A 59,413-nucleotide genomic window follows, 5' to 3' on the forward strand; every position below is an offset into this window, starting at 1 on the left:
TTATCGCCCTGGTGTAGAATATTAACGACGTAAACGGATGGAAAACTGCCCTTAGATTTTAATTCTGAAGACTCACTATCGCTGTTCGTTCGTGAAATAGAAAATCGTCATACATTGGAATAAAAACTTCTCGAAAAACAATTTTGTCGTTTGACAAAAGTTGTTTTATTTATTAAGGGTATAAAAAGGGGTTGTAGGTGATGAAATAAATAACATTAGTCAATACTATTACTTTGATTACATTTTTTATTTTAAAATGTCATAAAATGATATCAACATCTTAAATTTAACATTGATAAATAGTCGCATTTCATACTAATAAATTGGTTTAACATGAATTCAATTATTTACAATGATTGTCTTATTATTGTCGTTAATTATATTTAATACTTATAAAATAAGTTTAATTATTATATTAAACTTCAAAATTCAATTACATTAAAATGATTCATGAAATTAATTTGTAAGATCGATTTCAAAGTTCTAAATATTTTATTTTATTTTAAAATGATTGAATAATGATTTATTGTCAATTTCCAATTTTTCACGCATTCTTTAATATGTTTAGAAAATAAATTTTACATAAGATCATCTTAGTCGTTTAATGTTACATAGGTATTTTCATATTGTATAAGTAATCATGCAATAGTAATGTAAATACTGTATAATACTGAAACCAACTTAATACCGATACATATTTCCACAATCAATTCTATTACTAAATACATTCATTCATTTTTACAGTAGAATCGATTCTTATCAAAATTCATTTTATATTCATCATAACACTATTCCTACAATAAATTCTTTCTCGTCACTTACATAAACTACATTATTATGAAGTCCAAAAGGAACTTCGCTTACTAATATTTCATATTAACTCATAAACACGAATGAGCCGAATACATTACTTTTAATATACTATCCGGAAGACATAAATTTATTATTAGATACGAATATCAAATTTTATCTTCTAACATGTTTTTTTGTTTATAAAATTAATTATTTATTTTTAGACCGTCGATATCGAATATATTAGTATAATTTTGTATAAAATAATGTTATAAGAAATTAATTTCACATTTACAAATTAAAATTACATTTTAAGGCGTTCTTAGCAATCCTTAAAATATGGTTTTATTATTCAGTAATCTGAAGTGCGTGATCTATTAAACATCGTAGTAAATTTTATTTCTGTTGTATGGTATGACTGTAAACTTGGTCATTGTGTACTTTCGTTGTCATTGACACCTGTATAAGGTATCATTGGAATGAAAACAAACCTTTTATTAAAAAATAACGGTTAATATCGTCTATACAATGCAAATTACATAAAATTCGACTAATATTATCAATGCTGGTCTCTATATATTAACACTACAGGCTATTGTCTTTACAATCGTATTGTCACATACAAACTTTATACGCACTAGCATTATTATTATCATATTTTCTTTCATAAATACAAGTTACCATCTTAATCCATTATGACATAATTACTGTATAATTTTATTAGAATTGTATAGAATAATAAATACGAGAATAATAAAAATGTTAGTTAAACTGAGTTTCTAAAATCTCATTAAACATGTTCGATCCGTTACAAGTCTATCGAATTTCGCTTTCATTATTCTTTTATAAATATACGCCGTTTGATATGATAAAAATGATATTTTTTAAATTTTAGATGTCATTACGTAATTTTTATTATCAACAGCAATCCCAAGAAGATAAGGTCAGTCGAGCCTTACTCCTACTACGGGGTTCGTACTTTATTGTCGCAATTTACATTTTAAGGCTGAAACTCATTATTTTATTCATTAACTGCCACCGATAATGTTTTTTTACATAACAATATTAACATCGAGATCCACTAAAACGTTTACAACAACCTCAAAATACGTACCTTATACATATAAAATTCAACAGCCATGTTTTTATCACTACATGTTAACGCTATTTTAAAAAATAATTCAGAAATCTAATTTCTTTCTATACAATGATTTTTATTAGCGTAATAATGGCCAGAAATGCGTGATGTTTGTCGGCACTGCTGTAAACAACGTAGTGTCGTGTTAGTCCGGGAGTAGGTCGTACTTTTTGTTTTTCAGTTCTCTGTGCGTATTCGTTATGATGTTGGGTGTTGTTAAGTGGATTGAAGGCATTGCTGTAGAAATTCAGAGCGTTGTTGAGCTCTGCTTGTCGCAAGTCGGAGTCGAGCGCATTCTGACTGTTGCGATCTTGTTGTTTCTTGGGGTTGTAACGTTTCGGCAGTCGCGTGGTCGCGAGTGTTGTTGTTGTTGGCCGAGGAGTTGTAGTCGTGGTCGTAGTAGTCGTTGTTGTTGTAGTCGTAGTACGTTGCGGCGTTTCTGTTGAAGAAGAGAAATAAATCATTAGTGGTAAAGTTTACATTTGATTGAACTAAAACAAGAGCTAATTAAAAAAGTGTCTTAATTATTTCCTTAATAAATAATTCAACAGATAATTCAATTTAATTCATCTATCAGAATATTCACCTTTCAAAAGAACAACGCCTTCAGCTCTTCCATACGCGTTGGCAGCAGAACACGTGTATTCACCGAAGTCACCCTTCTTCAATCGGTTGATTGTGAGGTTCATTCGCAACGCATACTCGTTCAGAATGTCTTCAGATATCACGTACTTGGAACTGTTAAGCAGCTTGCCGCCTAAGGAAAATAAAAGGTTTTATTCTAAATGTCCTTATTACCTAAAATATTCACCTATATTATTCGTCAAAACGCTACTAATTCTCTAAAACACGGCTATTTATAACATTGGTTTACATTCACTAATTAATGTTACGTAAATAACAATAAGCCTTTAAGTTTCAGTCCCACGTTTGGGCGCCATTAAGCATTATTGGCGCTCAAACGTGGCACTATTTTCATTCTATCGAAATGTTTTATCAACAGTAACAGTGTCTTACCTGTTTGAGATTTGCCACGTTGCCAAGTATTGAGTGACTTTGGTGAAGATTCCACGTAGCATTGAAGAGTAACTTGCATGTCTGCTGCTCGCAGTACAACTGGACTGCTTACTCGTACGATCGGAGGGACTGCGTACAAAAATTATATTGATTTACTAAAGTGTAATATTTTAAAAATCTATAATTAATATATGATACTTAAGTATTTCATTACAAAGTTATAAACATTCCTATGTAGTAGGAAAATTATTATTATTAAAACAAAGAAGATAGGTATATTATCTCATTACCTCAACCTTTAAAATTTACATAAATAGTAGCAAGAATCACCTACAAGTTGTACTTAAATAAACCTAATTACCCATACAAAAGAAACGATCAACAGAGTTTAACTAGGCAGAAATTAAGTCCACTCAATTAACCTAACGTAAGCCTTTAAAGTCAGGCAGTTTTGTTCAAGAGATATAACTTAGACACTTTAACCCAAATAGTCATGATTTCACGTAACTTTATTGTACTGTTTGTACAACAAGTAAAAATACCCAACTAACTTTAGTTTCGCCTTTAGGTCGCTAGATTCGCTGCCAGCAATTAATAGTTCGAATGGTATTGGAGCGTAAAGGCCACCCGGGCTAATTGTGAATAAATAAAGTAGGTATAAAGCCAATATGCTTCGGAATTAAAGCTTTCTATGAACAAAACTATGTTATATAACTAACCAGCCAATATATGAGAGTTTAGCTGACGTTTATTAGGAATTCAGGGCACGAATGAATACCAGTTTTTATAAAGCGTGAACTGTCTGAATTTCGGCACCATATATGTGTAAGTATAATATAAATTGCAATGGTGTCAGGTATTTAGTAATTCTAAATTTCCTATTCAATTTATCCGTACCAGTTGCGTAATTCAACATGATACGCGGATAACTATTTGCTAACTTACATTACGGTTCAAGCAAGGCAAATATATATTTTTAAATAAGTAAATTTCATTCGAAATCCTTATGGATTCGCTGTATCGTAGCCGTTCCCAACACTAATCATTTAAACCGAGAACGAAATCTAATACGCATCCGTTACATAAGCAACACAGAGAGCGGAAGCTTATATAACCACTAGCATTTCGGTCGTACTGCTTATTGTGGCAGAGTACATACCCGCTTTATACAAAACTACTTTATATATTCACTTACATTTACGCCCTCTTAAGTGACTCTATCCTTTAATGTATCTTCGCAAAGTAAGACAAAAGAAAATTGTTTTAAAATAAATCAACTAAAGTAAACTAAGAATGTAAGGCGTAAATGTTAGCTACTTGATAATATTCCTTCACTTGGATCTTAACAAAAATATGAAATCATCATCACTCCTCACTAAAGATCTCTAAAGAAGATTTTCTAAAGCAAAGTAAGGCTGAGAGCCGACATAAATGAAATTATTTCTTAACATAGAGTTCAGCTAAAGGGATATAAATAAAATTGCATATAAATATGATTAAGATGTTCAGGAATTGATACTTACATAGTACGGCGACCTCGTATCGGCGACTCTTCGTGGGCGGGATGCTATTCGCCGCGATGCACAGATACGTCCCCATGTCGGAGCGCTGAAGTCCTTTTAGTGACAGAGTCGAGCCTACGTAGCTTTCTACCACTGTGTAAAAATAATACAGACATACTGTTATTTAGAGCCATAGAAATGCAGACTATATCAAACATTCGCCGGCAGTAGATTTTATTCTAAGAGCTTATCCTATGTTTACAGATATAGGGCACGTAATATGAAACATTACAGACATAAAATTAAAAGTTCAATCTTTAACATTAATAAATTAATCATATTTTTTATTTTTTACTTATAACAGTTATCGGTAATTTAGATGATATGTAGTTGTTATAACAGAACAATTACGAACTGAATATGTCGATCGTTCAATATAATTATTAAATAAAATACCTATCAATCTTCAGTTCAATTACCACTACGTCGATGGACGGTAGCTGGTAAGCCCATTATTACCACAGTAAAATAAATACATCGATCATTACTCGATATATTGCCGCCGCGATAATAATTTACACAATTTTGTTTTTCAGACTGTGTAATTACTGTTTAAACCGTTGAATCACTGAGAGGTAATTTCCCATTTATTTATTATTGGACAGTGAAAGCGTCAAAAGGGACAACGACCAATTACACGCTTTTATAAATTAATTACAAATTATTATTGGATTTTAAAGACTGTGGGCTCTACTTGAATGATTATACAATGATTTTTACATTATCGCTGATACTAATGGGTTGCAAATTGGATCAATAATCTACTTGCTTTCTAAAAAATGCCAAATCATTGTTTTATTTATTTTAAACTTCTAATACAAACGTGTTATAAGGCGTACTTAATGCCAAAGGCATTTTCTGCCAGTCTTATTCGAAGTTTATAAATGCGCAAAATTCAAGAAAACATATCAGTTTGAGAAATGCTACGCCAACTTTGTGTCAAGTGTTACCTGCCGTTTACACAGAAACTTTAAATATTTGCGACTTGTTAAAACCGGGGTCTTTGACATCTATCATGTTGATATCGCATTCTACAGGCTACGTGCTTTCAACACGTATTACAGAACATCAAACAAACTAGCACTTCGCGAGTTATGAATAAAGCCAAATGCGTCTCACATGAATAAATTTACTAAAGCGACAAAATCTTGGTATACATTTGTTATAACAATTTCAAAACTGAATACGCGACTCTCGGGATTTCGAAACAATTTGTCTCCAAGAATGCTTATTTTGTGTGTTTATTCCAACACCAGCCATTATACTCCGTATGAAAGATTGGAGAATATTTCAACTACAGATGCTCCAATTACTAATTTCATGTTATTTGTTACGATCTGTATGATAACAGCTAATAAAGATAGATGTTATAACAGGTCGTAACTTTCCGAGAGATAACGTAGTCTTTTGATATTGGTACAGCGCAAAGTCACAGCGACAGCAAAATCCGTGTCTGTATAAAATGTGACGGAGGTAAGTAGTTTTCATACAGTCAGGTCAGTAAGCTTTAGAAGGATAAACCGGTGTTTACATTCTGATACTTGTAGAAAGGCGCCGAGTCTCACGTCTTTGTTATGCGAATCTTTATGATAGATGACACAGGCAGTCCGAAACTTGACCTATAATGACCTAACCCTCGGTGATTTATATGTCCTCCGGATTGTTATAGGAGTCGCACGATCAATTAGTAATTAGCTCGGAAATTTACACTGGTTACCGACCTCGGTACCCTTTTTGGAAAGGTTAATTACATGGTGGGTTACAGTACAGTGTATTTTAATAATGCGATTGGATTATTTATATATCTTCTACTTTTATAATTTGTTTGGGTTATATAACTACCTGAATGCAGCTTGGCGTTTCCACGTCGCTAATCACAGCAGACCACTTTAATCAAAACATAGCTGCGAAAACAATTCCCTATTTCATGATGGCTGTCAAATTAAATTTAAATGGAAATAATTTATTGCTTTATTATGGCACACGACCCCCCGCTAAATCCAGGGCGGAGACATAAAATATTGTTACTACGTAACGCGAACAATATCTGAAGCGGGAGCTTGTATGAAATTGTGTTTTATTAAGGGGTTATAAAGTTCGGTTGCGACATGTCGTTGGCAACTTGTTACTCCAGACGTCGGGCCTGATTCAGCAATTCCAACGTTATTATTGCTCCGAGACTAATTGTTTTCCGATTTCATTCTGGCTGAACAATTTTCGCAACTAAACATATTTTAACTGACAAACGTTTTGTTTGAGAAAACAACACGATTTCACAATATGAATTCTATATTTATAGCGGCAGCTGCAGCGTACAAAATATATTATTAATAGATTCGCAAGTGATATTTTTTTGAGAATTGGCCAAGAAAATTATAAATTGATTGATAGACTTGAAGAACATATTTTTGACATTACTTTACCAGCTCTAAATTCGTATTGAGATTAATTAATCGCGACTCTCTACACATTACAATGTTATTCAAAGCGCCACTTTAATCCCGTACAGTAAATTCTAAACAGCTCGTTATACTAATTCTGCGACTTGCATTATTTTATTATGAATGAGTCTAGTTAATTAAGTCGGAGGCACCGAGGCGGCCCCTGGCGACAAGATAAGTAATCATATAGCGATATACTCGCTTACTTCATGACGCTACTATTATTGTTTCACATCCACATGTTGCGAACAATAGTATTCATTTGTGGTTATATCTAAGCTATTGTTTCCTTATTCAATACGCCAGTAATTGTCAGTGATATTAACTAGTTTGAGGGCTGATGTCAGACGTGGACGTTTGTAGGTCATGTTATGTGGGAAATAATGTCAAGTAAGTCTACGGGTTTACAAAACAACCCTATTCCAGTTATTACATTTTTGTGTTCACCAAAGAATTTATATTAAAAACTTCCTTGAGTTTTGTTAATACGCTCATTTCGTACATATCATCTTCTCTAATAATAATTCATCAATTTACTACAGTGGGTTACTACTCTACAAAGTGTAGATGTACATTGAAGAAATTTATACCGGTTTCATCAAACTTTCTCGTTTAAAACTATCAAAGTGTCTGTAAAATGTACAGATACATCTGTTCCGGACGAGAATCAATCCGGAAATCTTTAGCCCGGCAGGGGAACGCTATGCCATTTAGGTAGTCAATTTCATTAAAACGTGTTGAAAACTCCCTTTAACGGCGTTTTATCCGATACCGATGGTTAATAAAGATAAATAACCGTTACGCCTGTAATCCACCGGAGAGGGTACCCGAATACAGGCGTATAATAGTATCACATTCCCGTGTGATAGGATACCTATTACTGCTGTACCCGTTGATACGATTATTAACTGGAAACTAAAAGGTCAATGAGGAAGTTACCTTATAAGATACAAACACAATGAATAATGAATATTTAATAATGACTTATATATTAATCCGGATGGAACTTTACAAAAATATAAATAATGGTCAACGAGCTCCAATATCCACAATTTGCAATACCAAAGATTTCGCATATAAAGATACCTGGTCTAGAAGATACTGCATATTTTTTGTTATCCAAAACCCTAACGGCACAAGTATTCTCATTTTTATTTAAACAACGCCAAACCACTAAGCCTCTAAAACGCTACGGATGAACAATCTAAAGCTACACAGCCCTCTTTACGATTTAAAACAATTATTTTCAAAACAAAACCTTGTCTGGGGTATTCTTTATATTCACAAATAAAAGCTCTTTAATATCGTTTTCATAAATAAGAATCGTACGAACCGTTAATTAACAACTCTTATCCCGACGCAATCATTGATTTACCGCTATTAATGTGCACAGCAACAAATTTCAATAATACCATTCAGAGTCGCAGTGCCCGCAAAAGAGGAAAACGAGAAAAAGTAGAAAAAGGAAAACGTGAACAGCCAGTGCGAAGGCAATTCTTACATATTTAGTGAAGCGTGTTTAACATGTCCAATTAATACAAAGGCAGAGCCGGCTCCACCACTCTGTTAACTATTACAACCACCCTCCGTTTACAGAGGGCCGCCAGTCTTTTGTTTACGCTTAATGGCTTAAATAAAACGGGTCAAATTCGTAAAACACCGCACCGAAAAGGTTTTAAATAGGCCAGCGGGGACTCGCAATTTTGTACCTAATACATTTATATTAAGGTATAAATTAGACCATGGGATTACACGCCATTAGAAATACAACAGTGTGGGTATGTGTTAAAATGACTAGCCCTATAATTGCTTTAAACTCCTATGTCTTTTCACCTAGTGTTTTGGCTGCGCCGTAAAGGGTATGTCATTATAACTATAAGAGATAACAACCTTTTGTCAGGCCAGTTCTCACTAAGCCGTTCGTTTAATTTCCTGACCGAAACCCGGATTGCTGTAATATTTTGTTTAAGTAGTAATTGAGTTCTTTGAACACGTTTTTTCCGCGGAAATGAATTCGAGCCAAGAGCATCAGACGTCGCTTTCTTTTGTTTCATGTTGACAGCCCCCAATTTTTATCGTTGAAAGAATACTCTCATTGAATTTAAATATTACGTGAATATTTTACAGAATGATTTATTGTGCAAAATCATAGGTTTTAATTAAACCATCGAACAAAAAATATTTATTTGGGAATAAAATAAATCAGTTTTACAGCCTATTTTCAGTAGGCGTTTCATAATTAACGCAGCCCCGTTCCGCCTTATGTGATTACATATTTCGTTTATTATGTTATAAAACGGCGATAAATAAATATTAAATGATAACAAGTATACGATTATCCTAATCCATCATTATTCAGATGTCATTCAGTGAACATGACGTACATTTTTTATATCGAATCGGAATTTTCTTTCCAATATCTTAGGGCAATATCTTAATAAATCCCATAAAACTCCAATGTTTTAACCGCGCTAGCACCTGCGCCCGCTCTGGGCGGGCTTTGAATGCAAAATTAGTCTTGTTTCTTTTTTACCACTTAGCCGGATCTCACTGATGCGAATAAAATTCAACGGAAAATTGACGTATTTTTTACTTTGAAAAATGTGTTGTTTATTATCTTTTATTCGAAACATTTGCAACAAATGGAAGAGATGGGATTCTACATAATTCGAGCTTTGGAATTGAAAAACAATACTTTCATTAACTTTTCAAAATCAGATTTTAGCTGTTTGAAAAGCTATGAACGAAACTAATTCTTATATTCTACATATGTGTAATCCTTAAATTGGCGTAAACCACAAGATCGCTGGTTTTATGTAGGCTTGTAAAAAACATGGTATTCCATCGATCAATCACTGTCGCATGTGAGCCTATCAAGAAATTAAAACTCTCTCAATTGGAAGAATTTAGATCACACATCAAAATTCTTCAAGTCAAGTCAACGGGGTCAAATGGATTTGTTTAACTAGATTAATATTGTTAATAAATATTGTTTCTACACGCTTTTTATATAAAAAAATACATAGTAATGTATTTGTTGCTAATATAAGTGTAATAAATGCTTCTTAATTATTATTTTATTGATATAAGTGTGATAACAATTGTATGAGGAAAATCATTAAGCGAAAACAAGTTAAGTTGTTTTATTGTCTAATTATGTGACCCATGTATTAAGTAGTTCCTTTATCCTGCTAATAATTTGGGGAAAGAAATGATGAGATAAATATATTTTACTTAATTTTAGAAGTAACAAGTTGTTTCTTTTTACTTATTGTAATGTAAGTAAGTTTTATCCTAGATTAAAGATAGGTTTAGTTAGCCGTATCTGAAGATTTATTGAAATCGTAATACAACTATCGTCAAAGTTACTAAGCTTACCTTGCAGTTCTTTTCCATTATCGTCACGGAAGACAATGTTCCGTCCACTCGTCCGTTTCCAGGATATGATAGGAGGTGGAACTCCCGTCGCCGTGCAGCGCAGTTCTACGGAGCCTCCTTCCACTGCGCTCGCCTCCGAGAAGTCATCATCCGCTATGTCCGGCGGTATTACCACTGATAGATGACCCATCTGGATAAAATAAATTGCTGTTTAGTATAAATACGGATGAAATACTTAAAGTGAAAATATGTTGCAAACTTTTGAGCTTTCAATTCGAGGCTAGATTTAAATCTCAAGGAAATGTCAGGCACAATAAATGTATAATTCGTTTTAAACAAGTACCGACAATTCAACAATTACTTTAAGTTATCGTAAGAGAGGCTATTAATAACTTTAACTTATAGTATTTGATGTAGTATTTATGGTTAAAACATTATTATTTGTTTACTTCATAATTCTAATGAAAAGGCATCAATACGCAATGTCAACCAGTATCAGTCTCATCACACGGCATATATCAATCGTGATCAGGCATCCATGGAAATCATGTTCAGTGGCGTGTTTGATTGATTAATTTTGGCAGTAAACAAAAATATCCAGGCTTACAAATACCGCAGGGATCAACCATTTGAAAATTCTGTTCAAACACCGATCAGTGCGCCGCGCCATTTTAACATTCAAACGATTTATATGTTTATTTAGAAGCCGAAAATTGAAAGCTGGAAAAATATTTTTGCTGTAACCGTAGTGTATTTGAACAGTTTAATGTATTTAGAGCTTCGGTTTTGAATGAAATACTATTTCTGCGTATGTGTTACTAAAAGTTAGTCGTTAGTTCAATGTTTGCATTTTTTATTTCATTCACTATCTTTAAACAAAGAAAGAAGTTTTGAAATATGTCTAAATTGGTCAAAGATACGTCGCCTATCGTATGTACAGTCATATATCAACAAAAAAGGTACACTGAGTGCTTAAGATATACTTCGGATAAGAGAAGTCTTGTTTGTTTACATTTATGAACACAATTTTATACACAATATTCACATACTAATTATCGTTTACTTTTAACAATAGGTTTCGCTTCAAAGAAACAGAACAGTACCGACTGATTTCATGTTTTAATTACATTATATTGTAAAATTACACGCGTTAATAAACTCGTTCATTTTGTTGAGAGTATATCAATTAATTACCATAATAAAGAACACATACGTTTAAAATTTCACCCGAGATATATTTTTCCCAAAATATATCGTGTCGAATGAATTGTAAAAGCTTTGTGTTTTTTAACATTTTCATTCTCATTTGTATACAAATTACGGAACTGGTGCATCCGCCAGATACATTGTTCTTTATAGCTAATGTGAATAAAGTACGTAGTGGCAGTTTACAGTGGATAAATGTCTAGAACTACGATTAATCTCAATGTTTAACGCATCTCTTTACCTCACGATGAAGAATAATAAATTGTATAAAACGTGATCGTGTTAAAATCGATTTTATTAAATCTTCCTTATCGCTATCTGGTCTAAACTACCGTCAACTCTGTAGGATGATTGATTACAAACGTCGCCATCCAAACTAAATCTTGTCGTCATAAAAGTTTATTTGACATTTCGTAATAATTCTGAACCATTTCATTCAGCGCAGTCCGAATAGAATTGAAAATAACAGCCTGCAACATTTCAATGTAACCTGACCATAAAATGTAGTGTTAATGGAATGAAGTGAAGTTAAACTCGTTAAAGTAAATTTAATGCAGTATTGTAGCAGCAAGACAGAGCCGTAGCACCGTAGCGCGTAGCTACGAACACGTAGCACTGCTACAAATTGGTTCACGGGGGCTATTTGTTGAAGTCAATTAAGTTGGGTACTGCGCTATAAAAGTTGTAGTTATTCGATGGCACACGGGAGTTTGAAGGCAGATATTAATTGGGATATTACCTACATAGCCACACTTGGCTCAGTATGTAGACAAAGAGAACATTGCCATTACTGTGCGCGCTCCCACGAGGAAACAACTAAGTTAACGCCCTACATTGCTTTGAACCAAGAAAATCGCCTATTACTGTAGTTTTGTGACCGAATCTTTTAAATGTTATGCTTAGCAATATATTAAAGCTAAATAGTATACTTATAACCAATTGAGGAAATAAAATGCAACAAAAATTCAATATGCAAAATCTTTGGGTAATAAGAAAAAATTGCCTTATTCTATGTAGTATGCAAACCATGTTCTAACATTTTTGCAAGTCATTGACTCACAATGGCTGTACCTAGCTTCTACGGAATCCTAACAACCTTACATATGTTTATAGCATCTTGTTTATCCGCAACTGTTACTTAATAGACAATAGCGTAAAGTGAAACACATAATGTACGACATCGCATCACTATCAGACGACACTTAACACAATACAGTGCACAGATAACATTGCACAACTGCTTTGTACACCAAGACATGATTAACTGACTGCAGTACATACAACAATCAATGAATACAGAAATTAAGGAACCCTTCAACGATTAGTTTTCATAGCATTTCAAAGGATGATAGGAATCTCATAGTTTATATAGGTTGGTTGTCCCTCGTTCTAATAATGTAAGGGCAGGGGACCATGAATGTTGCATGAAGACGTATTGTCCCCATTCCAGGGCGCGCTGTGGACTGACTTTGACAAAATTCCCCGGACGCACGGAGAGGCGACCGCTCCCGGTATTCGCTGGGCTCAGGTAGATACCAACAAAAATCACCACTTGGATATTTTTGTGAGTTTACAACTCCCTTTGATGGTTCAACTCAAAGAGTTGTATCAACATTAATATTGCATACGTAATCTATAGCTACAGAAAATAATTGAGTCTAACGTGACTATAATATCCATGTAATTTTAATCATAATTAAAATAACGTATACTCAAGCTTCACAAGGCACAATCCTGTAAGCTACCTGAGTCTAATTAAATTTTAGACTTTTACGCATTAAAGCCTAATCACAAAAGCTGTCAATCAGAATTCCTGGAGTCTCCTTGGAATCTGATAGCTTCTCCGTTTTATGTACCTATGAGGTAATAAATTACTCCGCCCCAAATAAATTTAACTAAGCAGACCATTAACGTGAAAACATATAATGGTACTTTAAGTACGCAATAATAGGTTAAAATAAATTTAAACAGCCTAGAAATTTGCATAGTTTCGTAGTTAATATATTAGCAAAACTACACACGTTTTGTAATTCATAAATTACAGGTCGAATAAGTTCCTCGTACAAAATGATAATAATTTTAATCGTACTGAAATTGTTGGCTATAATATTCCGATACGAATATTAAATATCTTATATAACTTAGAATGTTTGACCAATAATATTGTGTTTAGAAACAATATTATTTAAACAAGAATGCGGTGTGACAACACACGTACCCCGCCGGTTTACAATATCTGAAGAAAGTCAGCGACACACGCCGCGCGACGGACTTTGACAAAATTCCTCGCGATCTATGCACGAGTGAGCGCGACTGAATGAGTCGCATTCCTCATGCAAATATTCACAGATATAATTTCAACTTCGTGCCATTTTAAACTTTAAACTTCCTCTTACATTCTAGTTGATATTTCGAACATATACTTACCCTGACGCGTGGCTCTCGTGAAAATGATGTTATAATGTAGCATATTCTATCTTCACTTTTCTCCGCAGTGTAAATTCTTCGAGACAGTTTGGTGTCACATGAATTATGCAGATTCGTGGTGCAACCCGCGAACCGAGTGGCTCCGAGATTTACATCCAGAAAGCGCACGACCTCACATTACTTTATAAATAAAAGTAAGGAAGTATATGGAATTGTCGGCGAATGTACAATCCACTGAAGTGAGATCGAAGCTTGTGTCTACGAACTTTGAAACGGTAAACTATGTAAAGAACGAACCATTGTGCATCTATAAATGGATGTTTAAATTTCCTATCATAGTTTATGTAATCGATCTGCTGTTAAAGCGTGTTAAAGTCAAAGGAAATATATCCCATCGTTTAGTGAATAGTAATATGAAAACCTAAAAGCGTTTAACGCTATTCGAATGCGCTACCGTAGTTCTATTCTCATCACGAGGCTAGAGGCCGAATTATAATAAAAATACATCGTCACGAGGTTGACGCAAGTCACGTACAGTATCGTTCCCAGTTATAGATTCAAAGCTTCGTTCCGCTCCGTAGGTTGGGCATCAACAGGTAAGTGAGCCATTTGTTTCCCCGGTGAAACATCTCGGCTGAGTAAGGTTTTGACGTGTGCCTCGAGCCGGTATACGATCAGGAAGACGGACAAGGAACGTGCACGTGCTAAAACTGTAGACCATTTTTACACGTCGCCCCGAGTCAATGGTAATAGCACTTCCTATTATTTCCCTCGCAACATCCTTCCAACCTTTTTGTAAAAACGAGAATGTCGAAAAGCCTCGTAGGAATGAATAACCAAAAAGGTTAAATACTTTTGTATGTAAAATCATTATATTGTAAACTAAAAAATAATATATAAGCAGAATACACAAAATTATTATTACTTACATCTTGCATTGTGATACGCATAAATACCATCCATTAAAGTCGAAAAAAATTTGAATGCTAAGCAACATCATCCCAAGGTAGATTAACGTATTCTCCTAATTAAAAACGAAGACGGGATTAAGGTGTTAATTACATTTTCCGGTCTTTTTAAGAATTCCGACAAATAATTAATTGATAAAAGATATCATTTTTGGCCGTGATATCTATAAGCTAAAATATAATATAAAACAATGTACAGATATGAAACTAAGTGTACGTTTGTATACTCAATTGTCCATTGCTTTTTTATTATGATCTCTTGCCGCGTTTATAATACTAATTTCAGTTGAGGTTATAATTCATGATACCACCCAAATATTACTAATTTGAAATCAACCAAATTAGGTTCGAATAAATAGCACTTAACAGAAAATAGTATCCGCCAAATTATTATTTCCAACCACGTTTTACATTAATTTGGTTACATAATTAATTAAACATGCCACTCAAATGAATCTCTCTGCAAATATGTTTAGGATTACTATTACATTTTCATCATATTTCTATCGTATACAAGCGGATATTTGGAAATTGATGAAACATACGTCCGTACATATTTTTTCTGGGAAAGACGATTAGTTTGCGGAAACTCGATGCGTCCAACCAATTATTTTGAAGGGTAAAGCCATCCCGGCTGACGTCGCCATGATGGACGACACCCGTCACTTTATTGCCTATTTTTTCACCCCCTTGACCCGCAGCAGCGGTTTTTTATACGACTGCATTTACGACTCAATATATACACCTAAGTAGCTGCGGCGAAAATAAATCTCTTGTCGGAATAAAAAGTTTCCACATATCGTGTTACCAAATCCGCAACGTTAGAATAAACGCAAAAGGGAAAAGTTTGTATAACAAGAGAAAATTCTCTTAGACACTATAAATATTGATGTATTCTCGAGACGGCTTTCACCATATTCAGACGTAGAGTGGCAAACCCTTATGAAAAAGCAAATACTTTGGCTGAGCTCGCACCTGTAGCCCGACACAACAAAAGAATGCTGAGTAACGCCTGCCGATTTTTCGGCTAAGAAATAATTCACTTGTTGATTCTACTCTCTAACTTACATTCCTTTTATGTATTATTTATTTTACTTCCAACGAGCTTTGGCACGTTATCCGGTTAGCGTAAGTAGCAACACAGCGCCGACGCCAAAATATTAGTAACGACACAATACGGTGCGTCGTTTGGAAATATCTCCACTACTACTAGGTCTAGTCCTAGTAAACATCGTTACAGATAATATTTCAACGAGCTTAGGTATAATCCCGTAAGCATCGTAAATCCTAAATAGGAAGCTAAGCTTTGCCGCAATATTTAGAAGCGCTTGAATTTTAGGCGGTCGCTTCAAAGCTTCGGCTTTATAATATAGGTATTCAAGGTGAAATAATTATACAACATGCACGTTAATTCACAATAAGTTCACGTTTTACAAGGAAGGATTCCTCGGAGCAGTCTCAAATTCCTCTGTCGGCGTATTACTAAATGTTTGTTAGGGCGGGCCTTAGTTGCGACATCACGAGGCAACTATGTGTCGAAGAATGTGTTTATGGTGCCAAGAATGAAGCTCCTTAGCAGCGGCGGGGATTCTGTGCTGTCGCCGGGTTATACCTACCGACACGTTACGACTTCATTTGTGTTTCAATATCCTTTCATGTATGAAGTATTTCATTTTTACATCATACAAGCAAAACAGTTTAAAAATACTTTCGTCCATCACGCGTAACCACAAATATTGTAATACATGTACATCGAACAGTGTAATCTATAATATATAATGCCGTTAACATATTATATGAGGTTGAAATATTGTCGATACAAAATACATATGATGATGTTGATTATACTCGGACCATTTTTCGTACTTATTATGGGGTCATACTTATATTTCCTGATTTACTCTCCAAATCCGGCGTAATTCCACCGCTGACCTTCACAAATACCTAAAAAGCCTTTTGGCTACCTGTTAAATTGCAGAGCTTTCGTTATGAAATTCCTTAAATATTATCCTATGAGGTAGAGAAGCGATTTATTATAAACTTTAGAATTGTAAGCATTCTTTTACTTTACGAATTTTATTACCAGTTCGCATCGCTTATAAGCACATTAACTGTTTGGCCCTTTAAAACACATAGAGTTGGTTTAAATTTGAGATTTCTATTGTTACAAGCGTTTCGGAGCAGTGGTGTATTATAACGCAGGAGCATCTATCGCCCAACGGGGAGCGAGTTCACGCTGTAAACATTTCGCAAACGGGACTTTAATCCCGGTCATAAAAGTAATCCGCTCATAAAGTTACGCGACGATGGACAACATAAGGGTAGGGATTTTCTCTCACAAAGATTTCTAAGTAATTAAGATAAAATACCAGGAGTTTTTGTATGTAACTGGAAGCCAGAAGCTCCCGTTTTTCAACGCTCATATACCGAGTTAATCCTGGAGTATGCAATAAAGCTGCTAAAGTATTTGTGTTCCAGGCGAAATTACCCATATTGAAAATACCCTTCGGCGCTAACAGCCGGCTGAAGGCTTATTTATACGCTCATGTATAGACTTCCCTCGGCGTAGGCACGTAAAAACCTAGCTACCTACATTAAATTTAAAGCCGTTCAGAATCGTTAAATTCTTAAATTTAATACACCCCGACAGACTTACAAACTGCTGGCGTATTGATTTGTAATCACAAAATTGCTTTTGTTTAAGTTATGCAAAGTATTTGCTATTAAAACGGATTTAAATTGCGAATGAGTTTTATTTGAACGAACAAGTTTGAAAGTTGGAAATTTCGGTTGATTGATAGAAAAATGGTTTTCCATTTTGAAGGCCACTTGACCGTGTTGAAACGATCTTAGTGAAGGGAGAAAAAGGGGTTGGATTACAAAAACCACGGTCGTCCATCACGGCCTCTGTCAACAAGGCTCCCCATCAATGCCGCAAAAACAATTAGTAGGTCAATATTTATTTAATTGCCTGAAACCGACCCGCCATGAATGATGGCCGGTAACACCATTGTGGGTTTTTGTGTGATGATGGAAATATTATATTGAATCCGATATTATAAAGAGAAGATTTTGTTTGCTCTCATCTACATACGTTTATTGGAAAATCGTGAATAGCTTCGGGTAGCAAAAAACTAATAAAAAATTGATGTATCATAATAAAATATACTGAACTTGTTTTATCTATTTGCTGTGTTATCTCGTTTCCTGCTAGCGCATTCAAAACAAGCAGCAAACGCTTTTAATAGCTATAACACTATTATTCAGCGTTTATTAGACTTCCGAACACAAACTGAACAAAGTTATGTTGCGTTATGTTCCCATCTACTTTAATATGGAACATCGGACAGTGAGTTCGACGAACTCATTTACAACGATTAATTTTGTATTAAGCCCATGTTACTTTCTGTGTAGGACATGTTAATTTTGAAAGTTGGGTTCACTTGCTTACATATATTCTCATATGCACGTGGTTATCCTAGAAAACATTCAATTCTTTTGTAATTATAGTTCGAGTTAAAATCAGTAAGGTAATTCTCCTAAGGCATTTAGCAGATTTAAACTACGTCAAGAGAATACAGTGTATGAAAGAGATGCCTCGGATGTCTGGGAGAACGATACATTGAAGCTTACGTCGAACTATGCAATCGAATATGCAACTGTCTGTGTGTGGAGTAATCGGGAAGATTGTTGCCCCTTTGAAGTTTTAGCACTAGGTATAATATAACGATTACTTACAGTCAACAATTGTTGTATAATGAAAAAACATTAAGATCTAGTTTTTTGTTCTAGTAGATATTTCCATTATCTATTACCATTAGCTTATCCTATTAGCATTATTTACTATAGACTATCGACAAATTGTGAAACTCGGTACCGCAATTCTCTACAGTCGATACTATGGAGTACCGAAAGTTTGACATTTAAAGTGTACTGCGAAAGTAGTATCTGCTTCGCCCGCTAGTGGCGCTGATTTATTCTAAATTTTTCGATTACTAGACGGTTATCGATAGTTGATAGTGGTAGAGAATCGAGCTAATTAGCATGTGTGTGGGTGTCATAGAAACTAATTTTTAAGTTCAATTTAAATGACAAACTATCATTACTCGATATACGGTACCTATTTCGTGTTGATCCGATTGTTATTTATATTTAATATATAAAACTGTGTGTCACGGCCCGTATCATCTGCCGGAATCAACATTGAGCCCAATGACCGTAATATCAATTTACTTCCAAGTAATAAGAGAAACTTCCACCCCACTACCAAAGTGACGTCTATGAAAGAAGAGCAGCTAATAAAATATTTATGTCCGTTATAAAACTGATACCTAATAAGCGGTGGTTCATAAAAACTTGTCTGATAGTCACGCTCATGCAAAATGGACTCAGAATTTTGCACTAGATCTCTAATTTACTATCTTTTTAAGCAGTTTTTTAGATCAATATTAAGTTTTTTGCTACTCATATTAGTATACCTACTAGCCAGATTAGTGATTGGATGTAAATTTATGTAAAGCTATGACATAAAAAAGTTAGCAGGATTTATGGCATCCTACATATAGTAAATTAAAAAACATTTATTTTACAGGACAGTACAGGTGTTGGACACGAGTTTTTTACTTAGTGTAATTTGCCCATAGGTTCTAATACACGGCAGACTAAAACCGGATGGAGTATTTTTCAATAATTTACCCCCGATTTCTGTGGTACATTTAGCGGTAGTTTATCTATTCAATAGCCTTTAAGCTCATATAAACATGACAATTTGAATAGATAAACTACCGCTAGATGTACCTCAGAAACCGGGCAATAAATTTGCTCTTTTATAATCATCATTGCCGCACATTACAAAAGTGTGCATTTGTAATTCAACTCTTTGCTCAAGCACTTACGAGGTGTTAGTCACAGCTTAAACAAACAGTGAGCGGCTTTTTACCGGAGGCTGTACTGCGAACCTAAACAAATAACAGACGTGAAATGAGCAGTCTGCTTTATACTGATATTGACGCACGTTGATTCAATGTTGCTCATATGTGTGGCGGCTTTCTAAGGCTATGGCCGACGAATATGCAGGTTAGATGCATTTGGAAGGATAGGACTGTTAGTAGGATACCGTTATTAAAATTATTAAGCTTGATTGAGAAACATTGATTGGGTTTGTGAAAGAATTATTACGGAACAGCAAAAAAGGTCAAATATCTGGCAAAATGGTTAAAAAAATTATAAGAAGTATTCGTATTTTTTAAGTAACCACAGGGAATAGGCAACAAAAGAAATGCCTCTGGTTATCGGAAAAGTATATATAATCTTGGCTATATTTTAAAGATTTTTGAAAAAAGTACCAATAAGCTTTAAAAATTGGTTTCTAAATGAATACGTAAATGGTATTCTGCCTCATTATACCAGGGAACTGGCAATTTATTTAACTAAGAATCGCTATTTAACATTAAAACAAGAAGTCAAATATACTGGCCGAGGAATCGCAATTTAAAGTAATGAACGTAAGTCACAACAGAACGGGAGCTAGGAGCAGGGGTAAAAAACCGTTTTTCTTAATTATTGCCTTACATTTTCAGAAGTAAAAAAGCTTGTAATGAGCGTTTCGGTTATTGTGAACGAATTTGTAATAAATGTGTTCAGTAGATTACTGTCTCAATATATCGTTAAGCGATTTTTAAATGAACAATAACTTCAATATTTGCCCAATTAAATATAATTTGTAATGTCTAAGTCACAAAATGACATAAGATATAATTTAAGCAATTACATTTGAACAAATCTCTAGACGTAAAGCGAGGAAATAGAAAAAAACAACAGTCATATTTAGGTATAACATTTCAATTCTACGGTACAAGGGTGATCTTATTGCCCAACAAGCATCAAGCTTCGGGCTACGGCTAATTATTTCCGACCCGGGATTCAAATCGAGGAAGTCGGTGTTGCGATCAACAGATCTTTAGTAATTGAATAAGGAAATTAATTACGTATAGTACGTATATAGAGTACGGGGAAATCTTGTGTCACGTCTGTATCTATGAAGAGCCTAGTTTAGTAATGTATTAGTAACCTTCAATCTCTTGATTGCCTACGATTGTTCTACTCTGGCTTTGTTCATTACTTCTTAGTCATGTCAAAGTACTTTACAGTGAGTTGTGAATGTTTTGAAAACTACAAAGCTCTATTTATTTTTACACATGAGTTAAAATTGTTAATGCATATACCAAATGAGAATATAAGTTTATATTTTATCAAAATGTCATGAAAAAAAACCTGTTTAAAAATAACAAAGTTTTACTGTCTAACTCTAATGTCTTTTTAGAAGGGAGGGACATTTTAATCTAGATAAAAGTACGATAGAACAGAAAACACGCGTAAAATCAACTGCCAACATCGGAATCGCGTTTTAATGCAATTTGCATACAAAGTGTATAGGGTTCCAGGTTTGTTCACAATGACGCTGTCAAAGAAACCTCCCGTTCAACCGTGGACATACGGGCTGAAAATTAAACATAACGTTTGTACATTCCATACAAACTATCGCAGACGAAAATGTCTGCAACCCAAAGGCTTGTACGCTTTGCAACATAAACAGTGTGGTACATTTGGAAGTTGTCTGTCGCATGAAGATGTCGTGGTGACATTCCTCTGGTTCCCTTTGGCAAGCGCGTGCATTCCGCGCACAACTTAACAAAATTCCACCGACGTCCCCCGGGCGTCGTTATGTCTACTACACTCTCTACACGCCGCAAAAGGTAAATAACTTAATAAGTGTCAGAGCGTGTTTGTACTGACGTGTCACGTTGCAGTAATCTGCAGGTGGGCTTTTCATTTAACGAGTATTACAGATTATTAAACATTCCTATCAATTATAGTTGTTTATTAAAAGTCATCTGAAATTATATCATACTAATATCACGCACTCAATACTTGAAGTTGTAGGTGTATGAAATACGTCTACGTCATGTAATAGAAGGCGAGGTTATTGACATTCCAAAATTATTAGTAATTATTTTTTCAAGCCAGTTTGAATATTATCTTTTGCTTTAAACATCTAAATGAATAAAATAATTAATGATAACACTGCCAAAGTAATGAGTACAAAGGTTTAAAGAGCTATATCGTCTTAAGAACAACAAGACGAAGGTATTTGTATTACGCAACTACTTAGAATTTATTGAGGATTAACTAGCTAAATCCATGTGCTATAGTTTGTGTATGTTTCGGTTGCTAATAGGATTGGGATTTCTGGGGTTGTCTATGAGCATAGCCTAATCCGTTACATGAAGCAATCTTACCGTCTGAATTATCATTTGGTAAATATTTTCATAAACAGACAGACTTTAATTAATAGATAAAATACAAGCTATTTTCTACAGTTCGTTTGTAGTGTGGGAGATCGTACCGAACTGTTTTAATAATTGTTTCAATGATAAATATTTTTGCTGCAAATATTAAGAAATCTGACTCATAGGTTAAATATTGTACTGTTATTATTTATTTAATAACGGCAAATACGTTTTTAGTTGATTAAGCTTCTTCGAAATTAAGATAAAAATGATTATACTTTAACAAAAGAACGTGCTTCGTTACGTACGCTACGTGTTCAATCAGTCACAACGGGTGTAAGCTGTATAATGTTAAACACGCAGACTTACATCAACAACACTCGTATTCCATCACGAAGATACAAAGAACAAACAAAACAAAACTACGCCAAGGGTTTTACCTCGCGTTCGACGAAACTTCGCCAAAGTTACAAGCGTAATAAATAGAAAGTATCTACATGTATCAGGGTTAAGAGAAATGTTCGCGTTTGGTAATGCCCGCATAAGTATGAGAGACACTCACTTCCTACGTAACATAATGTGCAGATTACACATACTGTGAATAATGCACAGTACACAGTCCTACGCAAAGGCAGGCGGGCAGGTAAGCCGCGGCCCCCGGTAATAATAATATTGTATCAAAGTTACATCGTCGACGACTGGCGCGTTTGGAATGACGCCTCGCTATAACAATTTTCTCTACACTTTGACATGACGTGTTTATGGGATTACGCGCTTGTTGATGTACGGTGAAATTTTAACGTAAATTTTATACTGATTAATATGTACTTATTAACAGGATTCTAGGATTACAATTACCGGGAAACAGGATCTAGTTAATTAAATTTATATGTGACAATTAATGTTTTTGCTGGCCAATACACATATCAATGGAAACAGCCTAATTAACGATACAAATGCACAGTTTTGCAGAGGTTTCTAGTACCAACTATGTTCTACAAAGGTAAACCAGAGTCATGAATACAATTCCATCCATTAAACTAAAAGTTGTGAAGAAAAATGCACATTTTACTTCTAAGCCACTATCTATATGCAGTTTCATAATGGCTCTTGAATTAACCAGGTGACTCGCATTTTATCGCTCTAATAAAGTAATGAGGAAAGTTTTTGTTTGTACGACAGAAGTTCACACAATACTTATACAAGTGATATGAAAACTTTACCATCGGACAAGTTGTATGTTGTCTCCGCAAACGAGGTCTTGGGAGTTGCCATTATACGTGTACCTATTATAAACCACATCTTGAAACATTAAATTATAAATGACTTCACACAGTCACGTATTTTAACTTCTATCAGCCGGTTTTATTTCTCCCAGAACCATATAACACGCTATAAATGTCTCATTTTTAACTGAGAATTAAAGGCAGTATCATTTTCCACCTTAGAAATAACTCTACCAGACTACCGCTCCTATTTCCATGAAGCCGCAAACTTACATTGAGAACATACTTTATTCCACCTCTCGAAATGAATTCTCAGGTCTATATACTACATGTATCTACAGATACTACCGAACCGAACCACGTCGTTACAGCAGATATATCTCTGTGACTATCCAAGCAGAACTGGCCGAGATTCCTATCATAGAATTGATAGATTAACTATTTACTAAAAAATCTAATAAACTCGCTTGACTGCAAATAAACCTATCAAGATGAAGTATATTAGAACTCTGAAAGCATTCCAATACTTCTGTAGAGACAGTAGAGCTGTGACACAGGCATTCGAATAGTTCTCGTATGTGAAAAATCGAGAATCGAAACACAAAGAATATATATATATATATATTCGCTTAGCCTTTGTTCCAAACTATGTTGGAGTCGGCTTCCAGTCTCACCGGATGCAGCTGGATACCAGTGTTTTACATGGAGCGACTGCCTATCTGACCTCCACAACCCAGTTACTTGGGTATTAACACGATACCTTTCGGTAAGACTGGTTGTCAGACTTTCAAGCTTCTGACTACTGTTAACGACTGTCAAAGATCTTCGAAAATGGCAGCCGGGACCCACAATTTAACGTGCCTTCCGAAACACGGAGGAACTCGATATGTATAAGATGGTCACCCATCCACGGAACAACCTCGGCAAGCGTAGCTTAACCTCAGAGATCGATCCGTGCGGCTGTTGTGAACTAAGCCACGAGCTCCTCAAAGAAAGATAATTATATCGGTAAAGAATACCGATATAATTTATCTGATGGAACGTTCAGCACGTGACATCGGCATCGTGAACTCGATGCAAGCTGGCGATTCGTATCGATTGCATAAATTTTAATATTAGCCGCAGAGATCGCATAGCGCGCTCCGGCCGAATGGATACTGATTGTAATTACTGTCCATTATTGATAAGCAATTGACGCACTAATTAAACTATGTTAGTGTAAATGATTAACTGTTATGAGCTGGTTATTGAATTTGTGATAAATGTGAGCCGCATGTGTAATACCTGGATATAATATGCTACCTACACACATAGTTGAATGTAATTTTCGACCAAAATAATAAATGACCGTTTTGCATTGAATACTAAAACTGAAAATATATTTGTATTGTTCACCCAACACTCTCTATGGAAATTAAAGAAAAAAATCTCTATTGACTGATCGACTGAAAAGATACCAATCATTAGAAGTTCCAGCTATAAAGGCCAGATATTTAAATAAGCACATTCAAAACTGTACCTACCTGGCTTTTCATAGGGTCTGTATTGAGTTGGCACATATAGGTCCCGGAGTCCTTAGGCTCGACGCTGTTGATGTACAGCTTCCAGGTGTTGTGGCCGTTGTGTGTGACCGACAGCCGAGGGTTGAGGGTCACCATATGTGTATGTATAGCTATTATTGTCTTCGTATCTGATTTTATCCATGCCACCTGGAAGAGAACGACTTGAGAATAAATACTGCTTGAAACCTACATTAATTTAAAGTTCAAGTCAATGTGGGATAATTATCAACCTACATTTTATTAAAATATGTTTATAGTACATACTACGATTGTATAACTTTACAACACTACTACTAACACTACTCACTTATCCAAATTCAGAAAGAAACTAAAAATGACAATATAAACAATATTTTATATCAAAATTAGCAGAACAACTAAAAATATTTATATTCTAATATTGCTGCTATAACCTGCGCAAAAGGCGTATAAAACAAAATATTTAAAAAAAAACAAATTAAATAATATAAAGAGTATAAGCTCATCCGAATTCCCAAGAAACATAACCCGTAGTTAAACATTTAATCAACAATCATATACGATGTGGGCCAAGAGTTTGTTGCCCAACAAATATTGATATAACTTGAAATTAAATGGCCCAAAGTAGTTTAAACTAGAACTTAGTAAATATATGTTTAGTTTTCAATTTACGACTATAGTTATAAAACTTTGTTTTCTGTTAAATAGCGGCGATAATTCGTAATGTTCATAAACTAGCTCAAAGTAATACGATTTGAATTATATTATTATATTATATTAAAATTTGGTTGATCAATCAATTTAACTTATTATTTTATAATATATTATCGGATTTAAGGTCAAAAAGAAGGCGAATAAAGAACTATAATGAGCTGCCCGTTCCATTTTTAATAGGTAGATAAAGATAGGCTACCAAATTTCAGCAAATCAAAACAAAATTATTTATTCATTTAGGTCAAGTACAGACATTCATGATGGTCAAATACAGTAGGTGAATTTACTACCAGTTCAGAAGGTAGGACCAATGAGAAGCACTGGCTATGTACCTGCCAAGTACATAACATACACTAATAGTTATCGTAGTATATGTTCTTACCTTATACGTGCCAAGATGGTGGACGGTACACGTGAACTGCACATCTCTCCCTTGAGCCACCGTCAGATTCTCCAGCGGCGAGAGAAACTCCGGCTCCTGTTCACTGTACCCGGAACCTTGTAGTTGACCTACCAACATAACAATATTATAATAATAATATAATACTAATACGTCTATCAAAGAAACAAGAACTAATAAAAGGAGCTGTACGCAAAACTTCGGGATCGCCATTACCCAGACATTTACTCTTCAAACAAAAGGACCTAATCCACAGCTCACAATTACTAGAATAAATTAACTGACACTTTGCAGAGGCTCTTGATAAACAATACAACGAACAGTTGGATCAGCTTTATATTCAACGATAGCCAAATACAATCAGAAGAAATACAGGTCGAATTGGCCTTTCAAATTGGTTTAAATTGGGTCAGGCTTGCACAAACAAAAGTGGGGGAATTGCTGATGCTACTGAATTCTATAGCAATTGATCTACTTTCATTAAATAAATCTCTGCATCCGTAACCAAAAATCGCCAGCAACTACTTTGTTTGCCGGAAAATAATATGAGCCATTTATTCCTGACCGTATTTCAAAAGAGCAATTTAAATATCGCTGCATTTGTAATTAAGGACTAGATTGCAGACATTTCGAATCTACAGTCAAACGTATACGAGATAAATGCATAGTTTCCAAAAAATATTTTCGTCGCTTTCGATAAATCATAATATCGGCTAAGTGCCGACTTCCGAAACAAACAGCGAGTCACATGCTAAAACATAATTTGTAGAATCGCCCACAATAAACCGGCAGAGCTCAGTGACCACCGATTCAACACGGCCGGCCATATGAACGCCTGAGTTTCAGTTTTCGGCGTTCGGTATTCGGCGATTAGGGACGTAAATCGGGAAAGGTTGGCGCATAAAAAGGGTCACACTAAATGTCCCATACTGTGACATCAAAACGATTAATGGCTTCGTGCGGGATTTCGGAACGCCGAATATTTTCGTTCAATTCGGCTAATGCGGGGCTGAGATTAAATAAATTTTTCACTTTTTAGCCTGAACCACAAAATGAATCAATTAAAAAAATGGAGGCGCCTCCATTATTTTTTCTCATTCATTTGTAATGAGTGAGATATCTGCGAAAAGTCAAATCAAATGGTTTTATGCAGTGAAAAAAGGACTCAAAATATTTAATTTCACCTTATAATGGAATTATTAACTTTTAATTAATCACATCAACCAAATAAACTACATATTTCGCAATTATTAGAAATTAAGAAATAATAACCATTCGTAGCTAATATGAAAATGAAGTGACTAATTAGTAAACAAGTTTTTAGAGCATGTGATGTATTCAATGAATGGGATAAATATTTATTTTATGAAATAAATTTAATATTAAGAATGAACTTTTTTGTAATAGTAAACAACCTTTTAAAATAAACGTATTGTGGTTATTTATGGTAGGTGCTAATACGATACACGTTTATGTTAACAAGTTTACAATTTTCACACAAAGTTACAAACAATTTAAAGCGTCAGTTGATCTAGCGAAAGCATCGCGCAAATTAAAAGTCAGTTTGATATGATGAGTATTTTAATCAAAATCAACTTACAACATTCCTAGAATTAATCAAATGCTATAACGGCTACGGGAATTAACGCGCAGCACCTAATTCGTAGTTGCTTTGTGTTTATACCGACCACGGCCAGTGAACACCGAAGTGCCGAAATGTCAAGCAAGCCACGATAAAATGGTAGTTTCGCGTTAATTATCATGTGTTATTAGAGTTATGCAAAACAAAAAGTTATCATTAACGCCATTGAACTGAAGAATACGATGTAAAACATAAAATATTCCTAGAATATTGGCAGCGAATATTTTTTCAAATATAAAAATGAACAAGGCACCTTGATAGATGCCAAGTTTATGAATAATTCAGTGAGTAAAATTCGTGTAAGAAATTATAATACATTTCATCAGAAAGCTTGTCACTAAGTGGATATTGTGAGTAGATTGTGACATTATAGAATATTGATTTGTATTTCTGTGAAAATAATAAGGTCTTTCGGATTTTCAAATAAAAATACGAAGGCAAGTTATTGTGAGTCCGACTGTCATTTCCGAAGATGTTTGACAGTCGTTACCAGTTGTCAGAAGCTTGAAAATATGGCAACCAGTCTTACTGGGGTATCGTGTTAACCCATGTAACAGGGTTGTGGATTCAACTGCATCCAGTGAGACTGGAAGCCGACTCCAACATACTTGGAAAACTGGCTTGAATTTTAAAGGACCACTCAACATTAACTTCAAATATTTTGAACTATAGATAGAACAGGTTTATTCAGTCGTAGTTTCAATATTAATATTAATACCAGCTCTAGTACCAAAGAGTGAAAAACAAAAAAACATTGCTTAAAAATATTTTGTGCTTCATATTGTAGAGCACAAAACATTTTTCCAAAGTGCAATGTATCGAAAAGATAAAAACGGTGAGTAAAATTAAAATTATTTCATCGCACGGCCGAGTAATGGATTTCCGGATCAACGGTGGTAATATGACCCTTGTAAATTAAATGGGAATGGTTCTGATTCACTGTAGTAGCCATCTTTAGTACCCCCCTTTATGCTCCTTATAATACGCTCCCAAGTTGGTGTTTACGCGCTCACTCGCTCCCAGTACTTAAGATTTTCTATCTCGTCGCCTTCAAAACTCTTCAGCGTTGTGACTTCTAGTGTAAAACTTTATGTTATGTTCTTAAATTATATACGGCGAGGTATTAATGAGTTTATTTTTAGTAATTCATGTAAAATTATACTACTGGAAAATTTGGAGCGTTTGGAAATTGAAAGTATCTTCCTATTTTTAGTTTCATTAAAGATCCTTCAAGGCTCTTTAATAGTTCATCAATAAACGTAACTTAAACCGACCTTAACTTATATAGGAGTTCGACTCGGGTACGTTCCATGAGAGCTGGCGAGAGATTAAGAAAGATTACGAGTTTTTAAAGTGATCAAAATAATTTATGCTCCAACTGTTATCATGTAACTTCGACAAAATGAAACAAAATAAAGAAATATCTGAAATCGATCATGTGTAAAGTATTTAATTATAAACAGCGTAATAAATATTCTTACAATTAATATATTTTGTTGATAACATCTCGATTCTAACTATGTACTTTGCTCTATGGGTGGCACTCGTAAAATGCAATAATATGAGTTGCTAGAGCACGTTGTCGCACACACTTATGTGCCGATAAACTAAAATTCTGAGTTACTGTACAAAGCAAACAACGCAATACTTAGGTCACTATTTATATTTTGAGCCTTGACGAATCTGATTGTTTTAGACCCCATTTGGTGTTTTCATCGTAAAGTTTGACCTTTTTGACTACTACATTCCTAAGAAAGTTTTGAAATCTGCGCTGAAAATATTTTCAATATCGTCGATCGAAAATTGTAAGTGTGCGGAAAAATGGCATTCGGATGTTAACATTTTCGTGCAAATATTTTTTACGAATTTCGACGTGACCTAAAGAATCAGTCGTGTCTATGTCGACTTATTTATTATTTTGGCGATAAAGTCCGATCCTTTGAAAATTTAAAACGCAAATAAATAGAGTTCTATCATGATTATTTTTCCCTCACCAATGAAATTCCTAAAGGTCGTCCAAGGTCACCGGTTGTGTCCGTAAAAATTGATGCTGTGCGAAAATTAATTATGCATTTTCGTTTCTTGATGCATCAAAAGAATAACGAAATCCTAAACATTATTTCCACTCTTAGATATAAAATATTAGGAAACAACATTTCCCATTAGAAGATTTTTTCTAAATTAACCAATTTTTTTTACAACAATTAGATAAGGTCCTCGCGCCGATTAGCGCAAATAAATGCTTGAAAAATCTATCATTTTGCTTCAAAATACATGTATCAAATCGTGATAGAACACGGATCTAGGATCTATGCGCATGAGCCAAAAAATAAACACCAGCCGACTTTATGGGTGCTTTAAGATGAACCAAATCCAGAAAAAGTTATTCGCGCTCGAAGCATTTCGAAACAAACGGTCCCTTAATTTTTTATAAAAACTTTATCACTGCACAAAGTGCCTTCAGAAAAATTTAGAATGGTTCATTTTTATTGATTTACAACCAAAAATTTGCCTAAGGTTTGGTTTGATATATGGAAAAATCGCAAAATCCTACAGGTCGAGTTCTACAAGAACAATGTCAGCCTTAACGCATCTTGTTAAACAACCGGCTAATATGTGGACGAAAAAATAGAATGAATGAGTTTCTCTCCATACCGTTACAGTTTGACATCAAATGACTTTATTTTAATCAAAAACGTCAACAATAAATACCGTAAACATTAAATTTTCATCGGCTCAAGTAACAGGTTATGCTATTAAACACCCTGTTTTTGAGGGAAATCGGGAAAGAAAAAAAAATATTAAAAAAATATTTCGATCGCATAAAAATCTATCTAGATCATGCATAAGAATACCCGAGAACACGATAAAGTAGTTTTCACTCACATATTTACCGTTTTTCATAGTTAGGCTCAAAATATAAGTAGTGGCCCACGTATTAATACCAAATTGAGTCATCTCAACTATTCCGTATATTAACCTCACTTCCATCAAGCATAAAGTTATGTGGAGTGCTTACCACGTATCGCGCGTAAAGTTTAATCATTAACTTACTCATTTTACTCAACGGATTATTACGACCTGCACTCGAGTATTAAGCAACTAATAAATAAACGAATATGCACTCAGCTGTTAAAGTAAAAACAATAAAACCTTTGTTTTATACGTGTTTAAAAGTACTCAAATGAAACCCACCTAATTTAACCAAATTACTTTGGAACACAAATGAAATAAACGGTGCTCAATAACAATTCAAAATTAAATACGCCAACGATTTCGAGGCTGCGGTTTCCATAGTAAATACGAGTGCGCCATATATGAAAAATAGTAATGTTTAACCTACTTCCCACAGTAACAAGTGCTACACTATTTTCCGAATCACCGTCGGCACAGAGAGGCGATAATGGAACAAAACGGCAGTGTTTATAGTAGATGCCAGGCTTTTGTGACGACGCGCCGCGCCGCGCCAGAGTGCGGCCTGACTGTGTCAAATGAAAATTAATAACGCCCCGATACCGGGACATTCGTCACTCGCGTCTCCGGCCACACATCATTCTTTATCCACTGAATATAATTTACAGAATTTAAATAAGTATTTTTTGTAGGTTCCATAATAAAATTTAAAGTTCCAATTAATTTTGAAACAGTAATTTCGGTGGTCAATAATGATAAGAAATGAAATGTAATATTAAACATTTAACGCTATTTTTATGCTGACATTACAACACTTTTGCATTTTGTAGAACACTGTTACGTAGCATTGTAGCTATGTTATAATCTTCGTGTAATTATAATGCCAGCGAGCACCCAGCAACTTGGTATTTAAGTAACGTTAAGCTCCTTATAATCTGCGTGCAGAGCACATTCTCTACATTTACGATGTCATTTAATTCCTCTTTATTTGTATGTAGTTATAGTATTATTCTCATATTCCTGGCATACTTTATTAACTCCATTCATAAAATATTTTATTCACAAAAAAATATTTATAACATTTATCATGCTAAGATGTTAGAAGCGCAGACGGTGCAAATATTTGAATAAAACGTAATTAACTGCGAATAAAAAAGTTGTGTACATACACTTTTATATCATTGAGTTGACCGACATAGAATGACTCCAAAGACATTTAACAGTAATAAGTAAAGGCTTTTATCTAAGTCAAATGAAAATTAATATCTGGAGGGCAGTAGCCGCTCGCGCTCGACGTCCACCGCTCGACGCGACGAACTTTGCCGACCAACGACCCCTTTATCTTGATATCTACCCGCGCACTGGATCAAATTATATCTTCAGCAATAAATCACCCACATATTATATTAAGTGAAATACCATTCACAAGATTAAACATAATTACGAAATCATTGGTTCCCAATACAAATTTACTTAATAAGTTGGTCGTCAATATGAATAAAATTAATAATTATATCAAATAGCATATTTCATTGGTCGAGCCCTCCGTATTCGATTACGTGTTCCAATTATTCAGTATTTCACGCTCATCGACGTCTATAATTACATTCTGATAGAATTGCGTTAAATTCACCGCGCGTACGATCACTAATTTCCATACAATTAATCCAATGATTAGCTGTAATCCGATGTGGGTTTTACGCATATCGTTCGCATTGCACACAAACATCATTATTTATATTGTACGTGTTTATTTAATCCATTGTGGAGTTTTCATTAGGAACTATAATTAAACATTTCACGGGGCACGGGGCAGGGATGAAGTGAAAGCCTTAAACAATTAAAAGAAAAGGTTATATAAAGCGTTTTCAATTAAACTTGGAATCCGGTAGGGCAGCGCTGAGTGCGGGTTCCTTACGTCTAGCGCGCCGGCACGTGAGGGAATCTGGGGCGGTATTGCTTCTAAACTGCAGCTCCGCGCGCGCCGCCCGCCGCCGCCACTGTAGACACTCGTTAAAGTGCAACAATTTGCTACATCACGTCAAGTGCGGTCTAGTTTTAACTCACGTACCGAACAGACACGTACAGAAAGAAACGAAAACCACACATGTAGCTACGTGGAATTGTGACTTTACAATATCGTTAGTCCGCTCTATTGTGAGAGCCAACCATTTCACGTATATTTGTGAAAGGTAATTTAGAAGGATACAGGCAAACCTTACTTTATAATCATATAGAATTAAGTTCATTAAGAGCATAAATAAATTACGTACTGTCAAGTGTAACATAAACTTTAAAATTATCTCACACTTCGAAAAAAATCTATGCGGTTAAAAATATTTTTTTGCCGATACTTTCTTTTTTAATACGACAAACATAGCTTTTTCTCCAACAAAAATAAGCAATAAACTCATCTTTATTTGGTCAGAAACGACAAAATTGCGGGTCGGTCTACCTAGAACCTACGATACTGTATATCTGTTAGTAAATATATTATAATTGTACATAGGACCATTTAGCTATTATGTACGACCTCATGGAAACTACTAAAATACATTATTACGTCTTTCAAGCCGAAAATAAGATGAAATTTATTCTACAGCAGTATTACGTGACAGTTTCGGTGAATGAATGGGTATTTAGACTGGGCGTTTTCCGAAAACATTTTAGTATATTCATATTAGTGTGGGGCAGGAAGGGAAAATTAATGTTTTCAAAGAGGCAGCGATGGTCGGACAGGATATTAAGCTTTTCATCAGGCTTGCCATTAGTGGCGTGTTCAGTTCACTCCTCGCTACTGACCAATAGTTCGTTGTAAACTCACCTCGACTTATTTGCAAACTGTATGCAAAAAGCTTTGAACGCGCTCGTAATTGTAACTAATGAGTTAAATATATTACCCTCAACTAACTTTCACTGTAAATTGCTACAAGGTAATAGGTATAATGTTGGGCAATGGCTCGAGATTTCGTTGGTACCTACACTACCTACATTATAGCAATTAAATATTCAGAATGGCTATTAAGTGTCCGTCTACACATACATATTTATAAGCGATACTGCGACGTCGTTAATGTTTAATTAGTGTAGTACAAGTAATCAACCGAAGCAATTTCAGGAACCGAGCTTACCTGCGACTATGGTGAGAAGTGCAAACGTCGAAACCAAAGGTAAGCCGCCGGTTTCCATGGAAACGGTTCTTGAGCGTCGCGATGATTCCGCCGTCATGTCGTCAAAGGACATTTGATATCAATAAGCTCTTTAGTCGTGTTTCACATGCCGTTATTGTCATAACAACCTCCCTTCCGAGGTTTATAATGTCTCAACATTTCAATCTCATATATAATATTTGTCTTAAGAGCATAATATATTTTTCTTAAGTGTAGTATGTTCTAAAAATGATTTATTGTCTCGTTAAATTAAATTACAATATTATTATAGTCTCATATCAGCTCTGTAGATCTGAAACAAAAGAAATATGTCGTTACTTTCCTTATTGTTTAGGCTAGAGCAGTGTGAAGAGTGGCGTCAAAGACAACAGGATAGTAGAAAAGCAGGATAATAGACGGTTATTTTTTAATATGACATGCCAGGGCAATACTACTTAAGCGAACTACTCATTAAAACCATCTCTCTTCTTTCTGTGTCAACAGTTAAGCTGGGCTCGACCGGGACTTGGAAAGTACTTAGTAAACTTGTAAAACGTATCTATTATATAACCAACTTGACCGTGAAAAAGTTGGGAAGTAAACTAACTTGAAGTGGCGTTTCCTTAAAGGTAACAGCCACGCCAACAGTCGAGCCAAGACTTTACGGTCAAAAGATTCGTATTAAATAAAGCCTGATTTATTTTTTCATAGTGACGTGTCTAGATTTTTTATTTAATAACATTTTTGCAGATTGTAAGTAAAATATAGTACGTGTTTATGTAGCAGCGTAAATTTTATGAAACTGGGGCAGAAACTGGTACGAAATGGATTATAAAACTGTGGCTGTACAAGACGAACTCTCTTTTATAAAGTACGCTCTACGTCATCTTAACATTACGAGTTTGATGTTTTAATATCATTCTTTCTTTGATAAATTATACAAAGTTTCGAAGACCAAGCCTTAACGTTGTTATACGTTATTTATTGATAGAAAATAGTACCGTACCGGTTTTTTTATATTTATAAGTACCTTTATCGTTATCTGGTATCCACATAATATTATTAGCCTCCAGGTACAGTTCAATATTTAGTATAAATTAGTTGAAAGTTACTAAAACTCAAAATAAATTCTGTTTATTGCGTTTATATATCACTGATGTGTAAAATGAAATAAAATACCAAACGCTCGTAAATATCGTCCAGTTTTCTATTCACTTGAGTTTTGCACAGAATAACATAGGCCGCGGTCAAAAACAACCATCCGTACAGCCTGCGCCTGAACTGTTAAAAATATTGAAATATTGTTTCACAAACGTTTTATAAATGCAACTTGTGTTTTTGAGTCCACAGTTTTAGAGCTACGTAAATAGCGAACGGTATTGGCAGCGGAAATAGACTTTACCGAAATCTCTTTCGCCCGAGGAACGAAAGCGTAATATTTTTTGGTTCATATCTGCAAGAAACACCAACGCAGGTGCAGCATTGCAGTAACCCGTGCATGTGTACGTGTGTACATACAGTGCACGGTGTTCGGCTCACATGTACGTAGAAACACATGGTAGTTTTTTATTAGAGCAGTTTCCGCGGCACAGCGTGCGCAAACTGAGATAAAACAGGAATGATTGCCGCTCTGTCGCGATATTGTTTCAAGTGTTTTGTTCCATTCTGCTGGCTCTTCAGTGCTTTTTATTCATCCACACCCGAACGCCGAACTGTCGCATAAAACAATCCGACCGACAAAGCGCTTCTTTGCTGAAATACAGCAAAGAAGCGCTTTTACTGGTATGTGCTTCAAATTCTTCAAAAATCTTAGTTACCGTTATATTATGGCCGTCTAAAATCAGATGCGTTTATTATTTTAATATTAACTAGCTGACTCGCGCAACTTCGCTTGCGTCACATATAAGAGAGAATAGGTCAAAATTTTCCCTGTTTTTGCAACATTTTTTATTGGTACTCTGCTCCTATTGGTCGTAGCGTGATGATATATAGCCTTATAGCCTTCCTCGATAAATGGGCTATCTAACACTGAAAGAATTTTTCAAATCGGACCAGTAGTTCCTGAGATTAGCGCGTTCAAACAAACAAACAAACAAACAAACAAACAAACAATCAAACAAACAAACTCTTCAGCTTTATAATATTAATAATAAGTAATAAGTAATAAGTAATAAGTATAGATTACTGATAAAATAGAACATTTACTCTGACGTAAGACTGAATGGTTTAGGTACAAAGCTACTCAACGATAAATTCGCATACATAACTCCACATACATGATTCCATTTTCCAAGCAATTTCGATTTCATTCCGTGTCTGAAATACTTAAAGCTTTCTGAGATTTCAAAGTAAGGTAAAGTAGACATTAAGTGAGGATAAGTATCGTTCGTGGGCAGGAATATAATAGTTCACTCCGGGGACTGCTCGGCTCCATCAATTGAAACATGCTCTCCCGTTCCGGCGACGGCGACGGCGTCTTTGCCGTACGAACGAGCGTCGCGACAATAAACAATACAAACAACCCTGGCCTGCGTTTGACACCAGCCCGTTCGGAGTGGATTAGAGCGCTCTACAGGGAGTTCGGCAGCATTTAGGGAACGTAATAGCCTTCCGCCGTGACCTGTTTTAGTTGCGACAAATAGAGATTTACGGGATTGCCACCGAGGGATTTTCAAAGGAGACTGTTCTCCGTAATAAAATTGAATGGTGTTTACTTTGCGGTTGGTTTATTCTCATTCGAATTTCAACTTTGACGCCGTTTTAAAAACGATCAACATTCAATATCGGTGGGGTTTCATAACGTCAGAATCATCCGACTGTCAATCGATTTTAGCCTTCTCCCATTCGACAGACTGTCCGACAAAGTTTCAAACAATTTAATCCCGCTTGAAATATGCACGAAAAAATTTGTCTGAGCTAAAAGTGGGCGAGGGAAAACCTTCTCGCAGTCGTTCCTAAAATACATTATAATTTTTGGCGGATAAGGAAAAAATCACAATATCGTATCCCGAAAATCATAATGTAGGCTGGCCAGCGATATCGTGAAACATAATTAGGTACCTACGCCCGGAATTCGATAAACTTAATCGTATCGAAGCCCATATTAGGAGCGAGTCGCCTCTAACCCTTGATATTACAGAGGCAAACCCCATTTACGGCATTCCGTTGCTTAATAATTTTACATCCGTCCACAAAGACGCCGTGTTGTGTTATCTCACGAGTGGCACGCCACCGATACGAGTTCCAACCAGCCCCTTACTCCTACTCCTATTGTCATGTTTACATTGTCTATGCTCATTCTCGAATTCCGATTAACGCAAAGCTAAAATCGCTTTCATATTAATATACTGTTTCTCGTTCAAGCACAAGTTACGTAGATAACGTACACAATTAGGTAATGTCGCTTGCGCTTTGACTACGGAATGAACTAAGCTTTCCTGTTTTTATTTAAGTTTGCTGAAACTTTAAAGTTTCTTTATGAATTCAAGTTTCGAAAAGTTTTCCTCTGCTTGCTACGGACACTAAGAAAAACTGGGATTATGGGTGAAAACAAAGAACACGATAAAAACTACTTAGTGTAACTTTAAAACTGTGTTGAGCAACCTTGGAAATTTTATTTAAAAACTATTTTATATTTTAATTAATTTTACTTACACTACTATGATAGCTGCATTTCTTTTGAATATTTTTCTTTTAAAATTTTGAGGTTAACTCATCGATCTAAATAAATTACTTTCAGTCGTTATCGCTCAGCTATATCTTCAGTTATACAGCATTATTTGAATAGAATCAAAACTGTAAAATAGTACTGTAGCCGTGGTACAATCACGACTTTTGGCAGAAGCATGTGGACATAAATGTAATAGTAGCTCCGCACCGGCACGAGAACCTTTCTTCACAATTAATTTCACGGGCCGTGTTCAACCTTTGCACTCCCCAGTTTCTTAATTCGCAATTAAAAAGTTAAATTGTCCGGTTAATTGCTGCCATTGTGGTGGACGACGTCTACTTATTATTCAGAATTGCTCTCTGAAAATTTGATGAAAAATTTGCCGAGAACCGGTTGCTAAATCACAATAAGTAATTAGCTTATCTGTCGGCGTCACGCGCGGGCACCCGGTCTCGCGGGCCAGGAGGGGGCGCGGGGTGGCGAGTTCACGTCTTACGTTAAGCTCTCAGTATTAATCTCGACTCTGCTTAATAAACGAAGTGAATAACTTGGATTAAATAAATCACAGTATCCGAATTCTTGGTTGACTTTGTAACCGATGTTTGACTTGAGCATGTTCGGTAGACGACTTACGACATATTGTGCGCAACTCTCCTTTGTTGACGAGTATGAGTATTAAAGCCCGTTACACTTCAACTAACTAATATTTCAGTAAAACTATATGAAATAAAAAAACATCGGCATAATTGCTATTGTCACTATATCACAGTGTTTCGCAATTATTTACGTATGCATATAAGTCTGCTATAACGTACTTAGTATCATATAAGCACAGGAGAGTATAGCAGAATATAAGTATAGGAGAGCGTTACTCGAATGGTACAGACCCACTATCCATTTAAGCCTATGAAGCCGCACGTGGCGTGGCGAACTCGTACGCGTAAAAACTGCACGCATAAAATATTCTAGGGATAACCTTTTTGCGAATATACTATATACGTATGAACCGTGGGCCACTGCAGTGCGTCAAGTGCATTCAGGTCCCAATATTGAAACTAGATAGTTTGATATAACTTTATATATGATGAAAATTTTGAACATTTTATTAATTTTGTTTGCAACTTTATCCATGCGATTTTTTATATAGTGCTTTGCCACAGTATCAGATGTCATTTAAATAACTTCAGCTGTTTAATTTATATGCTAGATTTTGCTTTATTTCATTTTGTAAATGACAAGCTAATTTTACATCTTGAGGAAAAGTTGGTAACCCATCGGATAGATAAAACGATAGCAAATGTATCGACTGTCAAAATTCCACCTGAGTTGGGTAAAAATGTTGACCCTAGGTTAACGTTGAATGCATTTTATATTTTTATCTGTCAATCTGTGAGTAGAGTAACGAATGGCCAGTATTATGTTCACGAATTACCCGATCAGTTTGTCATCGACATGACCACAACCACGGACCAAATTAATGACACACTTAGCTGCAAATTATTATTAACAGAGTTGATTGGTGAAAGCATATACATATGAACATGAATCGATACCAAATGCTGTATTTTTGCTTCAGATTCATACATCCAAGCACATACCTACTAAAGACGCTAAACAAATGACTTATTTCGAAACCAAAACATGGTATATTTTAACCATACTATAAATAATTTGGTAAGCCGTCAAGATTTATTGCATGAGCTGCTGCTACTGTTTATGTTCTTCATAAAAAAATATTAATTAACGGTTTCGAAAATATTAAACTAGTTTCATATATGACTATATGCCTCGCCGTATTCAAGCCGAACCATAACAAAAATATTAAAACAGTATTATGTAAATAACTATAGAGAAATATTTACAGTGAATATTTGTGTAAGTCCGTGGTCGTCTTTAAACGGTAACGAAAGCAAAGCAGAGTCAAGACCTCTTTGTCTTACTGCTAGATCAGAGTGGAAACTGTTTTGTTTCTTTTTCTCATTGCACTTTTTCCTTTCGCTAACAATTTTAGTTTCCTTTATTATACTTTTTACTTGCCATGTAATTTTCGAACTTTTTGTTTGTGCTTCTGTTTTAAGTGATTCTTCGGACAATGTCCTGAATGTTCAATTAGTAAATAATAACGCTTTCATCCTCTACTATACATTTGTAGAGACAATGCTCAGTAAAAAATAAGTGGTCTTTGTCCATTTTACAGATAGTTATAATCAACCAAATTATTCATACCGAAAAATATCACACTTTATTCAAAAGGACTAAAATATCTCGTATCTTGTCTTCTGAGTACGACCAAAGGTAACGTCAAAATTTAGATTTTCCTTGCTAAAAAGCACAAAAACAAGTTCTGAAACTTAAAGTAATTTCGGTGCCCCCGATACAACACGAAAGTTCTTCCACTCGTGAACAAATTCACTATTACTCACTAGTGCATACGTGGAGTTGAAAGTCTTACCCTACTTCTTGTGCCTACATTCTTTAGCGCACTGAAACAATGGGCCAAGTCCAAAGGACATTAAGCGAATATCCCGAATAAAACCAAACTACCGAACTGCAATTATGTTTCGTGTTACGTAGTGCGTATGCAATAAGCGGTTACACTGCTATACGATACTGATATTCATTCATTTATGCGTGGAAATAGTGGTTTTGGGCATCGTTTTAGGTTTTTATTAAACGGTTATCGTTTGAATTGGTGATAGTTTAACGTGTCGTGCATTAATAGCACTGAAACGAGGGCAATAATGCAACAAAAGTAAAGCAAAAAAGCCGTACTTATCACCAATCGTCGAACAAATTTACGAAGTATTATTACCAATCTTATATAAAGAAATCATGCTAATAATAGACTTAATTTTGCCCTCCTCTCGAGTTGGAAGTACAACAAAAAATTCAAGAGGGGTTAACAGGAAATTATAATGCAATCCCTCTCTCTTCGGAATCCCCTAACGTAAAATGCTTATTTTTAGCCATAAATCAAAATTTTTCGTGAATATATTTCACTTTACTGGCACTGAGAGGTTTTTTACTAAATTAAACGTTGAAATTAATCATTATAAGTAGTCGGGAAAACGTGTCCCTGGCTGTTACGATACACGCAGAAAATCAACATAACTCACAGGTAATACAATAACAATGTTCATAAAAAATATTTCATAAGCTTTTGCCAATGCTTTGTTTATCGTTGATGCACGATACTTACCTAATCATAATCCAGCGTGTTTGCTCTAGTAAGGTTATTACAATAAACAGCTCGCTATCTTAAGCCCTCAAAATAAAAATAAGTAAGTACATGATTTAAAATGCAATCATAATCCACAAATAAGAAGACAAAGTTAAAAAATAATTCACGATTAATTACATTCATTGTGGTCAAAAAAGTTCGCTCGTTACCGGCGATTCTCTTAAATTCAGGTTCAACTAAGTATTAAATCCCCTTTTGGAAGTTTTCAAAAGAAGTATTGATCTGTCAGGGACACGCTTAAAAGACGGTCCGTTTAGTTACCTTTGAGTCAATTCAAACTTTTTATTATTGACTTTCAAATAAGTGAATTGCAACTTTTCAAGATTTAACTAAATATCAAGAATGTTTAATTCAAAGTTTCTTTATAATTAAGTAGTGAATAAGTTAGATTTATTATACATTATCTTTTAAATATACCGCTGAGTTTTTGAATAACTTCAAAATCTTGAAAGCACTTAGTGTTTTATGTTAAAGAGTATCGTAAAACTTTGGATCTAATCTGTTCTAATTAATTGTTACACATTCTAGAATTTATTTTCTTGATAAAGTTTATTGTTACAATCACAAACGTTGTCCAACAAAGTCAAACAACTTATCCATGCACGTGTAAACTAGAACCTTCAGTAGACATTCATACGAGTAGGTATGTAGTAGGTATCAAGCAGGGTAAACATTTAAAAACAATAAGGCATTTAACACAAAAATACGGCAAATAAGCTGATTAGATTAGGGTAGTTTTCTTCGAAAAAGGTATTCGCTAAAAAGAGATTTGATGTCAAACCTGAATTAAATCATACTAGCATAAGTAATATAACAGCTATTATAACTAACTATATTATTTTACATAGTCTTAAACAGAATAGGTACCTACATATGCATTAAACTAAGCAATAAATTACGCAAACTTCGGCTTAAATTTTCTCTTTAGTTGTTGATAATTTACATAATACCTATCTCCTCGCATTTTAAATGCAAACTTATTATCTTTTGGTAGTCATGAAAGGATAATTTTTCAAGCAGTTTTAACATAAATTAAGAGCTTTTAAGACTAATATTCATTTATCTTCGCATTCGTAGAAACTATATCTTTCTCTTTTATTTGAGTAAAATACAGTTATATTTAGTTTTGGAGTTTACTACTAAAAAGACTCAGTATAAAAGGTTCATTACAATCCTATATGAGAAATTGATTAAGGTAACGTAGAACTTAGTGTTCTAAGTACCATCGCATTTCATAATTCATATGTCATAATTTATTTATTCATTATGAAACAATTAGCAAAGACTAACGTGGTAAACACGACAGTTAAAAAAAACTAATTCGTTCACTTGTCAAGTCGCTAATAAATTTATTACTTAAATAACACACATACCTGTAGCACAATTCTCTATTACTATCGACTACCGACAACCGACCTGTCATCGAGAAATTTTGTATAAAAATCTGATCAGCGCCTCTGACGGGTGTTGTAGGAAACATTTTGGCAGTACATTCTAAATGTCAAAATTCGATAGCTAGCCGGTTGTCGGTAGTCGATAGTGGTACAAAATCGAGGTACTGTAAACACACATACCTGTGCCTCGATTCTCTACTACTATCGACTACCGACAACCGAACTGTCATCGAGAAATTTTGTATGAAAATCTGATCAGCGCCTCTGGCGGGTGTCGTAGAAAACATTTTGGCAGTACATTCTAAATGTCAAAATTTCGATAGCTAGCCGGTTGTCGGTAGTCGATAGTGGTACAGAATCGAGGTACTGTGCCTCGGTTCTCTTCTACTATCGACTACCGACAACCGAACTGTCATCGAGAAATTATGTATGAAAATCTGATCAGCGCCTCTGACGGGTGTCGTAGGAAACATTTTGGCAGTACATTCTAAATGTCAAAATTCGATAGCTAGCCGGTTGTCGGTAGTCGATAGTGGTAGAGAATCGAGGTACTGTAAACCAAACCACTGTCTCTATACCGATGTGAATTTGAATTCGAATGTACGTAGTACGTAGTCATTACTAAAATTGATTTAGCCTAAACTCAGTTCCAATTAAATCATCACCTGGCGCCACTAAATATGTTTTCAGTTGCATCGGAATCGGAAACAGTAAAGGTATTACCAAAATTCCATTTATTGAAATGTTTGGCTCGTCAGTGGACCAAGTGCATCCCAAATATTGGACCGCCACTTGATCCGGGGCGTGTGATCCGGTATCTAGGTAAAACTATTGCTAACTGCACAACGATCGACAAACAAATCCAATGATTGCTATACAGACAATGCTATGTGTTTCGTAATAACAGAATATAGGAACCGGGTACAAATGACAGGATGTCAAGTTACTTTCAATTCAATTAATCTAAGGCGATAATCAAAAGCCGCCGTCCGAGGTTTATAGGCAAAAACGAATCGAACAATCTTCAAAAGAAAATTAATAAATTCTTGCGGCGGGTAAAGTAATACAAGTATTCTTTGATTGTTCTAAAAATGTTTAATCATTGTTCTTGCTTCAGTATCGCCAGACCTTTCAAAGTAAATGAAGTAAGCATATCTAAGGTTTTGTCTAGACTGTTGCCTACGTCATCGTGGTAAATCAAATTAAAGTGTTTGTCCCGTATCTCTTAAGTAGTATATAACTTGGGATTATCTGAATAAATACCGTGGAAATGATTATTGTACAGATAACATCTTCCGTTAATAGCCTCCTACAAAGCCAGGGTCTTATTGGACTAAAGGGTTGAGTATTCGTACCGAGTATCGATTACAGATCGAACCCGTTGTCTTTAAGGGTCTACCCTCGTTTCATTTATCTGTCAGTTCAATATTTCGATTAAACTTGATTAAGGCATCTTTGAATATTTAGACATACCTAACTACCCAAACGCTCTCAGCATATTTGATGAAACATATTTCATTATGTTTTCCTTTCGAAGGGATTTATTTTTTAACGATTTTATTGTTTGCTGATTTTTCGAGGTAGGTATAATCGAGTAGAAGAGGGAGTTTCAGTTTACAACGCCATAAAAAAATGCATGACGATGTAAAGGTACAGAAGCAAAATCTTATTTCCAGTAATGAGGAAAAGACGCTAATACAAAAGTAATCTCTGGCTACATCCAATTAAGATGCTTAACTTCTAAAGCACGCTCCCCTGATATTACATGGTTCATGTCGTAGCAACATTCACAAAATCCTTAACACAACTTAATCATACTAAGGCGAAATCTTATTCATTGTCAGATATACGTAATGTGAGTTATAAAAATAATGAGTGTAATCTCTGTGAACGACAAAGACTATTACTAAGTCTATGGAAGCTTGTAGGCAGTCGTATTTCGATTAAATCTTTTGTTTTTCGCGAAAGTTCACGAAATGCTTTAAGAATTCCACTATGTTATTTGTTTGTGCTCGACGGCACGACATCACGACGAGTGCTAGTGATTTCCTCGGAGACAGCGTCAATGAGATTTACCAAATTTTCCTCTCAAGTTATTTTTATTCTCTGTGCGGGATCGACGGTATTCCACATTTGAATATGCTTATTTCACAAAATATTTGCACTATTGTCTTCGTCTACCTTTATGAAACTATTTATGTTTATAAAGAATTTAAATATAAATATGAAACAGTCTTCATCCGCATAGTGAGGTAATTTTAAATCAATTTGAAATTAATTTGACGCCTGGGTATTTGAAATGAATTATCGAATTTTATTCACAAAACTAAACTAAGGAAATAATGAGTTAATTTAACTGCGGTTACCGTGGAATTTGTAGAATCTCGGAAAGGGATTCAAGTATGTACCGAACTGTTAGCTAGTCGGCAACTAAGACAAATTCTCGAGTCCTTGAATACAGCTGGAGTTTCGATTTTCACGGTTGATTAACCATCATGGATTCCCATCACGATTTTATTTTGTCTTCGTAGCGATGTGCGATAGAATATCTCAATATTATTTTCAATAAACGAGCTTGTTTACTCATATTTTGGCTTTCGATATTTCATATAAAAGCATTCGGTTCAAATCTGGTCGGTCCCAAGTTTCCAGCAATAACTATGAAGGCGACATCCTTTCCTTATACAGGTCCGCAGTATATAGGTTCTTATACGAGCAGAGTCTGTGTTATTGGGTTCGCGGCGGGTATCGGCCAGCTCTGCCTTTATTATCTGTTGACACTGTATTTGTTCTCCGACACGACCGACTAAATTATTGTTCTCTCGTTTGTCGAGAGTCGAGACCTTATTTTATTATATCCCTTTATATCTTCCGCAAAATTTTGAACAACTTCTCTTTCCACTGATCATATTTTAAATGTTCCACTTGTAACGTTTTCCTTTGAAACCGGAAATTCTTTATATTTATTATAGCTTGTAAAAGTAAATACGCCTGATATTTATTATCAAAGTTTGACATTCCTTTACTTCTTCTTAAAGAAAAAATGTTAACAATGTTTAGAATATCAGCCGAGGCTGGTGTTTAAATTCATAAGTTCAAAATCATGAAGAAAACAAAGATAAAGAATTCGGCTTTGGCAAATTATAATTATGTTTAGAGTCGGGCTCGTAAGGAAACACAGAGTATATTTTGCGACAGTTAGCTAATGCGCCGGCGGGGGAGAGGGCAGCCGTGCGCCGCCAGCGACAGGGGCTCTTATTGGGACATGTATTGGAAAATCTTTATGTTATTATTTACGCGGCGAGGAATTTCGCGGCGCTAATACCCGTCGCGTTGTACATTTTATTGAAGTTTTTATTAGAAAATACCAGTCATACTTGGTGTCGTTCCTGACGGAATTTGACTTATTAGAACGTATTTAGGTTGGCAGGTAGTGTTTGCTCCTCCAGACAGAAATTCCGGCAACCGGAAATCTCATTAAAATATCATGTTCGTGTCGTATTTAGATTTTAATATAATGAAATTGAGCCGTCCCAATATATTGATATTTTCCCATGAGATTTCTCGGAACATTATAATTTTCCTGTATGTTCTATGCGTAATGCGTCTTATGTTATGTTATGAGTGATCTGTAGAGGGGAAAAATATTTTTTCCGTGTACCTATTACTTTCAGTGAAAGTGAAATTGTAGTTTATTAAAGCCTACACTTGCGTAATCAACGGTTGTGGGGCGATACCGCAGCAGACGGAAATTGTGCAACGTTTTATCAAAATGCTTCCGACGCTCGACCGCGCTCGGCGATACCAATGTTTGCATCTGTGCACTTTGCCGCAACCGCTTGCTATTATAGCTATGCCCCGCTAACTCCCGACCTGGCTACATGAACCGAAAGGAAAGGGCATATTGAGCTCACCTCAGCCTTGCCAATACTAAGCCGCTCAATGTGCCGCGAAAGTGCAAAACTGACAATAGTCCGCAAAAGATATTATTGGCACTGTTTCAATACATTCTGATGAATCCAATATTTTATTATAATTCATTTCGAATTTTGGAATAAAAACTAGTCCAAAGTTTCAATATTTTCATAAACTACAGTTATCTGTCAATCAAATCTCAGTCCGTGATAATTTGAAATTGCAATATTAAAGGTCTAACTTTTGGAAATTATACTGGAAACAGACTGCGGGCACCTAAAATTGAACAACTCCCCTCTGGTCGCAAATCAAAACCTCGTCGGGCAATTATTGGATTTACAAAATTATTTTATGAAAGCCGTTTACGCTTGAGGTCCATATAAAATATTTTTTCTTGGTCAAATGAGCAAAAATTATTTGGGATTCGAGTTATTTGTAGATAAAATTTGGCTGAATGTATATTTCTACTTTCTTTTTATGTCTCCGTAATCATCTTATCGTATCTTATCTTATCTTATCTTAGGGGTGGGGGTGCCAGTTAATGCCTGGCTGACACTTCGACCATTCCTGATCCTTTGTGTCACCCCCTCCTTTGCTGCTCTAGACGTTGGGGGGCAGGGCAAAACTTATCAGTTTTGCTATGCACCCCACCGGAAGCAGCCTGTAGTCTTGTGGTTTAGGGTAACCGCATCCTAGAAGATCCATTCTTTTCCTTCCTAAAGCATCACACTCGCACAGTATGTGTTTCATGGTTTCTGCTTCTTCATTGCAGTGCCTGCATTTAGGGTCATCTATGGCACCTATTTTATTCTAATTCTCCGTAATCATACTTGTTATTATGTTTATGCAGAACTAACTTTTGACCGCGGTCTCGCCCACTTAGAACGACATCCTGTGGTTAAAGATATCCTGCAGTTTACCTCAGACTAGAGCATGCCGATTTCCATCAAAATCCATTAGCAAGATCGATATATTAGGTCGGGGAAAAAGTCTTTTCGCATTATAGTATAGTATGAACTTGTAATAAAATCTCTTTGGCTTCAAGAATTACAAATGAGTACACGGTTCATTACGTTTCTTTCAGTGAGCTCGTGAGGTACCCAAACATCGAGCTTTATTGTGTAGAGAAAAGATTTTATTACAAGTTCATACATACTATAATGCGAAAAGACTTTTTCCCCGACCTAATATTTATCAGGTAGAAAGTAAATAAATAGTGTAGGTATGCAACTATTATTATCAACAAAGGTTAAAGTAAAACCCAGGTTCAACGTGCCAAATAGGCATGTATAGCGACAGGATCGATAAAGGTTATACAAAGATCCGGTATCATAAACATGCCGTTCGCCGGTACAGGACGAGCCTAACGCCATTAACTGAGCTCAGTTTCAGTTGCAAACTATAACTGGGCATTTTTCAGGCCCCTAGAAGCTTAAATGGGTTCGGGTCACGGCAGTGCCTGCGAGGCCGAGGAGATGGATTTCATAGCTGTTTCTAAAGCGTACGAAATCCAGTTCTAGATATATCTGTTGCCTGCTATCATTGAACTCTAATTTTAAAAGTATTTTTCCTTACTTCTTACTTACAAAATTACTACAAATATCATTCCCAGAACATCCAGAACGTATTTAAAAAACGAACGAAGAACGTATCGTCTTCAAAACTTAAAATAAATGAGGTATCATAGTCACAGTAAGCGAAACGTTTTAATAATATTTTAAATTATTTCGCGTGCAATTTCATCGTATTCTCTGTAAATAAACGTTACCATAATAAAACAATTATACCCCTGAAAGCCTCAGGAAGCGAGTCGAAAATTAATAAATAATTACTCCAATATGATTTTCGCGGTATTAATGTATCAGCGAGTTAAAAACCGGCGCTGACCGTATCGCTAACGTAGCGTATCAAGTTATTTCTGTAGTGCAATTCCAATTACTGCAGATGCATAAATTTTATTTGTATCGTGGTAACAACCTCCCCCGTAGTTATCCGTCTGCATGGGATTGTAACTACGTATACCCGGAAAATAATTAAAACGAGTTTTCATTCTTGTATACGCTGATGGAAATAAATGTTAACATGTCAATGCAGTTCACAGACTATGAATGTTTATGTGTGTGCGTGATATAGGGTGAGCTGAAGGGTTATTAAATTGCATGTGTGTCACATCGTTATGCTATTATTCTGAAAGAAAAAATTGTGTTGTTTAAGTTATAAGCAACTTTTGCAACATATTTTATTATTTATTTAAAGTGCATTTCGGTGCGTGTGTGCGTGCTTAAGGTATGTACTACAAAGCTACAATAGAATACATTACTATGTAAATTTTTGTCAGTATGTTTTGCTTGTATGTAACGAATAGCAGGTATGCATAATAGGTACTTATTTTATTTTTAGGCTTTCATCGCCCCTCATATGCCCACTAAGTAGAGATGAAAACATTTTTTCACGCACCCCATCGAGCGGGGAATCATTGAATAAGCCTTTGAATCATGTCGCAGTTTCCTTCATGAGTCTTCATTTAAAAGCGCCTGAAATGAAATATTAAGCTTGAATATTTTTACATGGATGTGTGTGTACTCAGCCCTTTTTTATACATATCGAATATATTTGCTATCTCTGACATGCAGTTTTACCTGAGTTTCAAAACTACTCTGCTTTTTAGAGTGTCAATTAATATTTTTATATAATCATATTATTGTCAAAGCTTGTTGCATTGTTGTTATTTTTAATGAGAGTCTAGTCGGGTAAAGATTAAGGTCACCAAACGCAAACTAAAATCAAAGTATGTTTGCTAATTTGAAGTTTTAGCGTTAATCGTATAAGTATATAGAAGATAGTATAATATTCTATTTAGGTGTAACCTGATAGTTACCAAACACCGTAGTACCTATCCTAAAAGGACATCAATCCAATTAACCCTAGTTAGGCCGTGTTAGTTACAACCAGATCGTTTCAAAGCCTAATAACCACAGATTCAAAGATATCATATGACAATTCTAATAACTAAGTAATACTTTGATACTATTTTACAAAAAGAGCAATATTTTTATCACACGTTCAAAGTATTAGGTAATCTTAGACACGAGAGAAGCATTTAAACTAATATAAATAAAATAACAAGAAAAATCTTTCCACGTGCCTCAATCAAACGCTACTCCGAGTACTCAGTAGGTGTTTGGTAATAAGTCGGTTTTGCCGTAATATATGGCTGTCAATAATAAAACTGTTTCATAAATATTTACAAATAGGAAGCTTAGATACAGTGTCCCTTAAACTTAGCTATTTTCAATTTATGTTTTTCTCTCAATATTTATTTATAGAAATATAAAAAGGAAGGCATAAATATTTCATTTCGTAAATACCCGAGGAGATATCGTAATATCGATAAATAATAACTGTAGATTACTTCCAAGTTTGCTACAATGATAAGCAACTAACTCCAATCTGTTTGTTGCTCTTTCGAATGCAGGGAAAGTTCACGGAAAAGTCTTAATAGATCCCTTGTTATGTAATTACGGAAACAAATATTGCGGAAAACAAGTTGTAAACTAGCAAACAATTATTTGTTGACGGTCAGTTTCGTTTTATTAGTAGAGTCACGAGTAGAAATACGTTTATTCACATCTCTGTAGACATTTATCGTTATATTTATAAAGTGATTGTTATAAGTGTAAATTAGTATTTACTTTTTTGTACAGCTACTACAACTATGGACTGCCAACTTAATAGATCACTCTTGGCATGCACAATTTGTCTAAATAACGATGGCTACGATAGCCTACGATAGCCCACAGCCTGTTTGATACAATTTGTATCAAACAGGCTGTGGGTCACCGATATTCTACATTATTTATTCTACATATTGAATTTGTATATCTCCGCCAGCCGCGAATCTTGCACCCAAGCCTCTCTATTAAGTTGTAGGAGTATAAGTCAGTCTTACCCAAAGGTTTGTTGGTAAATAACATCTTAAGTAAGAAGTAGTTAATAATTTACAGGTTTCATGAGGAATAGGATCAGTAATTAACATAATGGTACATTGCATGTTTTCACAATATTTATTTTTAATAATAATGTAGGAACTTTATGTATATTGTTATGAGAGTTAATAAATACGTTTTTGGCCTTATGATGAATAAAAAATCTACGTCGCTGTGATTTCATTTTTGTTAGAAAAATCTGAATAAACAAATAAAACACACAAGGAAAATATCTTCCCGCCTTTTAGTTGGTTTCCTCCGTATTGTATGTGTAGTGACGTCACAACACCCCTTGCTTTGCCCTTTTCGTACCAGTAGAGCATAGATATATGGCAAAAAATATCAAATATGTCGAAGTAATGCTTTATAGGATAACGCAAACGTAAGTATAAAGGTTTGCACTAATTTTAATGAATGAGGTCTCTATAGACTCGTGTGAACCCGGAATATACAGGAACGTAAAAAAGGCGGGCACTGAAAAATATATAAAATGACGTCATTTGTCAGGCCTTCGAAAACTGTACTAGGCTTCAAAGACTGATATCCAGCCTATTCCTAATATACAAATGGACGTAAATAGACTATTTTGTTAAATATACGCGTCCTCGTATAAGGTTTTAAACTCGGATTGTCTTGATGAAACTAGTTACCTCCATGACATAAACTTATTAAAGTAGAAAAGTATGTATATGTAATGACAAAAGTGGTAGAAAATTTTAAAATTCTCCTTTGTTGTGTTTATACTATAGTTAACAAAAATATTTGGGATCCGTGCACTGAAACACTCTCAAGAATTCACCTTGTATCAAAATTATGACAACTACAATAAAAAGGTAGAGTTTGCTAAAGTTCAGTGACTTTTGTTAATTACCGTACCTAATATAAAATCAGTTTATCTAACAGCTGCTTCAACTACTTCTAGAGGTATAATGAAAGTAGCAACTATCTGATTATGGAAATTGGATACCTATCAGACAAACTATTTAATAGGTAGATAAGTGGCGTATAATGCATATACTTTGTTACGCAATATACAAGTGTTGTCAGATTTTTTCACTTTGTCAGAGTGAAACAATAAAGGTCAACATCCCTAGACAAATAACTTTTACCTCGTAGCTAATACAATGATAAACAATACATAGTATTCTAGCCAGACTGTGTAAGAACTGATGCCCGGTAGCCGTCATGCATCGTTATTGGCCGATCATGCTAGAATCGTTTGCAACATCAGATTGCTTCTGATACTAATACGTTCAAGCTATGCAAACAATGTTAGCTGTATGGTAGATCAATCAAAACGTGTTAGAGAAACTGTGTTTATGTATGCTAAGATATAGAAGACATTATTCTGATATTTTGATCCTATTCACTATTCACTTATTATATCTTGACATGAAAATGTTTAGTAAATACTTATTAAAGAATATAGCCACCAAAAGTTAGATTGTTGTGAAAACGCTAAATAACTTTCAGTTAAAATAACTTAATTGTATGAGAAAAACTACTGCATAGCCTTTGAGGATAAATTCCAGGGTCAAATTTTACTGCCAAAAAGATGCAAAAGGTGGTTTGTCGTAAAGAATTGATGGAAAATATAAAGTTGGCCCTGAAAAAATACAAAAGCTAACCAGATTTACTTCCGAAACTATTAAAGTGTAATAAATAGTTGCAGTATACTAAGTTCATCGAATGTGGCCGTTACTAGATAATTCTATCTTCATTACTTACAGAAACACATAATGTAAGTAAACGGGGAGAGGAATCGCAATAAAAATCGTAATGATACCGCAATAACGAACTCACGATAACTGCCGAAAGGAATTGATAAGGAAAATATAGGGAGCGTTACGTATGGGTACCACATGCTACGAAGAGCCCTTATTGGATGGAGCGTGTTGCCTTAAAAGATTCATGGAGCCCTATAGATAGAAATGTTTCTGTATTTAAATATTCTGACGAAAAACGGAATGAAGGATGCGAGGGTGAAGACATGTAGCACATGCATATTGAATTCCAAATCTCGAACATCCCTCTGTATTACCCAACCGTATTAGCTATAATGTATGCAATCCTCGATGTTTTGTTTTTGCTATCCCACCCGATTCAAAACTATTTGTAGGGCTATGTCGATAGAAACTTCTTATACACGCGTAAAAGGATCTACCAAGAGCATGATTTTGTTTTAGGAATACGCATGAATCCTTGAGTTGACCTTTAGTTTTTAACATGTCTCCGCGTTACAATTTCTTAGCAAAATTTTGTCTTGTAAGCTATTTTAAAAAACGTACAAGTTCGCCACGTGTACCCAAGTATCGGTGCTCGTACAAAAACGCTAACTTGGAATTTCTTTAAAGCTTATTCGGAGGTAAGTTTTCCAAGGACGTCTTAAGACAAAACAATCGCAACGACGACTTTCGTATTGTTTTGTCAGGATAGGAATTGTTGTAGAGCAGTTATCCTAGTTGTAGAATAGCAAGAAGTGACAGCCAGGCCTCTTGTAACTTTGTATAAGGAATATCAGCGAAAACAGTGGAGCGTCATTTTTTGTTATTCATCGACAGTTCATTCATCTCGAGTGAAACATTGACAGACCCATTATAAGTACGAACAATGGCAGCGGCACCATACAAATTTGTAGGGACCGTTTTTCATAATACGCTGCTAAAGTGGCGAATAGCTCCGATAATACACCGTTTATTGCCTCAAATTTGTATTCAATCTTCAATAGTTACATTCACTATAAAATTGTCATATGCGGCGTGAGGTTCTCCTTACAGTGAGGTGTTCTAAAACATTTAATTTTGCTAAGCCTATTGTCAGCTTCGTTAATTTATATGAGGCACGAATAAATTATTTTACCTACATAAGTTATAAAGCCACAAAATAGTTATATAAACAGTGTCACTGATATGAAAACGAAATAATCAACAACGCGGTTTAATATCGTCACGAGACCGACCTCTTTCGACCCTTCCATTATTTATATCCGAGATAATAATCGAAGTAAATGTTCTGCTATAAACATATTATTATTATTATTTTGTCCACCTCTAAAATGTAAACACTATATACGAGTAAATATTTATTCAATAGCACAACCAAAAATCCGTAAATATTTGTATCATAAATACAATTAACAACTTTCAAAACATTATGATAAGTAGAATGTTAGTGAAAAATAAAGAAAAACTTGCAATAATAAACCAAAAATATTTATGAATACATCGAAAAGTAAAGTTTTGTGCTAATCTTTTATTTACTAAACAAATAAAAACTATTAAGAAACAAAAGCCGATTAAAGTAGGATTGCATGCATTACCTCGTGACGGTGCTGCAGCGTCGGAAGCCACCACCCGCGGATATTATTTTGTTGCAACACGAGAGGGCGCGAGGGAGACGGCGAGAAAAGCTCCTTAACAACTTTTTAAAGGGAGCACTCGGATGGAGCGAGCGCAGCGCGAGCCGCGGGTACCGGCGATTCATTAAGTACGAGCGTGGAGGCTGCGATGGGCGAGCGCCCCGCGCCTCGACCCGCCGAGCGAGCGCCGCGCGCATGTGCCCGCCCGCCCTCCAATCGCGGCCCTGTTGCTTCTGACGGCCGCGCAACGTCAAAACGTAAACGCTATGAATACGTTTAATCGCCGCTGAATCTTCCGACAATCGCGATCATCTACGTTTAGATTAGGACAACTTTTGCGGGCCGCGACAGATGCATTGTGTTGGCGCCGAGACGCTACTCCGCTCGACTGGCCAAGACGTTTGCCTCACAATTGAGATACGTCTCTTTAAAGCAATTAGACCATAAAACATTTGGCAAACAAAGTGGAGTTTAAAATTCCAATTTATTTCCTAATGAATACATGTTCATTTAATGGAAGCAAGAGATTATTTAAATTTAAATTACACCCGCATTCTTGCACCTTTAAATTACCCAGACAACGATTTAAATCTTCTAAAGCGAGTCTAAGCTCGGGCCACTTAAAAAACATAAAACCCGCTCTCGGTGCCTAACTGTAACCCGCTGAACCTCCATCAGAGACGAACAAGCTAAATCTAAATCCCTTAAATACGTTACCCAGATATTTATGGCAGGGCTAATAGCATCAGTTAAGCCGAAGACCAGGCGTTCCTACCAACGATATTTTTGAAGATAAATGCAAAACGGCTCAGTTTCTTCGCAAGTGCCTAATCCTGCATAATTAGTAGTAATTGACAAACGAAGGGACAAATTTTCAAGTCTACAAAGTTTTGTTGAAATAATAAAAATAATAACTTATCTAAAATATTTATATTACAAATGGTGTATCAGCTATATTATTATAATTGTTGATCATTCTTTTAGTTCGTCTTAATTATAAGCTCCCCGCTGTCTTTTCTTTAGGAAAAATAATCAGATGAATGAATACTCTTGAGCATTCCAGACTCGTCCTTTGAGAAAAGATTTCTGAGATAAAGAGAAATGTGTACCTACACAAAAAGTATGATGCCGAATAAAACGATTCAAAAGAATTCTTTACACATTACTTATAATACAAAACAAGTATTATAGAAGGAATAAATTTATTAAGAAAACACAATTCTCTATTATGAAAGGTGTTTTGATTCCGATACTCTACTTCTTGTGGGTATTACTTAGTTGACTTTAGAACTCAATGCAATGACTAGAATAAAAACTTAGCTTTATAAGAAAGCAAGTTTTTTTTTGAGTATTTAATTAAATTTAAGAAAGTAATAGCACAAAATCATGTCTATAAATATAATATTTGTTTTGTCACATTTTATATTCTAGACAGTTTATTAAAATTCTCGAGTCTATCTAAAATCATATAAAATCGATACAGGATAAAAGATGTCTCTTGATTTCCACATTAATCTTTGTCAAAACCGGACAAATTGAAAATCGTTAGCTCATACAAATTGGTATCAGCAGCATCACAAACCAAGATATGACAAAGTTTAGACCTTCGTTTCTACAGCTTATTTTTTTTCATGAATTCTATTGCATATATAAAATCAACTTTTTTCAAGGTAATCAATCGTGACAGAATACGTAATACCATGTTACATTTACAGTGTTTGCAGATCACATAATACCTATTAAAATAACAACTCACGATACTATATAAAATAAGAGTTTTCGTCTGCTTGCAAATAATACGGCAAAAACAATAACTGTCGCTCGTAAATAATTTGATTGTGTATTTATAAATTCAAGAAAACTGTAACCACCTATTTGAAGCACAAAGCAATAAAACGTTTGAACCCAATTTGACTGGAGTCATATTTCACAGCAACGCCGCAACTCGCAAAATAATTTGCGACCCGAAATCTAAAGGCTTTGTAAGAAATTCAGAAGCCTTTCATTTTCAATATATGATATTCGCACATTCGTATCTTGATTTTCTTGAAAAGCAATTTTCATGTTCAATATAATATTTGCCAAACATTATATCAATAAGGTACCGATGTGGTTACCCGCGTACCACGAAATGAAATCACGTAACTTATTATTTAGTTTGTAATATATATCTTAACATTGTGTCACAGAACAAATAAATCCTATTTCTACTTAATTGGCACCAAATTATTTGCTTACATAAATATCTGTTTACTACTTTCGCTCTTACATTGAATGAACCGAACTAAAGACATTAAAAGGGTCGGCCGTACGCACAGGTGTGTAAAATCAAATGTAGACATCTAAATATCTATTGGGTCGAAACACATTTACTTAATCCCCCGTGCTTAACGGCTGTACGTACTATACTAATCACCCATACTGTTATACCTAATTAAATTAATCGCATAATCTGCGACAGATAATGTCGCATTACCATTCCTCACTTTCCAAGTCCCGAATTCGTTTACGTATTCTTTTCTTTAAGGAAGATATTTTCGAACCCTCGCTGTTTAGGAAATACGGGGCCGGAACTCGTAAACGTAAATTTGTTCGTAAGCGGGTGAATGGTTTAAACGTAGGCCGTCACATATTTAGAAAGGTGCAGAGCTTTAGAAACTCCATCAAGGCACAAAGCCACGGGAAATCGCACTCACCGAACCATTCCGCGTCTACCTGCGGTAATTTGTACTTTGACTTCAGGAATTGAATCTCTCGGCAAATAGTTAAACACTAAACCCCGCTGAGAAATTAATTCACTTCATCCTGATTGTACGAGAAACAGTTCGATGAGGTACCGGTAAACGACTTTGACTTTATGAAGACACCGGATTGTGGGTACAAACTAAAGCGATTAGGAATAGATCGACGTGTTTGAAGTCGTTACTGCAAGATAGCAGAGCAACGTTTCGATATAATTTTTTACCGGAATGTGAGAGCGGACATTGGAAAGGGACCAATAAAATATGCAGATTTGACTGCGGCCGTATTTTTCTCGGTGTAATCTGCATTATTCAGGCTTTGTCACGAACTTCGACAGTTTAACAGCGTTTATCTCTCGCCTTGCAAATTGAGCTACGACTTTAAGACAAACGGGAGTCACTTTCATTATCATAATGGACCTCGGCCGATTCTTTGTTGGTGAGCCGAGGATGGATTCTAGTTGACATTTTACTAGAGGTAGATTTTCCGTTTTTACCTGGTTTTATTTAATTTCTTTGGGTCGTCTGTGTTTACAGTTGTAGTTAACTTATTATGTGTACATCTTTAACAATGTTTATTAGAGTCATATTAGTCAATATTTTATATTAACTTATGTTACAGTCACCTGTATTAATACAGGTGACTGTTTTATTTAGATAACAATTAAAAACACATCTGCATCGATAGCGGTAGAGCAAACTGTAAAATAACTATGAAAGGCAGAACGTATAGGCCGTGCCGTTTCAGAAATGACGCCATACACGTTTTACCGATAAAGCTCCATCGTGGTCGAAGTAAGTAGTAATTTAGCCATGTGGCCAAGCTTCCTGCTCTAACGGCAAGGAACGGGCGAGTGTCCACTAGACCAAAACTAATCGCTGATAGAGTGGTACGCGCTTGCCAACGATTGGACTATTGATTCGCTACCATCCTACAGGCCAACACATAAACATAGCTACATAATATGGCAGGAAGCCATAAATTGATGACTTCATTTGTATACGAATTGTGTGCCTAATGTTGTGTATGCAAGTATCCGGGAACTGGCCATTTTTGTTAAAATAGGAGTTCATTATTGTGTTGCGTCATAATTTATTTCATCACTAACATTAAAACAAAGTGCTTTTACTGCAGCAGTTGTCGGCTCGAACGAGATAAACTCAAAAGGCTGATAGGTAATAATAATTTTGTGTAAATAAGGCAAAATTACTCTGTTGAAAATGTCGGAAAGAAATAAAAATCATTCTTCAAATTCAGATCTGTCGGTTTCCACTGTATCTTCATATTTTACATTTAGAAGCTTCAATTACCGTTCCTTATTTCAAAAACAAAAACTCATCAAGTAGTTGTCAAATGTCTATTTAAATACTTTGATTACAATTAGTATCAGTGAACTGCGATGTGCATCTTCACAATATACATAAGTGGAGTATACTTACATAAGCTAATATATTTAGTAAAATCAAACATGTAGGCCGAGGCCCGAAGCGTTATTAGAAGGGCCAGTTCGGCGGGCTAATAGTCGATGGCTCGTGCCTATGCACGGTAGAGCGTCCGAGCGATTTATGACGACTGCGGCCGCCCTTCGTATGCACGCTAAACCGATACGTCCACACTACGCCCTCGGCAATCTCTAGCTATGTTTTGTTTGTTAGACTGACATGGTGAGCTGAACACTGTTCCTTCAGTATATTGGATTTGGTTTGCCGTGGACAGGCCTAAATACTAGAAATGCGGTATTTGTATTTTGAGTAGAGCAGAACTCCACTATAAATGCTCTGCAGTGAATGCTCAACTCACAAAAAATAACAGATTTTGGCATAATACATTATATATGTATGTATAATTATACCTTTAATTTCCTAAAGCCTGATGTTCTACCGTTATAATAATCCAAAATGCACTTTCCTCTAGTTTCGTCTTAAATTCCAAAAGTTGCAAACGATCATAATCTGTGTTAGGAACCTCGCTGGTAAGGCGATTATTCACTGATGAATTTTACTCTATAGAACAGTAGTTATAGAAGCAAATAGCAAAGTTTGTTCCACTCACCTTATAAATCCAATAGTTCACTATTTATGCTAATAGTTAGAACCTACTTTTAACAAAGAGAACTAAATTTTTCAACCGATCTTTGCGATTACCAACAACGTACTGTCCGCGCGTCACATATGAAAATTGTGTGGATGTTTTTGCGCAAACAGTAGGTCAATTGTGACTGGACGCATTCAAGGTTAAAGTAGTTACTGGCGCATAATATTGGTATAGACATGACGGCCAGTGTAAGCGTCTGATATACCGATGGATCAAAAGGAAGAAACCGGAAAATATGAGTTGTACTAACGGAACAAGAAAAATAGCTCAGACTTAATGCTTTAGGAAGGAAAACTATAGTAAGCTCGCTAACAACAATTTGCTACCGGTAAATATAACGTGTGAAGCAGAAACATCTCCGGTTAAAAAGGCCGAAATGTCAGAAAAAAATATCGTAACTTTAAATATTTTAACGAATTTAATAGCTGTTTTAGTTGCAATATCAATAATTTTACAAAACCGATATGTCGTTTCATCGCCATAAAACATACAAGAGTCATCGTTACTCTTGCACTAGTAGATATAAGTTAAATCCGTCCTATTTGTGGGGCAATTTATATCACAAAGACTCTCGATCAACAATTCAAATAGTTTAACACTCGCTGATTGCTAAATTGACCTATCCATCACTGCGACAAATGGTATACAATGAGACGGTTTTATTGGCGATGCTTTGAACAGCAATGTTAACGGTAGTTCAAAGTTTCATGGTTAAACTATTGCGCATCGGTATTGCATTACCAAATGAAACATGCTATAGGAAATATGAGAAGACCTCACTTGCAATATAGATGTCAACGTTAAGACAAACTCTGAGCAGATTTAAAAATTTCGTAATTGTTAGTTAGCATTTCATGCGACAACCTTTTGCGCACTCGCTTCTGTAATAACATAAACTTTTTATTACAAAAGTTCTCTCAAAATAAACTGTTAAATATTAAAATATAATCGAGATGCAACTGTTATAGTCAGATATTTACTACAGTACACTGTACACTACTCTATCTTTCAAAAGACTTAATTTATTTATTACCGCCTTACATTAACAGTTTATACTAAGCATGTAAGTTATAGGTACATTAAAATTTAAATTAATTATAGAACATTGTTAGATAACAAACATTAACATTATCAAAATAATAATAATCAAAAAATAATACTTAACAAAACAAACATATGACAAAGAAAACCGGCAGACATGAACGACACA

The 59,413-nt window shown here is 35.1% G+C and overlaps 1 protein-coding gene across 2 annotated transcripts; it reads right to left on the reverse strand.

Moving 5' to 3' along the window:
* Positions 1-240: 240 nt before the first annotated feature.
* On the reverse strand, positions 241-58,280 carry LOC142976666 (lachesin-like). Of its 2 annotated transcripts, none has more exons than XM_076120159.1 (9): positions 58,162-58,280; positions 33,786-34,116; positions 26,082-26,209; positions 24,968-25,153; positions 10,329-10,518; positions 4,471-4,602; positions 2,948-3,076; positions 2,517-2,687; positions 241-2,369 (listed from the first exon to the last, which is right to left on the reverse strand). In XM_076120159.1, exons 2-9 carry the CDS (start codon positions 33,895-33,897, stop codon positions 1,993-1,995), a joined length of 1,425 nt encoding a protein of 474 aa, XP_075976274.1. In that variant the 5' UTR covers positions 33,898-34,116; positions 58,162-58,280; the 3' UTR covers positions 241-1,992. The 2 variants fall into 2 exon arrangements, with proteins under 2 accessions (XP_075976274.1, XP_075976275.1); XM_076120160.1 differs by lacking the exon at positions 58,162-58,280 and adding an exon at positions 53,329-53,583.
* Positions 58,281-59,413: the final 1,133 nt, after the last annotated feature.

This window comes from Anticarsia gemmatalis, chromosome 11 (assembly GCF_050436995.1).
Source record: "Anticarsia gemmatalis isolate Benzon Research Colony breed Stoneville strain chromosome 11, ilAntGemm2 primary, whole genome shotgun sequence".
NCBI lineage: Eukaryota > Metazoa > Arthropoda > Insecta > Lepidoptera > Erebidae > Anticarsia > Anticarsia gemmatalis.

Excerpts from the sequence above, each read along its gene's own strand:
- LOC142976666 (XM_076120159.1), bottom strand. The coding sequence starts at position 33,897 with ATGTCCTTTGACGACATGACGGCGGAATCATCGCGACGCTCAAGAACC. Across the intron at positions 25,154-26,081 it reads ACCATCTTGGCACGTATAAG|GTGGCATGGATAAAATCAGA; the intron begins GTAAGAACATAT and ends GTTCTCTTCCAG. Across the intron at positions 3,077-4,470 it reads ATACGAGGTCGCCGTACTAT|TCCCTCCGATCGTACGAGTA; the intron begins GTAAGTATCAAT and ends TTTTGTACGCAG.